General features: G+C 40.8%; 1 protein-coding gene across 2 annotated transcripts; it reads right to left on the bottom strand.

The window, feature by feature from the left end:
* Nucleotides 1-15,476: 15,476 nt before the first annotated feature.
* On the bottom strand, nt 15,477-58,765 carry ZBTB44 (zinc finger and BTB domain containing 44). Of its 2 annotated transcripts, none has more exons than XM_087828532.1 (6): nt 58,750-58,765; nt 35,773-36,846; nt 22,152-22,236; nt 19,690-19,799; nt 18,062-18,362; nt 15,477-15,882 (listed from the first exon to the last, which is right to left on the bottom strand). In XM_087828532.1, the coding sequence occupies exons 2-6, from the start codon at nt 36,788-36,790 to the stop codon at nt 15,600-15,602; spliced, it is 1,797 nt and encodes a 598-aa protein (XP_087684658.1). In that variant the 5' UTR covers nt 36,791-36,846; nt 58,750-58,765; the 3' UTR covers nt 15,477-15,599. The 2 variants fall into 2 exon arrangements, with proteins under 2 accessions (XP_087684658.1, XP_087684657.1); XM_087828531.1 differs by having other exon boundaries at nt 19,690-19,853; nt 58,750-58,764.
* Nucleotides 58,766-70,384: the final 11,619 nt, after the last annotated feature.

Genomic DNA, 70,384 nt, shown 5'->3' with positions numbered 1-70,384 from the left:
TGGAGGAAGGCCACCATCCAACCTCACAGTTGAGAGAACTCCTGACCTGACTGGAGGTATTTGCATCCCCTCCAAACGCTGTGAGCCACAGACAGACCTGTAGCGACAGAAACTTGCTGCACCTCACCCGTCCTTGTGCATCTGCCCCGACGGTCCCCTGTTATCGTCCCGTCTGTCTCCCACTGGGTGCCTGCGCTGAGTAGGACCCTGGGAGATCATCTGCTCTGTGATCTATAAGAAGGGGCAGGAACGACCAGCAGGGTAGCCAGGTGCCTTATACACATCACTTCACTGAGCCCTCGACTCTGTGATGTGGGTTTTAGTCTCACCCCACGAGAGGAAACAGGCCCACCTGGCACTGGATCTCGCTTGAGATTCCTGGGTGAGCAAGGAGGAAGGGTGCAAACTGGTTGCTGAACCCCAGAGCCCTGTGTTGCCCTCTGGAAGCTGCGCCGAAGCCTTGAATGCTGGGTCCAGGCCCTCTCTTGCCGGGTAATGAGCTCTCTGGCTCGGGCAACAAGGAAAGGCCCAGAGGGGCTTCCGAGAGCTGGGCTTCGAGACAGCTCCGCCAGCAGTTCAGAATCTTTCCCTCCTACCCCCAGCAGCCCCGGGCATTTCCCTTCCTCAGGGGCCAGACCATCTGCTTTCTCTTATCCCCTGCCCGGGCCTGTGGGGACAGGAGGGAGAAAGTGTTTCCTTGTAGTCCTGGCGCGCGCCTCGGAACAACTTGTCCAGACCCCGGCCTCCGGAGGGTCCGCGCAGCCCCTGGTCTTCCTCCCTGGAGCCGCTCATTCCTGCCCACGGCTGGCTGGCCTCAGGAGGGGGGGGGGGCTTAGGGCGAGAGGAAACAGAGGCCGCAGGCAATGGGGGGCCTCGGCTCGGAGCAGCAAGCGGCAAGTACGGGCGTCCTGCTGGGCCATGGAACGTGCTGGGTCCTGCTGATCCCCGGGAACCCCCTTTGCTCAGAGCTCCCGTCTAAGGGAGCCCGTGGGCGAGGGGAATTTTTCTTACTCACCGATGACAAGGCCCTTCGCTGGGACCTGGGGGACCGGAGCAGTCAGAGCTGCAAAGACAATTCCATTCTGCTCTAGTTCAAAGGCTTTGGAAAAGCAAGTGAGTGGCTAACAGTTTGAGCTGTTTCACTGGGTGTTTCTTTTAAACAAAAGCCTTTTAATGTGGTTTTAAAAATGTTTTTTAAGTTTGGTTTTAAAGGCAAAGAGAGAGTCCGTGCCCTGGAGGTTCATTCTGGGTGAGAGCAGTAGGGGGCGCTCCTACACTTCCCTTCATGAATTAATCAGCAGGCGCCCTGCAGGAGGTTCTGGGCCGCTCACCCTGCCCACGCCCCACTCCCATCCTATTGATGGCGACCTCGGGAAGGGCAGGAAGAAGCCCGTGCGCCCTGGTGTGGAAGCGTCGGGTTCGGTTCGGACTCATGGTGAAGGTGGCCTTGGTCTTCCTGACCCCGCACCTGAGGTGTGGCCACAGGCACCGGCGCAGCTGGCCGGCAGCTGGCCGGTTGATGTCAGGACAAGTGGCAGAGCTCCCCGTGGTTGGGAAAGGCTGGCGGGCACTTCTAGGTCCGTCAGCGGGAGTCCTGCAGAGTCCTGGGCTGGAGGTTTGCCTGAGGCCAAGGGAACCGGGCATTTACTTCCCTCCCATCTTTGGGGTGTAGGGGGCCCCGAAGCTCCTCAGAGCCTCTCTCCAGAGCTTGGATTTCATCCCATTGCACGTCTGGAAACATTTCACACCCCTAAAGCTCTTCTCCAAGGTTAAGTGACGTAACCCCTTCCGGCTCCTCCATTGTTATTTTCTGGCTGCCCAGCCTGTTCACATCCAGTCCAGGGAGGCTGGTGGAGACATGGCCTCTCAGGAACAGCTTGCAATGAAGAGTTTCTTCATGACAGAGAATGAAAACGGTGGGGCGGGAAGTGTGTTGAGATTCATATGATAATTTTCTAAATGAACTATGACCTGGTAAACAGACTGCCCTTGCTGTGACCCATACTCAGCCTGCACTGCACAGCCCCTCACTCACTCACTCTGGGGACACTCGCTGACTTCCTGCTGTGTGCCAGGCCTTGTACCAGTTCCTGCTGTGTGCCAGGCTTTGTACAGGCAGGGGGGTGGGGGCCCCGGCTCACAGCGATGGTCCTAGAACTACTCCAGGAAGAAAGTGAGGCTGGAGGTTAAATGACTCTCTCACGAACTGGACTCCAAGCTTCCTGGCCCCCCCCACAGTGCCGTCTGTCACAGGAGGGACGACAAGAACCTTAGAAGGGCAGGGAGTAGAACTGATGTTTTATAAAAACAATGCCAAGCAAAGTTTAAAAGATGAATTTCGGGCCCTGGCCGGTGTGACTCAGTGGTTGAGTGTCATCCCAGACACCAAGAGGTTGCTGGTTCGATTCCCGGTCAGGGCACATGCCCCAGGTTTCAGGCTCGGTTCCCAGTAGGGGGCATGCAGGAGGCAGCAGGCAGATGTTTCTCTCTCTCTCCCTAACCCTTCCTCTCTAAAATCAATAAACACATAAAAAAATCATAATTAAACAAGAAAAAAGATGAGTTTTGGGCCCTAGAAAGGTAAGCATATTTGTTACCATGTGTTCGTGTCACCCTAGAGTAACATTATCTTAGATGGAGCCTTAATTATACTCAGCCTTGACCTCCCCAGAGGGAGGTCATTCTTGGGGTCAGCGAACCTCTTCTGTTCTGTGCTTATTCACGGGACTGTGTTATAATTTCTGGGAGGCAAGGACCCAACTTGCAGGTCTGCACTGAGAACAGGTTCTACGACTTATTCAACATCCTGCCAGGGGCCTCTAGGACTGATGTGGGGGAGGCAGGCGGAGGCCAGCTCCAGGTGCAGGCACTGAAGTGCATCTGGTTCCCATTGGAGTGAGGGCGGTGTGTTTGCCGCCCGCACGACTGAACTGCTCGCTTGCTCTTTCCTTTGTTCTTGGCTCTGCTCATCGCCTCCACCCCACCCCCACCCTTCACTTGGCACAGAACTGGAAAATCCACCCGCGGACATGGGAGCTGATGATCCCCAAATAAACAGATGACCGGGAGTGAAAAGGCCCAGGCGAGGGAATCGGCAAAGCAGGGGAAAACCTTCCCCACCTGGCACCTGTGAGCAGCGCCAGGCATTTAGTCTGGCTCCGGGATGGTGGTCCTTGCTGACAGCAAGGAGAGGGGTGTGAGAAGGGGCATGGCAGGCTCCACTCATCCCCTGAACATGACAGGGCTTCTGGTCCCACGTGCTTTGGGGGGCAGGGGGCTCAGGGCCCCAGCCCCAGCGGCCCACAGGGAGGGTCTGGCGGCAGTCCTGGGGAGCAGGCCGTGGGCAGGCATGGGTTACAGCAGCTCTGTACCGGCGGGAGGCTCGGAGCTACAGATGTACCCTCCACCTGAAAGAGGGAGGTGCATTTCTTCAATATCCCTACTTTTCAGTGAGGGGAGTTATGCATATGCACACAGTCAGCCCTCTGAATTCACGGGTTCTGCACAGGCAGGTTCAACCAACTTCAGATCAGAAACATTGGAAAGAAGTCGCGCTGTTGCTGGCTGCACTGTGCAGTAGCCTCCGGTGATTGGGTGGCTGCATCAGTGCTGAAGATGTACAGACTTTTTTGGTCATGATTTACTAAACAATACAGCCTATTTACAGAGCATTTGCATTGCATTAGGTGTAAGTAATCTAGAGCTATTTTAAAGTATATGGGAAGATGTGAGGTTATATGCAAATATGACATTTTATGCAAGGGACTTGAGCACCCATAGGGGTCTGGGGACCAATCCCTGTGGATACAGAGGGGTGACTGTGTGTGAGCATATATGTAAGTATATGCATACGTATATTTGTATGTTTTGGGGCACTTACAATGTGCAAGGTGAAGTTAAGTGAACTCTCCCCTGAAGCTAATCTGTGCCCGTCCCTCTCCTAGGACAGTGGACTTGGATTCTCACAGGTGTCACCTGTGTGTGGGAGGCCTCAGATCATCGATGTGGGTGGAAGCCCAGCTCTGGAGAGAAACTATGCATAGATGTACCTGGCACACACTGGGTGCTTTGGATGAATTGTGCTTAGTTTTTCCATGCATGTGCACACTTTCCTGCTTATTTATTTTTAAATGTTTGTATTGATTTTAGAGAAAGAGGAAGGGAGAGGTAGAAAGAGATAGAAACATCAATCGGCTGCCTCCTTGCACGCCCCCTACTGGGGATCGAGCCTGCAACCTGGGCATGTGCCCTGACTGGGAATCAAACTGTGACCCTGGCCTCCCTGCAAGTTCAAGTTGCCAGCAGGCACAGGCCTTTTGAGGGGCCTGCACTCGCTTTGCCTTCAGCCTGGAGCACTCCTGCCCTCACCTCCTGGGGACCTTCCCTTATGTGTCCTCTCGCATGTTGGCCATCGGACCCGAAACCTCTGACCTGCCCACTGACAGTGTATCTTATTTATTGTTGGCCATGTCCCTTCCCTGCTCCTTCCCCCACCAAGAACATCAACTCCACGGGGGCAAGACTTCTGTTGTGGTTGATGCTGCGTTTGTGGTGCCTGGACAGTGTGTGTGTAGCAGATGCTCAGTGCTCACTGGAGGAGGGGTTGTAAGCAGAGTGAATTGGGACACGAGAAATGTCTTGGAACTTTCAATGCCACCAGCCTGGCTTGGGAACGGCTGAGTTCTGCTAGAACGGGCGACCCAGCTAAACAATGACCTGATGACTATCTCCGGGGGGAAAAGTCTCTCCTCAGCCTAACGGAGCTCGGCTCTGGAACCCGGCTCAGACTTGCCTAATTCTTACCCTATTTTCTCTAGGACAGTTTTCTCCTCTAAAAGGGCAGAATTTGATGAGGTCAAGTACTGACAGGCCTTGTAGAGCAGATATTGTCCCCTGATCAGACATGAGACCTGGGCTCACCTCCCACCCGCGCCCCCTCTATCCCCACGCCCACTGCTTTCTTTCAGGCTCTTCCCTGTGCTGCTGGTCATCGGGGGTGATCTCAGCTCAGTTCAAACGCCTCCTCTCCAGCCTGCTCGACGCTTGTCCTTAATCTTCTGCTTGGCCGGTCTGTTTCCTACCAAATTCAGTTTCTGTTCTTCAGGCCTCAGTCCCATCTGGCTCTATCCCTCCCCCCCAAGGAGCCGGTGATGCTGGAAAAATCACTCTCCTTTTGGCCCTGGACACTCCCTCCTGTGCTGTGCTGCCCCTGGAGTGGTTGGCCTCTCCCTCCCCTCCCTTTCCGTGGCCTGTGAAACGCTAGCCTTCTCCCCACAGCCAGCCCTCTGCTCCCCCGGCTCCTCCCTCCACCCTCCAGCAGACCCTCCAGCAAAACCCACTTCCTGGCGGTCCTTGTTCCTCCTGGCCACCGGTTACTTTTGTACTTGCTTTGTTCCTGTAATTCTTTACTTCAGAAACGGTAAGCCCCTAAGGTCAGAGACCAAGCCCTGCCCGAGGCCACCTCGTCCTAGTGGAGCTTTGGCCTGGCTTGAAGGTACCAGTGTAATGAAAGTGCAGGCTGTTGTCTGAGCCTCACAGGAACCCAACCAGTGGGGGGGGTCTGGGCAGCCTTCCTCAGGGCGCGACCCCTCGGTGTGGACCCGGTAGGTGAGTGAACCGGGGGAGAACACGGCAGGCGCAGTTTCAGAGGACAATGTGGGGGTTCTGGGCCAGGCTGATGGCGGCTGTTCTGAGGATTAAAGTTAACACTCATTCATAACCCCAGAGCCCTGTATTTCAGACCCGCATTTAAAACCGAGCAAGGCTCTGATGTGCGTGAAGCGAGAGTTCGGGCAAACCACTGGGTGACCCAATGAAAGTGGTTCTAGCTGTTCTGTCCCTAGGTTCCCAGGGAAGTCGCTGAGCATTCTGGGAAACTGGTTTTGGGTTCTATGTGCCAGGAACTACAGGGGATGCGCAAGGACAGTCTCTGATGTCAGAACTCGGGTGAGGGCGACCACTAGAAATAACACAGTTACTACACACCAGGTGCTGCTCTAAGCATTTTCCATATAATTCACTTAATTCTCACAACTGCCCCAAGGGGCAATTTACAAGACAATGTGACTGAGAAGTCTCAAAATCTGCTATAAAAGGAGGGACCCTGAGCCCAAACCAGAGGGGAGTGGGAGGACTGCGGGGGCGGGTTCCCAGAGGAGAATCCTGCCGGTGCCGAATGGTGGCTAGGGTGCGACCCAGCGAGGGAGGCAGTTTAAGGGCAGTGGCCTATTTGAAAGCGGACTCTGGCAGCACCGTGGACAGACTGGAGGGGCCCAGCTGGAGAGGGGGAAGAGCAGCTAGGAAGCTGTTTTCATCAGGCCAGAAACACAGGTTTGAATTAAACTAATAGCAGCAGGGACGGAGAAAATGGTAAAAAATGTTATCAACTGGTGGGAAAGATAACCAAGTGGAGGTAACTAGGTAAGAGCACGTGACCAGTCCCCATCTTTAGAACAAGGTCGCACGTAATTTGTTTTACATCGTGCGTTAACTTTTCACTCTCCTTCAAGAGAAGTAGATCCTGGTATAAAAGATGGAAACACCTGCACTACCTAACTCACATTTCCTGCCAGTGTTACCCTCTTCTCTCACAGGTCTCCCAAAATGCTAGTGCCCAACAGGAACCATGGCAGACATGGCAGGGCAGAAGTTCCTGGCCTCTCCCCCGCCACTGCGTCCGGGGGGCACTGAGCCCACGGAGAGAGGCTCTGTCGGCAAGCCCGCTGCGGGTCCGGCCCTGCTAGTGCCCACTGCAGAGTGGACTTTCTATGACGGGCAAGACGGACACTATCTGTGGGACCACACACTTACTACTTTCCCTCCTCTCTCACTGGGTTTTTAAGGCTGGCACTTTATGAACTGTCAAACACCTGAAAAGGAATTCTCACGAATTGTGCAGGCAGATCATTTGCATTCAACAAAGAATTCTGTTCTTGACTGACAGCTGGGGGGAGGGGGATGGTGTTGGGGTGAAAAAGGTGAGGGATTAAGCAAAAACAAACCTCACAGACATGGACAACAGTGTGGCGATTCCCAGAGGGAAAGGGTGGGGGAGGCAGGAGAGTATAGGGATAAACGGTGGCAGGAGCCTTGATTGGGGTGGATACACAACATACAGAGGACGTATTATAGAATGTACACTTGAAACCTTTGTAATTTTATTTACCAATGCCACCCCAATAAATTCAGTAAAAATAAAAATTCTGTTCTTGGACAAAAGTTAGCACGTAAACAAGTCCTACCGTATGCACTGCTGATGCCTGGACAGTCACAGAGAGCGTATCTAATTTAAATGCACTACAGGAATTATTTGGTTGCGATCATTTTTTTTATGTTCTAAAGCAACTTTCCCAGCAGTCTCCAGATGGCGAGGAGCATCAGAGGCAGCCCAGGGAGGCTGGCCCTTCACTGGGGCGTGTCCGTGTGTGTGTGTGTGTGTGTGTGTGCACATCCGGCGTTGCTACGTATGTCTAACTTTTCAGGTTCTCTGGTCAATCAGACTCACTTACTCACTAAATGACCTTCAGACAAAGACAGCCAGAATGTTAGCTGTGGAAAAAATTAAGCAGAGATAGAAAGAAGGGGGTGGCCTTATGGGTGGGAGCCCCACCCAGAACCCCTGCCAGGATTTGTCTGCTTACCTATAAAATGGTAGCTATAGAAACTTCAGACTTTTTTGTAGGAAAAGCCAAGTATGCCAGTCAGAGGTCAAGAAAACAATAAAACGGCTTTCCCTTTGTCTCCAGGGCTGTTCAGACTCTAGTTCTAAGCCAGTTTGTTGACAAGAAATTTCTAGATTGAAATGCCCTTGCTTTCCCACCTATATAACAATTTATCCACATAAAAAATGAATTACTTTAAATTTTGGAATTTGATATTTATGAGCAAGTTACCCCCACTTAAATTCTTGGCACATTTGTGAATTTTATTTTAACGTTCTCAGTTTGGTACTTAGAATAATGTTCCTGTTCAGGAGAGAATGCTCACTCTGTTCATTTAACCCTCGCAGTCACGGATGTGCAGGTCTTTGGGTCACCTTTAGCACCACTCTCTGAAAGGATTGTTTCTAGTAATTCATATTCAAATAAAACTCTAGGGTATAATTATTTTAAATTCTACACTCTGCAGTTACTTATATCATCTTTGTGTGAGGCTACTGAGGAACCAACAGTCTGAATAGTTTGGAAAACCAGCCTTAAAATACTCAACAAGCTCACTCATGGAATGAAAGCGAATGCTTCTGAAAATGTACCCTCTTCCTTGCTGAACCTAATTCTAAAGGGACCCTGGTAGCTCCGGGTCAATGGAATGATTTTCTTTGACTGTTACTCTCACTCTATAGACCAGTTGTCAAACACACATCAGACAATTGTCAAGTTAGAAAGCCCTTCCCTAAGGCTCTCACAGGCTCACTGCCTGGGCGATGAGCTGCCTTCTGCCCAAGTACCCATTTTCTACTCCCCGCTTGTGAGACGTAGTGAAAGGTCACCAACAGGTCCGTAATCAATAAGGAATAACTTCAGAAAGGTTTGGACCTGCTTCTCAGGAGGCAGCCCACCACTCAGGAGGCAGCTTTGCACAGAACCCGGCTCAGCAGCTGTGGGACCTGGCGACTCCCTAGCCCTCTCCGACCCCTTCCACCTCAGGGGTAGGGGTGGGGCTGGCGCAGTCTCTGCACACGCAGCTCCCACTTGCCCAGGAAGCTGGCAGGTGCTGTCCAAGGTAACACTCTCCGGGCCGCACACTCTCCCGGATGTTTGTGTAGGTAGTGCATTATTCTGACGACTTTTCTCATCCACTTGACATTAACCAACACCACCAAGTCTTCCTTCCAGCCAACAATAAATAACAGCAGGAAGTTTTACTCCATAAAGCATTAAGATATTTTAATGAGGAAAAACCCATATCTTAGTCTTATGTTTCTATTCAAAGACACTCAAAACTAGTTTTTCCCTGCCCATCCCTTCTAACTTTATTTGTGACCATGTAATAAAGGCCAGTTTAAAGATTTTTTTAAAAAAGTTTAAACCTTTTTAAAAAAGATTAAACAACCAGGCTAGCAAAAAGGTACTCAATACATACTTTCCTTATATCAAACAAGCTAGTATTTCAGTACAATGTACTATACAGAATATATACAATACACATGTGCACAAAGCAAACACTATAGGCTCAGAACAGATTTGAAAAAACAATATTCACATTGATTACAATAACTCTAAAAATGATTGTAACGTTCAAACGGCACTTAGTTTACAAAAAAGTCACAAAAATATATATATGTAGTCACCAAGAACTATGGTTCCTGTAAAATACTAATAGCCAGATACCAGGATACAAAATGTGAAGTTCTGACATTGTATACACTTTAGGAAATAAAACAAAATCCAAAACCATTTTTGTTATTGTTGAAAGTCAAACATGCCAAGTAACTTAGCTATGGCCACTGTCACCAAGAGGAGCCATACTGAATGAGATGACTGGATACTGAGCTGGTGAGCTGGGGCTGGCGCAGTGGAGAGAGCTATACTGGTCTAGGCGGGGGCAAAGACATAGAAACACCCATCTACATAACTTAATTCACATTTCCTCCCCAAAGGGTCTCACAAAATGCCAGTGCCCCAAAAGAATCATAGTGCTAAAACTACCACGTGTCCCCCAGCTTCCTCGGCGCTGGGCTACGGGCGGTATTAAAGCATGCATCCGCTAAGTAAGCAGCCCCCCAGCTGGGAGACTGGGGCGCAGTTTCCTGCTGGGCTGGTGGTACTAGAAAGTACTCCAGTTTTTAAATGGAGCCAGATTTACACGTTAGCTCTGTAAAATATTGAGCTAATGTAGCAGCAAATATGAAATGACACAAAAAACAATTGTTTAAAAATTCATTTCCGTTACCTCAAACCCCCCCCCCCCCCTTCACATCTGTCTCCTTTAACCAGACGTCAATTCTTCTATCACTGAATTACGGTCTATTGTCTCAGTCTGACTTTCTCATTTTGTTGCTGTGGAAAAAGACATGTCCTAATCCTGGACAGTTTAAATTTACACTTAAAAATGGGAATACAGGGATTTTAAAGCAAGGAAAAAAAGTCTGCTTTAAAAGTATCTCTCACAAATATATATATTTAAATATTAAAATAGGCTACATAGAATTCTTACAAAATGGCTTTTGAAAAGATAGTAGAGACGAAGAAGCCATATACTATCCTCCGACTGGACATAAGGTGCCATCAGGGTGCCTTAGAATGAGGCAGGTGCTCTCTCTGACACAGGAGCACCAGCGAAACAGGAAAATCAAACACTACTGGGACTTGGATTGAAACCAAATTTTACCCCTTTAGGGACTGTTTTTGGAAAATATCTTGAAATATAGGCATTAGAAGCCATCTCTCTGTATAAGGAGGAAAATGAATCGAGTGTGATGATCTGATTCCTTCCCAACACCTGACGGCATTCATTTCAGGCACCTGGAAGGAAGAGTGCAACCTCCAGTAGCTTAATGGCCCACTCTCAGTGTGAGAGACACAGCCTCTGTCAACTGGAAAACTGGTAACCAAAGAAAAGGAAGCTCTTAGAGAAAAACACACTTATACCCACTCACAGGAAAGGTTCTCCAGAAAAAGGTGTTTCATGGAGCTGCCGAATGCTTCCCACCTCTGAATGAACAGCCCCCACTAACACCAAGGGAAACAAGGGTGGGGAGAGATGGCGCTCCTCGCAGAGCAGGGAGGATTTCGCCTCCTCAGCAGGTGATGGTCTTTGTTTGGTAACCTGAATATTCATTTACAAGAACATTTAAAAAAAAAAATTTAATTGAATGATGAAATCAAGGACAATTTAATATAAGTTAAGAAACTGTAGCTCCTCAAGCCACGAGGTAGCAATTTTATCAACAAATCATCACAATTGAGCCCAGGGCTTTAAGCTTAATCAGAAAAAATATTCAATTGAAAAGAAAAAGGCAATAATAAAAAAAATTGATTTTATAAACCAGGCTCTTCAAACTAAAACACTGAGTTGTTTTTTAATTTTTAAAAAAGTTTTTGTTTTCTATCAATGGTCTGAACTCTTCTTTGTGAATGATTTTGTAAACAGGAACCTTGGTACTGGTTGGAACTGCCCTGGGTCCTTAACTAAAGCCGCCCAAGCACTTTCGGGAGGCTCACTTTTCCTATGCTGCCAAACTGAGACTCCAGCAACACTGCCTTCCATCTGTCTTTGTAAAGATATAAAGACATGGATCTATTATTTTTTTCTCCTATCATAAAAATATCACTATGATATAGTAAAACTAACTGTATAGTTTAGTATGAAGAAAAAAAAGTACAACTATGATGTCACCAAGAGTCTTTTCATCCCATAAGCTGACAGATTTAACTTTCCCTTAATAAATCTCAACATACTTATAATGTAAAAATGAAATATCCAGAGTGTCTGTTCCTCAGCTGGACCTGGCAGTTGGCTCAATTTCACGTCATTGCTTCATCTGAACCATTATTGCCTTCTGCAAATTTGTCTTGCTGAGGACCTTCTACTGTCACCACATCCTGTCATGCAACTGAAAGGTAAAAATGGGTCCAGGCAAAATAAGGAATGACTTAATTTAAACTCTGATTTTAACTTAAAGCCTGTGGGACTATGTTTAGCTATAAATATTCCTCACAGGTGTGTTTACTACAATAGAGCTTCCCCCAATTTTGTTTCACTGCTTCAGGGAAAAAAAAAAAATCAAGTTTCTACATTTTCTTCTCTCAGTAACTTTCAAAATCTAAATATATTATAAATAAAGCATCTTATGTTAATAACTTACAGTGGAGAAACCACAATTATTACCTTTGAGCAACTGTGGGTCCTTTCAAAGTGAACTTTATGAGCTCCCCCTTAATGTTAGCATCTAGAAAGCTGCCACCCCTCCTTGCACGTGTATCTGTTATGACTCCACGTTTCGCAGATGAGGGGAAACAGTAAGTGCTGCATGACAAGTTCTCATTCTCTTCATCAATTCCTCAAATCTCAAACTCCTTTCAGTTAAATATTATAATTTTAGGATTGTTCATTCACCAAGTAATAATAATTCTCTCCATTTGGGATTCCAGTACAAATCACCACACAGTCATGTATTTTTCAGGGACTACAAAGCTGAAAGAGATGAAAACACGATCTGAGAATCTTCAAAATAAAAGCCACTAAACTAGATAACTGGCCACTATTTAGATTAAGATAAGTACAAGAATAAAAAATAGTAAGAAAGGAAAGAAAATACTGAACAAGCAATAGAGCTTTCAAAGGCTCCCAGGGAACCACTTATACTTCAGGAGACACCTGCTCAGTAGCTGGAAGGTAAGTGTTACCAATGATAAGTACATTAGTGTGCTGACTAGTCCACCCATTCGGTAAAATGCGTTAGTGAAATGGAAGCTTTTTCATTTGTTTTTAAAGCCAAAGGGCACATGCCATAACATGGAACCAAATCCAGAATGGTTACTGAAATGTTCAAGTGTAAGGCTGAAGGGGGTTATTTAAACATTTTAGTTCACCCCGTCTCACTGAGATCAAGAACTTTAAAAACTGGCTATGCAACTAAATGTATAACCAATTACCTGAAATAAAAATTAAGATTACTTGAAATTCAAATTAAGAAAAATTCACTTAAATATATTTGTGGGTGACAAACTTCATCAGCTTCCCTTTACAGAAAACTTAAAATTTAAAAAAGTAAATAAAACCCAATATTAATCTATTTCTGAATTAGTACAATCACTGACCTGCTAGATGTGTCCACTGTTAGAAAACACCCTCAGAAATGGAGAGTGGCTGCAGGAATTGCATCCCCACTGTCACAGCAGCATCTTTGCTCACTTCTAAAGTATATCTCACCTATTTGGTGGCTTAAAAACGGAAAATAAATGTTTTTTGTGTATAAAATACTTGGTTTTAAAAAGGCAATTTATCCTGCATCCTAAAATTTAAGCCCTTTAAATATGACAGTTACCCTCTTGGGCCTTAAGAAAAGGCAGCTATGCTCAAGTTTTCAAAACTGGAATTTTTAATGTTTAGTTAGACCGACAGTTTCTAATGAATGAGACAATGTAGCTGGCTTTCATTTGTTTGCAATGTTTTCCATATATTCTCGTAAAAATTACATATCCAAACATCCCTCATGTAGATGAATTCCAAATAAATCTAATCAACACTATATACAATTATCCCTCCCAGCTTTTCTAAAAGAGATCCATAAGCTAAATATTCTTAAACTGTGTATCAAGTAAAACGTAGAGCCTCCCTGGAGTCGAGAAAGAAGGCGTTTGTCTATATCGTTTTATGTTAAATACTAGTTAGTTAACCATATTGCTAACATCTGGAGAGGAGACAAGTAACCAAGTAAGCACTTTCACAGTACTATACTCAGAGTAGCCACTGATGGTAATTCTACATTCTGAGAACACAGAATGCCTTTGAGCTGCCCAAACTGTGCCAACTATTAAAGAAGCGTTCTCGGGACAGGTGCGCTAACCCTTCCTACCAACAAGATCCCCCAAGGGTTCTAACACATTTCTTTAGCCCCATTTTCTTCCTTCTTTTCAAAATTACTCTTAGAACTGAGACAACAACTGCTGGTCATAATTCTGCCTATTTTTTGTCCTGTCTATAAAAGATTTAAAAATTAACTTTGACATTTATCTATCGGTAGGCATAACAGTTTTCAAAGTATGTGACTTTAAAAATTCCCGACCTTCCAGCTGAGACCCAGCAGGACTGTTACTATGCCTACTGCAGAAGCAATTCAACCCTAATAGTAAAGAAGTATGAATGGTGGAAGCCCATCACAACCTGTCTACGCTGACATTCCTGAAGGTAACACACGTACGTCTGAGAACGAAGGGTAAAAACAGGTTCATGACTGAGATAAGAAGTTGGAAACAAGTTGAAGACAGCAGAATATGGAAAGAGGCTGAAGGAAAATTAACCTAAAAAATCTTCAACAAGTTTACTTTTCCTTCCTTTACATTTGTGGGAGATGAAATAATTCACAGAATTAGCAAATTTTAAAAAAATGAAACAAATCATGAAAACTTAAAAATGTATTTTATTATTAAGGTCTAGCACCTGAACGAAATTTAGATCTTGTGTTGAATAAGAAACTATATTTTATTTCCTTTTATCTGATCTAATCAGGTGCTTTCATAATTATTAAACTTTGGGTATATACATAGACGAAGAGTTACTCAGAGTTCATTGTTCATAAACTCATGAATATTTAGGAGTAAGGTAAGTGATGCTTTAAATGTAACTAGATAAGTATACTCTAGCCTAGAGGAGCATATAAACTCAATTATAAATCATGAAGTTTCATTTTTTTTAGCAGCAAAAGAGGTGATATTCATTAATTTAAGATTTTTAGCTTTTCTTTAGTCTTAACAATTGTTTCCCCCCAGGTTTATGAGTCACAGGCCATCATTCTGAGCCTTTTCTCATCTTTTACATTATTGCTTATGTTGTGTGAAAACTACACTAACTGATTTTAATAAACTTGGCAATGTCTAAAAATATTTTGGAACAAAGATAAAGTATCAGTGTCATATGGGACTTTTGTAAACAATCTTAGTTGGGTTAAGAACGTAGCCTTAACAGAGAATTTATTATTTTGTCTAAAACAGCACAATAAAAACACCCCCAACAATACATAAACCTACATATAAAATATAGAGTATCTCTAATATTTTTCCTTTATATAGTATCACGACCGTATATGCAAGAGAAAGTATTGTGGGTGGGGCAAGAGGAAACTGATTTAGGCAGTGACCTAATTAGTCAGCAATTAACATTCAAAGACCAAGTAAACAATAATTTCAGCCAGAAAAGCAGTATTGTAGAGTCCCTATGAGACTGACATTTACCTACCACATTCTCCATTCCTGGCCATTTCATGCATAGCTGGACTATTCTCAATCACGGTTTGTTGCCTTCTTTTGCAGAAGAAAGGTAAGATTATTTGGAGGACTGGTTCTATAAAGGTATAGGCAATGCCTATACTGATACCAAATTTTCACCATGAAAAATCAAAATAGAAATGACAAAGCTTAAAAAAAAAAAAAAAAAAAAGTATGTTGGATTTCAGAAGTATTTACCCTAATAATTTTTAAGAAGGTTTACCACAAATACTTCCAAAAACAACAGGCTTTACAAAATACTGTACAATGTCTGGTGTATAGGAGTAAACATCTATTCAGGCCGCCTGTCAAATTCTTTTCAGAAATTTGTTTCTGGTGTACCCTTTCAGGAAGGTCAGTATTCACCTGACCCCTTCTTTACCTGACGAGCTGCTGTTCCTACTTTTAACAACGCAAAAAGAAACAGGTGTTTTAAGTCAACTGGTTTTCCTTAAGTCTCACAGTCTGTATTCTGTTTCGACACCATGTTATTGTGCACTTACAGAAGCAACCTCCCAGTCATGAAAAACAAAACATCAATTGCAAGGGTCACAAAGTAAAAGGGAAATTCTTTCCCAAACCCTTTTTTGTTTAAAAAGTAAAATTAAATTTAAATGTACAAGACCAAGCACAGGCACTTTCCAAAAACCAAAATGAAGCAAAACCATGGAATTACTCAATAGTTATAGAAGACAGCTCTGATTTTGGGGGGTCCTCTCTGGTGGCCTCGGCACAAACACTGGTCTTTGGCTGCTCCGGCATTTCCTCCTCCTTTTCTGCCAGGCCACCAAGAGACCCCAAGGGGAAAGTGCTTTCACAATTTTGGGTTGAGGAGACCTGTGAAATTACAGGCATTTGAACAGAGGAGTTGCTTTCAAAACTGTGTTCTCCAAGATCATACTGAACAAGGGTCTCTTCTTGCTCGTGGTTCAAGTAGTCCGGTACTAGGAAATCACTAAGAGGCAAGGATGAAACAGAGAGTTAATTTTCAAACCAGCAATAAGTAAGACACAATAAAAAGACCTGATTTGTAAAACAAGACTGGGACTTTTTTCTCTAATTCTTGAATGAAGATTAAAACTTAGGAATTTAACTTCTAAACTGTCCTAAATATGAACCAAAGAGCTCCGTTAGAACAAAAGTATGTCAACTCTCACTACCACCTACCACGGATGGATAAGATCCAACGTCCCCTTTCTTGTTTCATGTAGAAGAGTTTCTGTTAAGCAAAGGTCATCTGAATAATTTATGCTTAACCTTTCTTGGACTATGTACTTATTAAAAGGCATATATATAGGCCCTGGCTTGGTATTTCAGTTGGTTAGAGCATTGTCCCGATACTCCAAGGTTGCGGGTTGGACCTCTGGCCAGTGCACATACAAGAATCAACCAATGAATGTGTAAATAAGTGAAACAACAAACTGATGTTTCTCTCTCCCTTCCTCTCTCTCTCTAAAAAAAAAAAAAAAATTTAAAAAATCAATAAAAGGTTTATAAAACTAATTTTATTACTTCCAGAACATAAGTATCCTTATGTATAAATAATCTTACACAAAATCTACTATATAGAGAAATGTAGAAAACTAACTTATGTGTGTCCTGCTATTAGATTTGGCATATGAAAATTAATAAACTACATTTGAATCAGAATTTGGAAATGAATGCCATGAGATTAGTTACATTTTAGCCCTCAGAGACTATTTAGTTTACTGTTATTGAAAGTATTTAATAGTCTATTGATATAAATTATACTTAATGAATGTAAAATATACCAAAATTTTAACAGTAGATATTATTCCTGAGTGGTGAGATCAGAAAAGGTCTTTGATTTTTTATATTTTATACTTTTTAATATTTACTATATTTTTTACTATAAGCATTTTCAGTTAAAATAAACATGAAATAAGTTTTACGTTAGATGCTTCATGTAAATCTTTATTGCTTCACTATACTAGAAATGTCAACTCATCACTTAATAAAGTTATTTTATAATTTAGTTGTCCAGTATTAATAAAAATATTAAAATCTGCTCATCAGTGAAGTAATTTCAGATGCCATGTTACACTTTCTAAAAACTCTTCAGGTGTCAGACAGGAGATGTGAAGGACAGAGGGGCTCTGGGTTGGAGAGACACAGACAGAGGAGTGATTAATGGAGACTATTTTAATCCCAAATGATGTTTAATGTGACAAGTATAATCTAGGTTCAGTGATGTGACCACCAAATGCTCAGAGTTAGAAAAAATTAAACAAAAGTGAATGTTGTCTGATTTGAAGAGGAAAACAAAATCTATGCAGGAATATTTGGAATTAAGAAATAAGATTTAAAAAATAAAAGTGGTTTAAAATTTAAGAATCATTTTATGAGAAACTGAGCATTCCTATAGACGTATTAAAAATAGACAACAAAATTTTCTATCTAGAGGGGACCTTAGAAATCACCCTCAAAGCTCAGTTTATCTTTTCTAACTTTCAAGCTTCTTCATCAGGAAAGTGACGTATTTGATCATGACAGAGGTTAGTGACAGAACTAGAACCTGATTTCCTCAGATGCCCTATAAATCAGAAAGGCAATTCCATTACAAATTATTAATAGTAAAAGCATGAAGCTTTAAGCTGAAAGAAAAAAGGAAAACTCTGTTTGCTCTAAATAATCATATCCATCATAACTGCTACTGAAATTTCTCTCTTATTGTATATTCCTTTCATATAGAATTAAGAGAGAGAAGTGATCAAGAATTTTAACATCTAAAGAGTCTGAAGTAATCCAGCATCACTAAGCATCATCTGACATGGCAAGTTTTCCAGTAAGGTCTATTTAAGACCCACTACAGAATTACTTTAAACATTATAAAAATAAACACCACACACACAAAAAACCCAAGAATATAAGTAGCCTACTCCTGTAGGAAAAGATTTCTAATTTCAAATATAGTAATATTTTTAACTGTATCTACTTAGGAGATTCAGCAAAATTTTATCAGATCAGGAGATCAGAGTATGGACAGTGCAAATTTAAAGGGAATGTGACTGATTACCTGGCAACCTGATAAAGACAAAGTAGGCTGCCCTAAAAGCAGGGAAAGAGAGTTTAGAAAGCAGTTTTCCTGGTTCAGTCCTCGTCGTGCACCTCACCTGCTCTGGAAGTAGTTTGCTAGCTCTGACGCTTCATGGTTCAGACTCCTCAGGTGCACGATTAAATTTCCAGAGTTGGTGAACATGGCGCCACATGTTTTGCACTCGTAAATCCGAGGCTTGCGGATAATGTGCCGGGAAACCCTCATGTGGTGCTTATATTCCCCGAAGGAAGTGAAAGTGGCACTACATATCTGGCACCGGAAACAGCGTTTACCTTCATGCTTTAGGCGATGCATCTTTAGCGAGTAAGCCCTGGTGAACTTTTTTCCACAGCGGTCACACTGAAATGGTTTAATTCCTGTAAAATAAAGCAAAGTATCTAAAAGCAAAATGAACTAAAACGTCATCAACCTCACAAATTTCTGAACTATAATTCTGTAGGAATTTGAAAAGACAAAAATCACCAGCAAAAATGAATTCCAATTAATTATCTCAGGAAAGGTACAGAATATTTGAAGTCGCTACTGCCTATTTTATTTTTTTTTAAAAAGAAAGAAAGCCAAGAGGAGTGGGGTAAACTCGGTAATATATACTCAAATTGATTTCTGAATACTCTTCGAAATCAGATATCTATTTTACAGACTTCAAAACACAATTTAACTACAGTATTTAAACAGAACCCAAATCCCCATTTAACACCTGTTCCATTTCATTGAAGTAGTGAGGTTTACACTGAGAAGATGGGAAGAAAATCAGTAGCTACTCTTCATTCCTTATCTCAGAGAAATGAGATGGTAGAAGAAAATTCTAACTTCTCTAAACATAATGATCACGATAGAACTACCATTTGATACCTTGGGTTTTTAGGTATTTAATAGTGATAGAAAAAAAATAGAAATTTACATGTATATTATTAATTACATTAACGGTCTCCAATTCATTATCAAAGTTTTGGCAAAACAAATTTTAAACCTTCAAAATATAATCTGTTGATTTAACAAAGTCACAAGAAACTGGTATTAGTCACAGGGACTGTCAGACCTTCTAAAAGAGGCAAGTGAGACAGAACAGCTGAAAACAACAGCAAAGATTTCTTACTTATCAGAGGTCAGTGTTTTACCTACAAGAATTCTGCTGCCTTTATGTGATCACTGAACTTAAGTTTCAAATCTGTTTTACACATCATTTAACCAAAATCTCTTTCACACTAAAAAAGGAGTACAAAGCTAACTAGCCAGGGCACAGAGAAATTCAGGACTGCAGAACTAAAATTATTATTATTAAATTGTAAAAATCACTTTTTATTTGGAAATAATTTCAAACTTAGAGAAGTTGTAAGAACAATACAAAGAACACCAATATATACCCTTCTAACCCCATTTGCTTTACAACCTGTATTTGTGCTTCTCTACCTCACATATATACACACACCTAACATATATCCATTATCTTTCTTATTTACATATTATACACACACACTGCTCCACTAACTGTTAATCAGAGTACTTATGTTTCTGGAAAATATATTAAGGGAATATGTTCTGATGCTGCACCATTTCAGCAATAGACCTAGGCTTATCTGTTCTCATTTGACTTCCCAGAGCTACCTACATATTTTTTTTAACTCAAAACCACCTATTTTCTATTTTTAACTGGGATTGCCACAGTAGGGAAGATGACATTACCTGAGTGGATGAGCATGTGCTGTTTTAGGTTCTGAATGCGGGTGAATCGCACCCCACAAGTCGGACACTGAAAAGGTCTGTCGGGACCATTTGGGCTGGGCCGTTCTGTACTGCTGGTAGAAGGAGCAATGTAGAGTTGATAGGGATACTGAACATTTTCCAATCTAAAAAACAGACCAAAGAAGGCAACCAGGCTCTGATTTTTAAGTTGAATAAACATTTCTGCACTTTAAATGAACAAAAGACAAGACACTTAAAGACTGTTTGAAACAGTTCAACTGTCAGATGACATGTTTCATTTACAGCAATGTGAAAAACGTCCGGAATGGCTAGCATCTTAAGTGAGGATATGTATGGCCACAGAACATACCATGAACACTTTTACCTCAGCTATCTGTAATCTTTCAAATCCTTTCCTTCCTACCACTGTTTTAATTTAGGCCCTCAACAATACAACGTTGAATTAATAACTCCCTCTCTTTAGCCCCACAGGCCTCTAAATCCATCTTTCTGTTTCACAACAACTTCTTCGATTGAATCAGCCCTCCTTTTAAACTCCTGCAATGGTTATCTTCAGAATAAAGTCTAAACCCTTTGCAAGGCACTCCTTTTGATCTGGGTTCTGAGTACTTTTCCAGTCTCACGTCTTGACATACTCCCCAAACATTCCCTATACCAAGTGGTTCCTGCTAACAGTTCTCTCAATGCTGGGCTTTTGTACACTGAACTTCCTCTACTAGTCTATGTTCTTTGCCTAGATAACGCCTAGTCATTTTATGAAATGTACCAAAGTCACCTCCTCCTCCTGGAAGCCTTCTTTGATTTATCAGTGACTTAGGTAAGTACCTTCCTATGCAGAGCAATAGAACCCTTGAGCAGATCACTCGAGATTTTGTTTAGTTGCCTATCTTCAACCTCTCTCCCTCCCCCAAAAGTGGTTTGATCCATTTGAGGGCAAGAACCATACATTTCATCGATAATATCTCTACTACTTACCGCAGTATCTAGTATAGAACAGACAACCTCATTAATGTTTGAAATTAAGGAACTGAGGCACATTTCCACTTGTTTACAGCTTCACTAATTATTCAATGACTGGTACCTAACCTGCTCTGCCGGGTGTAGCTATTCCAGAATAAATCTTGCCGCAGTCTTTGAATCCTTCCAGTTTTCAACAAATAGTTTTTACATCTGCCCCAGGCTCTCTTTGAGGAGTTAATTCAGTGGAGTGTATATGCAGTGGTCAGAGACAGATAATACTCAAAAAAATGATCAGAAGGAGAATTAAAATAGGGTGAAACAACAGTGATTAGTGCTGCTTTATTTTAGACTGGTGGTCAGGAAAAGGTTCCCTTAGAATTGACAAAAGCAGAAACAAATACAGAATATTCCATGAACAGAAAGGAGATCTATACGACTAAAATGTAGTATGCGAGGAGAATGGTCAGAAGGGAGTTGGGCAGAAAATGTTATCATGTAGGGCTTTAAAAGGCATTAGCAAGGAATTTAGATTTTAAGTGTGAATCTACGCGAAACATTTAAGAATCTACTGCTTAGCATCCATAACCTGGCTTAAAGAACAAGATCATTCTAGCTACTACATGGAGAAGGACTGGAGTAGGGGGGAGAATGAACTCAGGGGCCAGTTAAAGGCTACTGCAGTGTTCAAGGCAAAAGATGGTGGTAACTTGGGTGGGCGGTTGTAGCAGAGATGGAGGGAAAGTGGACTGATAAGGAGTGTGTTTTGGAGGTAGAGATGTAAGGACTTGCTTAAGGATCAAATATGGAGAGGAGCAATGGGGAGTGAGGGAAAGAAGAAGTATAATCCCTAGAGATATTGCTTGAGAAATTAGGGGAATGATGATGCTATTCGCTGAGAGGGAACGAATGAAGGAGTAGGCTTGGAAGGGGAGTTGGAAGTTCTGCGTTCTTCCTGGCCATGTTAAGTGTGAAATGCCCCTTATACATCTGTGTGGAGGCACTGAGCAGGGAGGGTAAGTCTGAACATGACCTGGGAACACTGGTGTACAGATGAGGGTATGACAAATGTTTTCTGTCGCAGGTTAGAGGGTAAGTATTTCTGGCTCTGCACACATGATCTGTCTCAATCACTCAACTGTGCCATCCACAGACAAGATGTAAACAAGTAAGTGCAGCTATGTTCCAATAAAACATGATTTACAAATAAAGGCTGGTGGAGTGGAGCTGGCCTGTGGTACATAGTTTGCCAACCTGATACAGACACTATTTAAAGTGATGGGACTGGGCAGTTTTGAAAATGCTAAGAAACCGCTATACAGGTGGTTTGATTTATGATGTGATAATGCTACCTCGTTACTATGAAAAATATACTAAAATGAGGTCCCAATAAACTTCCTATATAATCCCCAGATAAAAGACTTAATCTTAAGAGTGGCAAGCACAGTCCTTAAAGGAAACTAACATACTATGTTAGTACTGACCGATCATCATCATCTGCATGAGCATTAGTGCTAGAAGTGCTCTGAAGTGTAGGTAACCCTTCGGTGACGCCTTCGTCTACAGAGCCTGAAAATAAAAGAAGACAGCTGTCAATACTTCGGTGTAAATAAGCCTAGATACTAATTTCAAGCTGTATCTTCAAGCTTTTAAAAACAAACTAATGTACACATATATCCTGAATTATTAAGCAAAAGTAAGTGTTCTGTTATGTTTTACTTCAAATGTTGATGTGATTGAAACAGAAATCGTGTAAGACAACAGCCTTATATTTATTACTTAAATTCTTTTAGGAGTATTTCTTTGATATAAGTGTTAGAAACAAGCAGAGCAATTAAATGTAAACTAAACAAAAATTAACGTAAAATTAAATATAACAATAATCACTTAAGGAACCAATTTTTATTTTTTACAAGTTTTATCATGATATACAACTTACTTATTGTACATACAACTTTTACACAGAATTAGAGACAGCTATAAGGTGAGCACCTGTGCCACCTCCACGCATGTCCCACTGGAACACTGCCAGCATCCTAGCAGTCCCTTTACCCTTCCCTGGCAAACCCCTCCTTCCAAGAGGCAACCATTATCCTGATTTTAATGGTCATCATTTCCTTCCTTTTTTCCTGTCCTCCTTCAAGTACCCATAAACTAGGGGTTGTTTCTGTAGGAACACAGCCATGTACCATCTACCATGTACTATCACACAACAGCAGCAGAGTGGAGTCATCGAGGTTGCAACAGAGACCATGTGGCAGCTAAGTCTAAAAATATATACTATCCTGCCCTTTAAGGAAAAGTCTGCCACTCTCACCTTAAATAGTACAGTTCAGTGTTGTCTAGTTGTAAATTTATATAAACTGAGTCATACTGTGTCTTGTTTCTTTCCTTCAATGTTGCAGGCCCATCCAAGCTGTTACAGGTAAGTGAAATTTAAAAATTGTTGTATGATATTCATAATCTATTTCCCTCTGGATAGACAGATTCAGGCCATTATGAACAACGCTGCTGTGAATATTCCTGTACAAATAACTAAATGCACATATGCATGCTTTTTTTCTAGAGTATCTAAACTCAGGAATGGAATTGCTCGGTCATAAGATATGTTTATCTTTGACTTTATTAGAAAATGTAAAACTCTTTTCGAAAGTGATACTGAATTTACCTTACTACCCAGTGTATGAGTATTATGTTGCTCCACATCCACAAACACTTGATATTATCGGATTTTTATAATTTTGCCAATCTGGTGGGTGTGCAGCAATATTTTATTGTGGTTCAAGTTTCATTTCCCTTATCACTAATGAGGTTGAGCACCTTTTCATGTATTTACTGAATCCCTTCTTCTGAGAAATGCCTGTTCAAGTTTGGTTATTGAGTTGTTTGCTTTTTATTATGAGTTCTTTTCTATATCAAATATGTATAACCCTTTGTCAGTGATACATGTAACAAATATTTCTCCCTCTTCCATGACTATTCTTTTTATGGTTTCTTTGGATGACCAAAGTTTTACATTTTAATTCAACTGAATTTATTAGTCTTTTCCTTTATGGCTTTTTGGTCTTATTTTAAAAAATCCTTCCCCATCTCAAATTATCTTACAAAAGATTTATATTTTGCCCTTGACATTTAGGTCGTTTTAAAAACCCACCTGGAGTTGATTTTGTGATTCAACACATTTATTGAAAAACTCGTCTTTTCTTCTCTGCAGTGCACTAAACACATGGTCTGTTTCCAGGTTTTCTACTAGTTCCATCTGCTTGTCTGTATTTGCATTAATGCCAGTCTTTAGTTACCATCGCTTTATAATAAATTCCGGTATCAGGTAGAGCAAATCTTCTTACCCTGTTCATTTGCTTCCTGAACATCTTAGCTATTCTTGGACTTTCGCATGTCTTTACACATTTCAGAATTAGCTTGCTGGATATAAGCGATAATAATCATTCCATTTACCCCCTTTTATTAGTTTGAAAATTACACAATCTTTTCCCATTCTTTTTTACTGGTTACTTTAGAAATTAGACCCATACTTATCAAAGTCTAAAATTAAAACCTTGACTTCCTCCTGAGATAATACAGGGTAGGGAAAAAGTAGGTATAGAGTTGTGAGTATGCGAAAGAGTTTACTATTGTATTATTAATTATTGTATTATTTTCACATGGGCTGTAAACCTACTTTTGCCCCACCCTGTATAAGAATCTTAGAACACTTTAACTCCATATCCCACTCAGTCCCACTCTGCAATTTACACATTATTGTGATATTTTACTTCGTTTTTAAAAAAATATATCTTTATTGATTTCAGAGAGGAAAGGAGAGGGAGGGATAGAAACATCAATGATGACAGAGTCATTCATCAGCTGCCTCCTGAATGTGCCTTACTGGGGATCGAGCCCGCAACCCGGGCACGTGCCTAGAACAGGAATAGAACCTCAACTGCCTGGATCCTAGGTCAACGCTTGACTGCTGAGCCACGGTGAGTCGGGCTACTTCCTTGTTTTGATAAAGCCCCACAAGACATTACTACTTTTATACAGCAATGACTATCTAAATTTGTTCACATACCTTTCTTTGCTCTTCATTTCTACTTGTATATCAGATCTTTCATCTGTGCTCACTTTACTTCTGCCTGAGTCTGCCCTTAAAAATTTTCAAACTTTTTAATTTTTCAAGTACAGTTGACATTCAATATTATATTAGTTTCAGGTGTACAGCAATCAGACCTTTATTTAACTTATGAAGTGATCTCCCCATACGTCTAGTACCCACCTGATACCACACACAGTTATTACAATATTATTGACTTGATTCACTTCCTATGCTGTACTTTACATTCCCAGGACTATTTTGTAGCTGCCAATTTGTGCTTCTTACTCTATTTTTTACCCATCCCCCCCTCCTATTTGGCAACCATTAATTTGTTCTCTGTATCTAAAAGTTTGTTTTTGTTTTGTTTGTTCATTTGTTTTTTAGATTCCACATATAAGTAAAATCATATGGTATTTGTCTGACTTATTTAGCATAATACCCTCTAGGTTCCTTCATGTTTTTGCAAATGGCACTTCATTATTTTTAATGGCTGAGTAATAATATTCTATTGTATATAGTAACCACACTTAAGAATTTTTTAAGAATTTTCTTTAGTGATGATGTGCTGATGAACTGTTTTTGCTTCTTTGAAAATGTTTTTATTTCACTTTAATTCTTGAAAGGTATTTTCACGGCATGTAGACACCTACACTAGCAGTTATTTTTTTCAGCACACTGAGGGTATTGTTTCCCTGGCTTCTGATGTTATTAGAAAGTCAGTCTTCTGAAGATACTGCCATCACCCCCCTGCCCCCCCAAAACTGTCTCTATAATGCATCTAGCTTTGTTTCTTTTATTATTCTTATTTGGGATTTGCTGGAGTTTTTCATCGGTTCTGGAAAATTCTCAGCCATTCTCTTCTCCTTTTAGGACTTCCATCAAACCAATGTTTGTATCGTCCATAACCTTTACCTTCTCCACTGTAGGCTCTACCACTGCCTCTGTGATGGTTAATTTTATATATCCACATGACCGGGATGAGGGATGCCCAGATAGCTGGTAAAACATCATTTCTAGGTGTGTCTGTGAGGATGTTTCTGGGAGAGATTAGCATTTGAATCTGTAGACTGAAGATTTCTTCACCAATGCAAGTGGATATCATCCCATCCCCTGACTAAAGAGAACAAAAGGTGCAAGGAGGGCAAGTTTGCTCCCTTTGCTTGGGCTGCTCCTGGCTCCATCCTCTCCTGCTCTTGGACATCAGCTCTCCTGCTTCTCCGGCCTTTGGGTCTGGGCTAGAGATACACCACTAGCCTAGGCTTCCAGCCAGCAGACGTCCAATTGTGGGACTTCTCATTCTCCATAATTGTGCCAGTGAAGCCCTTCTAATAAATCCCTATAAATCTATCCTCTTGGTTCTGTTTCCCTGGAGAACCCTGACTAATACAGTCTCTTCTAATGTATCTTCCTTTTTTTTTTTAAACTATATCTTTATTGATTTCAGAGAGAGGAAAGGAGAGCGAGAGATAGAAACATCAATGATGAGAAAGTCATTGATTGAGCCCGCAACCCGGGCATGTGCCCTGAGCAGGAATCGAACCCCGATCGCCTGGATCCTGGGTCAACGCTGAACTGCTGAGTGACACCCGGCCAGGCTCTAATGTATCTTCTGATTCACCAATTCTCTTTTCTGCTAAATCCAATTTGCTGGCCAAAATGTTGACTTGAGTTTTTTACTTTAGTCATTTTTTTCTTTTCCAGAAGTCCTTTTTGTTTTTCTCAAATCTGCTATACTATTTTTTAGTTTACTGTGTGCTCTGCAATTATTGTTCAAGCTTATTTATTCTGTTAAACATAGTAAGCATATTTGTTTTATATCTGTATGTGAAAAGCTTGCCAATCTATCTCTGTTGCCTGCTTTCCCCCTGTTGGTTCTCTGTCTGCTGTGTTTCCTTGTGTGCCTTGATTGTTTCTGACTGTAGTTATTGCCCTTAAAAATGGTTTGTAAGGGAATGATTTGCTGATGTTATGATGAGTATGTCCCTTTTCAGAGAAGCTTTATGTTTCCTTCTGCTCAGTTCCTGGGGGGCACTAACTACCTAAACCAAATTCACTGAGATTCCTTGGCTTGCCCATGTAAGCAATAACCAAGAAGTAAATCTGCAAGGTCTCGGTGGTGGCCACAACTTCTCAGAAATGTGTACCCCTTTTTGCCTTTTATCTTCTAGTCTGCCCAATGCCAACGCAGCTGTTTCTACAGTCCCCGGGAGTCTGGAGGAAGGGGAGCAGGGTTAGTTTTACTGGCACAGAACTCTGGGGTCCCTAATGCGTGAAATAACTGCTCTAAAATTTCACAACTTTCACATCCTCTGGGTCTTGCCTTCTATTTCCCTTACTCTCTGAGTTGATGAACCAAAGTCCATTTGTGTTTTGGTATACATCTTAGGGAAAAACTGGTTTTAGTGCTCTGATATCTACTTACCTCTCTGGGGCAGGCTGTCCTCTAAAATTAACCATCTTTTCAAATACTTTTAAAGTACTTTAAAAAAAGTCATATTGTTGTTTTTAGTGGGAGGGTGGATCCAAACAACCTAGTCAGTTTTCATCAGATATGGAACTTTGCCAATGTCTTTAATGCATGCAAATAAGCCGTGCTGCAGCAACGGAATAAATCCGAGCTGCTGAAGCTGTGTGTTCACTAACAGCAAGCATGGTTTTGGTTGCAATGTTTCAATGAAAGCTAAAATGTACTAATTATAACAATTTGTACAACACCATATATATGTGAACATTTAATAAATATCATCTGTTAATAGATATAGGGTGAAATTACTTCCCAATGAAAATTTAGAATCTAGTACTTCAGTTTTCCCCTTTAGAACACTTCCAATTAGCTAATATTATTAGGAAACAAATACATTTTCCACTTAAGTAAAATTTTCCAAAAAACAAACAAAACCCTAACTTAATCCTTTTTAAGGTTTACTTTATTAAACTTATTAAATTATTTGTGCTAGAAAATGTAACCTGTGACAGGGTCACATTTTTGCCTTGACTTCTTAAATAGAAGTCTTGATGAATCACAAAAATCATCAAGAACACCAATTATTATACCATGTTCTAATACACTGATAGAGATTTCTGAAAGGAGACAAGATTATGCATTTACATTCATCCACAACTGCACCCTCAAGGTTCCTGCCCCACCCTCTATCTCACCCTTACTGTTGTGTGCTTAACATTTCTGTGCCTGTCTTTTTCTCTTTCCCTTGCTATCAAAGACATTTATGCTCCCCCCACCCAATATGCCTACTTATCCAACTTATTCCTGATGCCTCTGATTCGTTTTTAATCCAGGTGTGGGTTGGGGGGCCAGTTAATGCTGTATTTTGTTTTAGAAAGAGTTGCTTGCTTGTCAATTTCACACCATTTTCACTTTTTCTTTAAAGAAAAGGGAACTAAAGACTAACATTTCAATCTGTCCTAGGACAAAAACTGGAAAACCCCCAATATTTGGACCTGGTCACCATGGACACACAACACAAAATTCTGCAGTTATTCGGAATACAGGCAATATTAAATCTTATAGGCAAAGACTTGCAGAAAAGGCCTGGAGGTATGATTAGGGCAGGCCAAGAAGGCTGATCTAACTGACGTTTGCTCTCACCACCAGGCAAGCTATGCTACTTCTAGGAGGGGTGGGGTCTTGGTGAGGTGAAAATAAAAACCACTCCCCTCTGGAATAATTCTAGTATTGTCAAGAGTTTGCTTAAAAAGCTGGTGAAAAGGAACAAATATGGAGCACAAGATACATCCTGCAGATGGTCTCTCTTAAAACAGAGCTATTTCCACATTCTAAAACATCATCTAAAGCTTGGACTCTAGGTCCCTAATTTGACGGATAGTGCACATGGAAAGTAAAACAAAGGGCAATCTCCTCTCCCCCATGGCTAGTAAATGAACCAAAAGCTAAATAAAAACCACTCCAAGCTAAATTAAGAGTTAACAAAATACACTTTAGAATTCCATCCATCCTGTAGACATTATAACACAATGTTGTATCATTTATGCAACTACTGGAAAAAATAAATCTTGTACTTTTTTTTCCTGAGATAATGGTTTTTACCAATGATGACAAAAGTAATCACATGAACTGGAATTTAATTGAACTGATTTAAGAGTAGGATATACATGTAACATTACTTTCCTGAGGTGACAATGATGTTTCTTAAATTACTAAAACGAAGTTTCCTTTCGACACTATAAGGGATTCTGCTCTTGGTAATCAGGGCTAAGAATTCTGAACAGATCCCTCTCACCTTATGAAACAGTAAAGCTCATTCACAGAAACAATCAGCTTTATATGGTAAGGGCTATCTCATCAAGAGAGATGCTACTCTCTTCCACCAAAAATGAGTGCTGTTTAGTTTCTGTTGCATCAAACTGACTCCTGTTTAAGTACTTAGGACACTTAAAAAAGCTCTCTTCTGGGGGTCACAAATAATTCCAGTGGCCATCCACTACTGAGCTTTTACCATGTGCCAGCCACTGTTCCAAGTGTTTTAAATACAGTATCTCATTTCATACCCGAGGAAGAGAAAAAGCAGTCCCTAATATTTAGGAACTGGCCTGACATTGACACTAGGCCTGGTGGTCACCAGTAGGGTCTGGTGTTTTCCTGTTTGACATAAAACAATCTCACAGAACACCTGCATGAGACCAAGTCACATGGTCTGAAACAAAACACATAATTTTGTTTAAGCGCAGACAAAAACAAACCCAATGTATAAACACAAATATACCCAATATAAGTTACTGCTGTTTTAGGTTCACTTAGGTCTGTATTCCTAGACATTTGTTAAAGTAATCATAGAGTTATCCCTGCTTTCTGACATCTGACCAGTCCTGAGAAAACCCCACATTCTTGAATCCTCCCTAAAATCACTTTACACAAGCCCAAATCCTCTAAGTCCTTTCTAACATCCGCTGACTGAAGTCTTAAAGATGCATGGTGTGTGATTTCCATGTTGCAAACGGGCAATGAACTAAACTTCCAACTTGTTTAATTACAGGTGTGGTGCTCCTGGTGTACTCTGGCAACAGGGCGTTGGCAGAAATGGAGGACCCATGGAGGTTCAGCTGAAGTGCTTGTTGCCTTGCACTGGGAACCTTGGTGACAGGGTGCACATCTAAAGTCCCCCAGAGGGGAGGGCGGAGTGGGGGACCGGATGAAAGAAGGTGAAAGGATTAGCTGAAGAACATATGCATAACCCATAGACACAGACAACAGTGTGGTGATGGCCGGGGGTGGGGTGGGGGTGGGGGGTGGGAGATGGGGACATCTGTAATAGTAGAAACAATAAAAATAAAGTAAAAAAATAAAAAATAAAATCCCTCTTGAGGTGCAACCTGCCCTTGGCTGGGAGGTAAGTGCAGGCCTAACTGAGCTCAAGTATTTCACTGAAGCCATTTAGTGTTGGGTGTATTTTGTTTTCCTAGAAAAGGATCTTTTGGGAATATTTTGGCTATCCAATCAGATATGTCATTGTTTTCTGACTGGCAAAAACATTTCAAAACTTTGACAGGTATGATGCAGATAAACCTTAAAAAGATTATGGAAAAGGACAGAAGCCAATCTGGAGATGACATATTGCATGACTGCATTTATATGAAATATTCAGAACAGGCAAATTTATAGAGACAGTATAGTAGTGAAGTCCTTCTGACTTCAAAAGTGGACAGCTCCTACCCAAGATGATTAAATCAGAATATTTTTCTAATTTTGCAGTACTCTTTTCTGTCCCTTTACTATTAATTACTACTAATCTTGCCTGTTAATCCTACTGTTTTGACCCCCTAAAATTTCCTGCCACTTAAGGAAAAACAAAACTCTTGAGTGTTTTCTTCCAGACCATAGCTATACTACTTGGAGTTTAATAGATTGCTGGATCTACTGTCCTCCATCCTACCTGACTGACAAAACTGAGTAACTGTTCCCTTAAACACTTCAGAAGGTAGATTCTCTATAACAGGCCCCTCATATCCTATCACACCCCAGCTCTCAGCATTGAAAATAAATAAATAAAAAGGGGCTTGACCTCGCATCATCAAAATGCTTCTGGTGAAGTCACTGCAATCCTATCAGCAAGGCCCATTCAGTGAGGAAGACACTAATACTGGGCTATCCTGATTATGATAGTTGTTACTCACGGAATCTGCCCATTTTAAGGACCACAAAACTGGCTCACTCCTATTGTAATGAACATTACTTATTTTTCCAATACTCCTACTACTAGGACACTACCTATGTGCAGAGGAGTTACACATGCCTGCTGCACACTAATTTACCCTGTGTATTTGGGGTTACTGCTAGGGAATTTCAGATATTAACGCCCCCCCCCCCCCCATTTGTTCAACTATAGGTGTGTTCCTGGTGTTCTTTTGCTGGTGGGCACTGAAATACTTGACAGGTATAACTATCCTTACTTTATAGTCATGGACTCAGTGAGGTTAAGTGAACTGCTCAAAGTCACACGTCTATTAAGTGGCAGAAAACAGTAGCACAATCTAGCTGTCTGACTCCAAGTCCTGAACTTTTAATTGTTATGCTATACAGCGTATATGACTGATGCTAAAATTCCACCATTATTCTAGTGGCCCATCTCAGTAAGTTTATCTAGCACTAGCACTACTGAACAAAATGTAGAATTATTTAGTATCTTCACAGACCCCCATAATAATCATTTTTTTTAACAGATTTTAGAGTCTAAAAAAATTGAATTTTTTTGTTAACATAATAAACTGTGAATTACCTAGAACTATTTATATGCCTTTGGTGCATACAGATAACTGAATATTTGAAGATAATGAAACCATATCAGGAAGTCATTCTCACTTATAAAACTTTTTCTTGGACTCTACCAGATATTGATAGTCACCTTTCTGAGTAATAAAGCCCAACCCAAACTTAGTGTTCTCTTTTCTGTTTGCTATATTTATTGCTCCTATTTACCCTATATTGGGGGTATTAGATTTTAAATCTCTTGGTGGGCAACCGGTAATAAAGGGAACTAAAAAGAACAGGTAAAAATCTGCCCTGGTAGGTGTGGCTCAGTTATTTGGGTGTTGTCCTGTGCACCAAAAGGTTGCCGGTTCAATTACATGCCCCAGTTGCAGGCTCGATCCCAAGTAGGGAGTATGCAGGAGGCAGCCCACTGATGTTTCATTTTCACATCGATGTTTCTCTTTTTCTTCCCCTTTCCTCTCTCTCCAAAAATCAATTTAAAAAGCCTTTAAAAAAAAAAGAACAGGTAAAATCTTATTTGAATTCATTTTGTAAATAATCAAATTATCATTTTAAATGAATGAAAATTAAGTACTCTTGTATTCTTATGGAATATGAAAGTACCATACACAATTTCCCTTTCCCCCTCCCACATTTTTTGACTGCCTACTATACACCAGCAATTTAACTTTCTCCTGTAAGGCTTTGTTTTAGTGTATAGATTTGGAGTTCAGATAGGTTAGCTGAGAGTGATTAGTACATTTACAATGAACGCAAGGAAGGAAACCTCATCTGGGTTATTGGATTACATGATATTTGGATCAGAGTTGTTCACGGGTCTACATTATGAAAGAATCCACATTTCTAATAATATATATTAGAAATAAATTATGCTTATATAATTGGAAGGTTTACTCATGTTCCTAACTTTTCTATTTAATCATGCTTTACTCAAGAGACAAAATACAGCTATTTCACATGTCTAATTAGGAAGACATTCAGTTAGATTAATATTTGGTTTCTAAATCTGCAGACAAATGGTTAAAATAGTAATTACTCATTAGATAGCTCATTATTCAGAAGGCATCAAACTGTTTTCAGGATTAAAGACACTAGTAACTTAACAAAAACCAGGTCATATCAACAAACAGCTATGATCTCCTGCCCTCGAGCATCTTACTGGGTGTGTGGAACTTGACCTCTTTAAAAGTATCAGGACTCGCCCAGCTGGGCATGGCTCAGCGGTTAAGCATCGACCTAGGATACAGGCGATCAGGGTTCGATTCCCGGTCAGGGCACATGCCCGGGTTGCGGGCTGCAGCCAATCAGTGACTCTCTCATCATTGATGTTTCTATCTCTCTCTCTCCCTCTCCTTTCCTCTCTCTGAAATCAATAAAGATATATTTAAAAAAAAAAAAATAAAAATAAAAGTATCATGACTCAAATTCAGGAATGATTTTTAGTAGGTGTCGTGGGTTGAATTGTGTCCCCCCAAAAAACATAATTAAGTCCTAAACTCCTGGTACCTGTGACTGTGACCTTATTTGGAAACAGGATCTTTGCAAATATAATCCAGTTTAGATGGGGTCATACTAGAGTAGGGCGGGCCCAATCCAATGACTGATGTCCTGACAAGGAGAAGGAGATGTGGAGCTAAGGGACCACCACATGAAGATAGTGGTAGAAGCTGAAGGGATGCAGTCACAAGTTGAGGAACATCAAGCAGTGTCAGTAACTGCAGGAAGATGGAAAGAAGCAAGGAAGGATCCTTCCCTATAGCCTTCAAAGGGAGCACGGCCCTGCCAACATCTTAATCTCAGACTTCTAGCCTCCTGAACTGACAGAATAAATTTGTGGGTGAAATCACCCAGGTTGGTACTCTGTTCTGGCAACACTGGGAAACTCATACAGTGGATCAAAAGTCAAGAAAGTAACAAAGTTATTATGGCCTTCCTAGTTCTCCAACCTTTGCAATAAATTCTCTTTATTATTCTTTGTTGGCTTTTCTTCTCTCCCTGAAAATAGACACTTCTCAAGGGTAAATCCTTTGATTCTGGCATATATGTGTGTGTGTGTATTTTTTTCCTGTTGAGATTCAATCTGTCACTGCCAGAAGAAAGGACTCAAACAACTGGTAATCTTCAGTCATGAACTCACCAATCCTGCTTTTTTAACTGCGTTGCGGCATGATAGTGCTTGGTCATCACCCAAGCATAACTCACAAAGAACTGACCTTGTTGACTTATTCTTAAAATTGGGTTCCCACCTCCTTCTACTGATTTTCGTATTGTAGTTATTGCAAATAATAGACTCCTTTATATGATTACCATTTCTTGTACCATTAAGAAAGAAAAGATTAACTGTAAAAGACTGTTACTTGACACATCTGAATTCAGATAATAAAATGTAAAAAATTGTGACTTTAATAAATATAGGGGAGGGGAATAGTAGGTTTACAGTTGTTCATATGAAAAATAATACAATGAATACATAATAATACAAAAATAAACTGTCCTGTGTACTCACAACTGTAAGCCTACTTTTGCCCACCCGGGTGGAGTTATCAAGATTTTCCTAGTCATCCAGAGTACTCTACCCTCCTATTCCCTCAACCTACATACTCAATATCATCAGGCAGTAATGAATCTTCCTTTACAAAGTCTCTTAATACCCATTTTCTTTATAGTTTTAGTCTAAGCATCTTTTTTCATACAAAGACACAGTAACTGGTTTCTGAGACTGTCTTTGCCCAAACTCCCTGCATATCAATGCCAAATTAATTTTCCTAAAATATCTATACATGTTTTATTTATTCCTTTTAAGGTAGAGAATCCTTACCACCACTGAAATAAAATCTGAGCCTACTTGGCCTGGCTGTGGCAGACACTCATAGATGCATACAATATCCATTCTCTAATTTTGTTTGAGGCAGTTACACACCCAATGAATATACAGTGGTACCTTGGTTTTCGAATGTCTCCACTGATGAACATTTTGGTTTACAAATGCCGTAAACCTGGAAGGAAATGCTTCGGTTTTTGAACATGCCTCGGAAGTCGAACATGCCACATGGCTTCAGCTGAGTGCAAGATCCTGAGGCCTAGCTGTTGGCTGTTGATCCCTCGGTTTTTGAATATTTCAGAACTCGGTCTTCCAGAACGGATTACATTTGAAAACCGAGGAACCACTGTACATGTCTTCCCAGATTCCCTTGCAGCTAGAAAAACCATGTGACATAATCTGTCAGAAGTTCTTAAGGAATTTCTGGGAACATCTGTGGTTTCCTGATATAAGCACTACCCCTTTCTAGAATACGAAGCTAAAGGTGAAGCAACCATTTTGTAACCATGAAGCAATAAGCATACAAATGAAACTGACAAACTAAGAATGGGAGATTATAATTATAGCAGGGGCCTAGGCCACTGATTACATTGCAGAGACACTGTCCCAGTCCTGAACTTCCCAGTTCTTAATGTTTTATGTGTAAAACATAGAATCCCATTTGGTTTAAGCCACACTGAAGGGATTCTGTTACATGCAGTTGAATACAATCCTAACTGGAACCAGTGTTCAAAGCTCTTCACGACATGTTCTCAACCACTCACTTTGTCTTGCCTCCTATTATTTTCTATACTTGCAGGTATCCACGTCTTGTTCACATCATTCTGCACTGAATTCACTGCTTACAAACATACAATATTCTTCTATATCTCCATGCTTTTATACATTTTCAAAGAAATGCCACTCCCTCACCTGGGCAAACTCCTACTTAACATCCAGTTTAAATACAGTGTTAACTTGTTTTTTCCTTTGTGAACCCGTAATACTTTGTTTATACCTCTAGCCTAGCATTAACCATTAATTTACACATCTGATTCCTCAATTAGACTATTAAACCCTCAGATGCAGTGGCTATCTTTTTTTATTACGTATCCTCAATGCTTGGCACATGTTAACTTTTTGATAAATATTTAATGAAGAATAAAACACTAACTGGATTTTTTTAACTGGTATTTTTTTAAATTGAAAGTAATTCACAATTCATTCATATATACTTATATTTATCTGCCTTTGTCCCATCAGATACTGTTCAACTATTTTCTTTCTTCCTTAATGCATAACTTATAAAAAATTACAGTACTAGAATCAACATCTAAAAAAATCCAGTTATCATGCTTTATTCTTCTCAATGTTTCCTATAGGACCCAGCACAAAACTTTAATCTAGTAAGCACTTAAAAATGCTTGAACCTTATTATGGCATCATGAAAAACAGAAAACACCGTACCTATAGAGGAAGACTGTGGACTAATCAGAAGGTCCTCTTGGACTTGTTCACTTCCTGGCACTGTCTGCTGATCACTGAGTGAACTCTGAGATGCACTGACAGGCTGGGATACTTCCTCATGAACCTCCTCATCACTTAACCTTTCTACTTTGACCCGGACATCTTCTTCGGCACCCAGAGGCAAGGTAGTTTTTGCGCTCTCACAAGTCACAAAATCGGCCATCCTTCTATCTGTCTCAGATGGGCCAGGTAATTCTAAAGTCCGGGTATTTTCTGCCTGCTTAACCTTATCAGGCTGAATTCTTCGATCAATTCCAAAAGGAAAAGTCCAGGGAAAAGCTAAAGAAGAGTCAACTGGTTGATTTCTATTTTCTGAGAAGGAAGCTGAAGAATTCAACACCTGGGGAGAATTTGTTTGTGTGCTACACTTTACAGGACTTTCAGGAGACATAACAATATAGCTTTTGCGTTTTCTCCGGGATTCTCGGCAAACAGGAATGGTTCTTTCTACCACACTGCACTCTGAAGATACTGGTGAAAGGCTTCCGTCTCGAGAAGTAAAATTGCAGTTAGAGTTATTTTCTTGTCCAGCATCCAGACCCTTTTCCGGTTGGCTGTTGGGTGTATTCCATAAAATGCTTGATTTCATGAACTCTGAGCAGGTGCTGGCAACACTGAACATCTGCATATAACTGGCTGCAGCCAGAACATCAATGATGTTTTCTGTGTTAATTGACAGAGTGGCTGTGTAAGCATATTCTAGAAGGGGTATAAAACCAGTCACTGTAACATGATGTAAATCCAACACATTCTTGTTCTCATCCTCTGCTTGGCCTACAAGTTTGGTGCGAAAAAAATCACTGCAAGCTGCTAATACCACCTTATGTGCCCGGAAGATTTTGTCCTGCACACGAATAGTGATATCACAAAAATGTCCATCATTTCGCAGCATATTTAGTTTTCCAAGCATTTCCTGGCTGTGGGAAGAAGAGCTATGAGTAAATGTTTTCACACCCATCTTTTCCTTCCTCTTTTACAGATGCTCTTCAAGGATGCAAATGAATCACAAATGACCTAAAAAAAAATAAGTAAAATAAGCATTAATTGACGGTTTAGTAGTTGAAATAGGTAATTTAGGTAGTTTTCATGTAGCCATTGTGCTAAATTAAAAAAGCTGAAAGACGGCAGTGAACATATTAAACATCCCCCGCTCCCTCACCCCCCCAATATATGGGCAACTAATTTTCAACAAAGAAGCCAAGTAAATAGGCCACAGAGAAAGGAAAGCCTCTTCAATAAATGATGTTGGGAACACTGGACAGCCATATGCAAAAAATCAAATTAGACTATGAAATCTTACACTATACACAAAATTTAACTCAAAATGGATTAAAGATTTGAATGTAGAAAGAAAACATAAGCACTAAGCTTATGAACACTGGTCTCAGAGATGTTTTTGTGAACTTGACTCCAAAGGCAAGGGAAACAAAAGCAGAAATAAACAAAATGGTACTACATTTGTACCAAACTAAAGAGCTTCTGCACAGCAAAAGAAGTCATCAACAAAACACAAAGGCCATCAACTGAATGAGAGAAGGTATTTGCAAATGATACTTCCCATAAGGGCTAATATCCAAAATATATAAAAAACTCATACAACTCAACAACAACAAAATCTAATTAAAAAATGGGCAGAGGACCTGACAGATACTTTCCCAAGGAAGACATACAGATGGCCAACAGATACATGAAAAGATAGATGTTCAACATCATTACTTATCAGGGTAATGCAGATCAAAACCACAATAAGATATTATCTCACAAATGTTAGAATGCTATTATTAAAAAGACCAAAAGTAACAAGTATTAAAGAGGATGTGGTGAAAAGGGAACCCTTGTACACTGCTGGAGGGAATTGAAATTGGTACAGCCACTGTGGAAAACAATATGGAAGTTCCTCAAACAATTAAGAACAGAACTTCCGCATGACCCTGCAATTCCCCTCACTTCTGGGTAATTAGCTGAAAAGTTTGAAAACACTTATTTATAAAGATGTATTTATTCTTGTATTATTGTATTTTCCATATGAACAACTGTAAACGTACTTTTGCCCCACCCTATATACAATGGAATATTACTCTGCCATAAAGGATGAAATATTGCCATTTCCAAAAACATGGATAGATCCTGAGTATTATGCTAAGTGACCTAAATCAGATGGAAAAGAACAAGAACTGTATGATTTCCCTCAGGTGTGGGATATATAATAGAAAGCAACAACCAAACTTGAAGACACAGACAACAGAATGGTGGTTACTAGAGAGCAAGAGGAGACAGGGGAGGGCAAGAGGGTAAAGGGGGTCAAATATATGGTGACAGAAGGGGACTGGAGCACACAAGAGAGTACACAGATGTCTAGTTACAATGTTGTACGCCTGAAATTTATATATCATCAATGAATGTTACCACAATAAATCTAATAAAATAAAAAAGTTAAACCTTTTCATAAAAACTTCACCTACCAAAAAACCACTTTTTTAAATTCCCTCTACCTGTCCCCTAAACTGTTCCATCAGTGGAGTCTGAGCTGATGTTTTAATTAAGTGCACAGTTTTAATTGCTTCACATTTGATAATTTGACTGTCATTATTTCTCTATCAGCAGGTACATTATCCCTGTTTGACAGAAAAGGGTTAACTATCCTGCTGAAGTGAAAAAGTTATTAAGCAGCAGACCCAGGGTTGAAATGCAGGAAGCCGGGTTCCAGAACCTATTTAACGTCAAAGCGATATACTGCCTCTTTTAGGACAGAAAGTGAGAAATATAGGGGTTAAGAGTCCAGGCTTTAGAATGTGATAGGCCCGGATCCTCTCAACAATTTCTCAATGACTGTCATGAAAACTAAACAAAACAATATATGTAGTAAATGCTTCAACACAGTATTTCACACTCTGTGAATGCTCGACAAATAAAAGTAGCTGTTGCTGTGACGATTACTAAGTAATCATAAGACCTTTCTGGAAGTAAATGTATGTAAAATAATGTTTAGTAATCAATCAACTGACTGGATTTTCCTTAGGGAGGAAAAAAAAGACAGTTGTTTTTGCCATTATCAGATTTTACATTTACTTACTAAAAACATAAAAAATTAAAATTCTCAAATACCTTTAAGCAATTCTCAAATACTTTTATTCGCAATCTAATAATGCATCAGCTTTTACAGTACTTTCTGCTAACCTCTTTTTATACCCTCCATGTGAAGTCGGAAGGCTGACATCAGCCCCTTGGTAAAGATAAGAAAACGAATGCTCAGATAAGTCAATGACTAACCAATGACAACCAAGGCAGGATTCTGACTCTTAGATCATAGTACTTGTCCAATGCAAAACATGCAGCTATGTACATCAATTATTTTATCTAAGTTAAATAACTTTAAAAAAATAGTTGGTATTGAAATAAATGCAAAACAAAGCAAATTTGTGGAAATACTTTTATAAAATATCTCTAAATAAATAAAGATATCAAATGCCTCAAAATTACAACCATCAGTTAATTATGTTAAAGATGAATATTTAATGGATCTGAAAAAAGTTTGGTTCTGAATATTAAATGAACGCACAATTACTGACATACAGTGACCATTCAATAGTGGTAGTTATTATTATTATGTATTTAGTGAAAAATATGATCAAAGAAGACAGACTATGATCCCATCTTTGTGAAAAATGTGTATTTATAAAATCGCACACACAGAGCAAGACGACATGCAGTCTTGCCTAGAGATCCCAGGCTCCCTAGGGAGGTCCTGGCCCTTCTGACACGGTGCTGGGACGTCTGCATGTACACAACAGCTTTCACCATGTTCGTGCAAGTCATGGTAGGAGTATAGGTGTTTCTTCTTTTTTTTTTTGCACATTAAACACACTCTTCCCCCCAAAAACCAAAAGCAACATACTGTACAAAACCCTGGGGTTTCAGGTACTTTTAGTCACAGAGGCCTTTTTCTTTCCCCAGGAAAACTCATTTCAAAAACTGAAGATGGCAACCTCATCCCACTCTTTTCTAAGCTCTCTGTTCTTCTTAAAAAAATCCTCACCAGAGGATGTTTACTCATTTCAGAGAGAGGAAGAGAGAGAGAAAGAGGGAGGGAGGGAGGAGGAAATATGAATCTGTGGCCTCCCTTACGAGCCCTGACCAGGGACTGGACCCACAGCCTAGGTACGTGCCCTGACTGGGAGTGGAACCTACAGCCTCCTGGCATACGGGAAGACATTCCAACCAACTGGGCCGCCTGTCCAGGGAAGGCTTCTGCTGTTTAAACTAAATAACCCTTGTCCCTTTAAGTGCTCCTCAAGAATCTGATTAATATCCTTACTATTCAGATTGCTCTGCTCTCAACAACCTCCACTCTCAATATTCCTTTAAGACTAGTCCCCAGAACTGCACACAATATGACAGGCACAGCAAGATTATAACTGAGCATACTTTACTATTTTTACCTCCCTGTTTTGGACACATATATTAATAAAACTAAATCAGGTATTCTGACAGTCAATTCATACCACTGACTGACTGTTTACATTATCAAAAATGTAATTCAATAACTGACTTACTAGATGTCAGGCACTTTCCTATGCAGAGGGAGGAGAAACACAAGTACAAATAAAACATTGTCCTTGACCGCAATAAGCCTGCAGTCCTTATGAAGAAGACAGAAGTGCCCAGACTCTAAGATATATGCTGCAGTGCCCTGTGAACGCAAAGAGTAGAACACTGAATTTTCAAAGTTGAGGCAAAAGAGGCATCACAGAGGACAGGGCCTCATGAAGTAGGCTGTCAGGTGATGAAGCAGAAGGGAGTCCAGGCTATCATGGGATCACACTCCACATCAGCGAGTGCTCCGCCTGTACAATGTGCGCACTGCACTGGCAACCTGTTAACGGGCACTAAGATACTCTAAACGTGAGCACGCAGAGGGCAATGCAAGTTCAAACATCAAACAATCCATTACATAAACATCCCTTCCAATGGGATGCAGGTAAATGTATTTGTAAAGAGGAAAAGAAAAAAAAAAAACCTAAAGACTTCCAGCTGAATAAATATAAAAAGGTCACTGAATATTCTAATACGGGAAGACGGAATGATCAGTCGGGACTCTTCCCTGTCTGATAACATGATAGGATAAAAGACGTAAAGCCCAGTGCCAAGACAGCCAGGTAAGGTCACTGAAATAATATCTTGATCATAAATCAGAGAGTTAACAGTTCAAATATAAACTTGCTCCATTAGTAATCACAAAGAAACACTAGACAGCGAGGACTGGTCTAAGCAAACCACCATTTAACGTATTTGAAGATTTCTCTCTCACAGGAATGGGACGAAGAGGAGGAGACAAGAGGGCTATATAAAGATTTTTATTCACTACCTGCACCCCAGTAAACTGTCTTCTTCTTTAGAAGTCTGAACACCAAGAGTACTCTGACTGGGCCCTGGCCAGTGTGGCTCAGTTGGCTGGGGGTCATCCTGTGCACCGAAAGGTTGCTGTTCAATTCCCGGTCAGGGCACATTCCCAGGTTATGAGCTTGATCCCCAGTAGGGGGTGTGCAGGAGGCATCTGATGGATGTTCTGCTCTCACAGATGTTTTTCTCTCTCTCTCTAAAAGTCAATAATAAAAAAAAAGTTGCTCTGACTGGGATCATGTGGTTCAGGGAGGAAGCATGCCTTCAGAGCAAGTGATACAGTCTCAATCTAAGGACAATAAAGGCAAGGAATTAAATAGCACATCTGGAGACTATGTGCAACAGGGTGTTAAAATGAAACCATTTCAACCCTGGTGTAGATGGAGGCCCCAAACAACAGATACTGTATTATAAAGCGAGGTGCAAGACCACCTATGCAAGAAGTTAGTGGAAAACTACTTTTCAACCTTGAGTTCCACCCACTTTCAAGGTTCAGAGAGTTAAAGATTAGAAAAGAATTTTTGTGGAGAATGATCAGTGTGTTGTGAGTTCCAAACCCTATCCCATACCCTCTTAGACCCCTGCCAGGGAAAGGGGTTGGGGCATGTTAGCTCTCTGTCTCAGGTCTATAGAAAATGTATCACGCTTTAAAAAAATCTAAAGGGTATGAGTCTGACTTAAACTCTGCTCAAGACTAGGAAGTGTGCTTACCACCTCCCAACAGTATATAAAAGCAATATAGTGGAGTGGCTGAGAAGGGATTTTGGAGCTAGATGCTGTATTTACATCCTGGTTCTGCCATTTATACCTGTGACCTTAGGCAAGTCACTAATTGTACCTTAATTTCTGCAGCAGTAAAATAGGGACAAGAGAACCTATTCAGAGTTCTGAGGATTAACTGGCCTAGTACATATAAAGGGCTTGTAGCAGTGCCTAGCACAGAAACAATGCTATATAAACATTGGTTGCCTCTATTACTACTATTCAAGGCCTTTTCTTCTTACTCAGCTCTTGCCTCTCCTAGTCCTGGAAGGGCCAGAAACTGTAGTCAGCAAATGAAGAGGAATAGAAGCGCAGAGGAGAAAACCAGAAAGAAAAAGGCAGGGAGAGCCTCACTCTTCACTGCAGGCCTGTAAGGTGGCCTGAGGTGGGAAAGGAGGGAAACCTTTAACTCTGAATTAAGTTCCTGAAAACAATGTTTTTATTTCCTGAAAGTGACCAGCAAAGTTACTAAGACTTGCCCTTCAAGGAGCTGCAGGGAGAACTAGCCTGCAGGCTACACTGAAGGGGACAGTGGAAGGGACTGTGACGCGGGAGACAGGGTAAAATGAATTCTGAGCACCTTCTGTAAGTCAGACTTGCTCGATACGATGTTACACATACAGTACAGAGTCTGATACAGCTGGAGGTATGGGTGAGAGAGAGATGAAGTTAGACTGAAAAATGCCTTATATGCCATGTATTTATTACATGAATCTCCCAACACACAGCTATGGAAACTTAGTCTCATTATACACTCTATTAATAAAAAATTACACAAATATAATTTGGAAACACCACAATATCGCACATTGTGGCAAAACTGGGGATGAATTACATTATTTGAAAAGTCATACAGAATATGATCCATTCAGAAGCCAGAAGGTATAGCCTAAAATTTTCATAAATTAGATGATTCTGTTAAACATCTCATTTTTTTCCCCCTGTACAGATGAATATGTATGTGTGCAGTTATATATTTGGAGCTCATTTAAAATTCTCGAGTAAAGATAAATACTACTTAATTCCAATTACTAATGTAGAATTTATGCAACATTCAAGAGTAATAAAGATGTACTTGTGTAATAGTTTGTAATTTGAACTAGTAAGTAATTCAGAAATAGTTTCCTTCCCACCCCTTTGATTCCAGATTACTTATGGGATAGTACACATGCTTATCAAAGTGGTAGTTGCTGAACAATATAGACTTTAAGGAGAAAAAAAGCCCCTACGATTTATTTTTGTAGTTGGGTTGAAAAATTTTTGCCAAAAAAGGTATCTAGCCTAGTTGTTAGAAGTAATGGTTTTAGTTACATAAACCTTACACTTTGAATTCCGACGCTTCCATTTACCAGTGAGGCATTAAATCTTAGTCAGGAGGATTAAAGTAGCACAGTTCTTGGCATATATAAGCAAGCATTCAATAAATGTTAGTTACTAGTACCCAAAAATGTGAATGAAAATTAAATGGAGATCAAATCTCAAAATGTCTATGCCATTTCTTATATGACAAGAGCACATCTTGAATATGTATATTTTGCTATAAAGATTAGCTCAGAAAAATTATCAGAGGATCTGTGATTAAAATGTAGTAGTAGCTCTTAGCATATAAAGTAAGGCAGCTGCCTAAGATGATTAAAGAGAAAGTAACGAGAGACTGCTAACCTTAAAAGCAATTTGGATGGGAAAATGTGATATTTAATAAGAATTTGCATGTTTAAATACCCAGCCACATCTCAAAACTGGACGTTAACTTTACAAATGATACAAGGTTTTAATGTGCTAAAATTGAACTCAGATAATTTCATTCCCTCCCTCTATTCCAACTAAAACCAATCCAGGACAGAGAAGGTTAAGGAAAGGAACATACAGAGTTTAAAAAACCTGCAAGACTATACCCAGATGGAAATGTTGTTTGTTCTAGCTGATTGTCTCCTATGTGGCAGGTGTAACACTAGGAGCTTTCGATATTATTTCACACGAGGTGGATAATATTCTGATTTTACAGAGAAAATTGAGACTCAGACTACTACTTTGTTCAAGGCCACTTACATTTATGCCATGCTAAGGACCCAGGACCTTACTCGATAGGTATGAGTAGCCTGGGGAGTAGTATAGTTATTATCTACATTTTAAAAAGATAATCTTGGTGACAACATAGTGGGTAGGTTTAAGGGTGGCTATTACAGCAGTATAAGTATATGACAAAACCGGACCAAGAGGATGACCGTGAGGATAGTATCTGTATTGGAAAAGCAGGATAAAATACGAGAACAGCAGGTAACACCCATGAGCATGGCTGTGTACTGGGGATGGGGTGGGGGAGCAGCTAGGAGAGAAGAATCTGACTCTAGGTCTCCAACTCGGATGACCAAGTCCACGGTGCTTACACGAAACAAGATAGAGAACAAGAGGAAGAACCGATTTTGGTAGAGATTAATAATGAATGGAAAGAAATATTCTGATAAATTTCATTCTGTTCGAAGTTGGAGCTGAAGACATCTGAAGAATGTTTGGGGAAGAGGGGCAGAAATGCAAGTTGTGAGCAGCTTAGAGCAGGCAGAACAAAGGATTCAGTGAAAACACTTCATGGTGCCTAATTTACCTTTTGATCCTGTCCAGTACTGAGCATAGCACACCCACAAAAGTCAATAAAATATGTAAATGGGCAAATATACGCCATGGAATTTCTACCTAATTTGGTTATCTAAAATGCCTGTACCTATTCATTGTCAGTGGTTTAAAAAGTGAAAAAGTTGAAATTTAAATTTAATAGTCTTGAATTTGAATTGAAAGCATCAGCATGAACTCAAAATGGAGTTAATCTTCAGCAATAAATATCCCTAGCACCCTGACTGGCTTTCGAATTCCATTTCCCACTAAAAGGAACCATGAGTCCTTAGAGAAATGGCTGATTACACTTCTGAGCCACTAAACGTCCACCAGGAACATCTTAACAGAGATCTCGCAAGGTGGCTGTCAGATTCTTAGGAAGAGTGTCAAAACTCAAGTCAATTTAAAGAGGCTCCAAGTGGCCAAAAATGGAACAATAAACTGAAACACATGACGTGTGTTTCAAGTAAAGAGTTCACATGATACTAGAAATAAAAGAAAAAGCTAATCTGTCAACTTTAAAAAATGGTACTTGCCAGAGGGGAGGCGGGTTAAGGGACTGGGTGAAAAAGGTGAAGGGACTGGGAAGTACAGATTGGTAGTTACAAAACAGTCATGGAGATGTAAAGTATGGAATAGGAAATAGAGTCAATAACATTGGAATAACTATGTATAGTGCCACTCGGATGCTGCAAACATTAGGGAGGACACTTTGTAAAGTATATGACTGTCTAACTACTATGCTGTGCACCTGAAACTAATAAAAAAAAAAAGTAAAAAACTTTTTAAAAAAAAGATGCTACTGAACCAAGCAATTATTTTTTGAAAATTGGAAAGAATAAAGAATTTATCCTGCCTTTCCAATACAAATGGCATTTTTGGGTGATCAAATAAAATACGAAGGAGCCCTGGCCAGTGTGGCCAAGTTGGCTGAGCATCGTCCAGTGCCCCAAAAGGTCGCGCTGGTTCAATTCCCAGTCAGGGCTCACACTCAGGTTGCAGGTTCGATCCCTGGTTGGCGCATATATGGGAGGCAACCGATCGATGTCTCTCTCTCTCACATCGATGTTTCTCTCTCTCTCACTTTCTCGCTCTGAAATAAAAAAAAATTGAGCTTTGATACTGAGAAGGAATCTTGATTTTCTTCTGATTCTCTAGCCCACAGATATTTAAAAGGCAGCAAATATGTAGGTAAAATTTATTGAATTACATTGTATATTACATTACTGCAAATTTTTCACTATCATTCTTGCTCATAAGCAATATGGATGTACAACTCACACTTGCTCACTCATCCTTCTCATTATAAATGTATTCATGGATAAAATGAAACTGAGGTAATTATAACAATGACAAGTACTTCAATAATTTATAGTTGCCACAGCTAATCATGGTAGTGTACATTAGTAATTGTTCTTTACAGTAAGTTGTGGCAATTAAGCTTTGGAAGCCCTGTTCTTTAAGCTCTAGCTTTAACTCAAAACTGGTAAAAAAATACCAATCACAAAACCTCTGGTAAGATCTGCTCCTTTGAGAGCTCTGACTAAAGTTGTTCAAGAACAGGACTTCCTCCTATTGCAACTTTAGGAATTAGGTCTTTGAAGATATAGACAAGTATGGAAAAATATTGTGTTTTGATAGACAATACTGTATTAAGTGTCTCCAGAGGAACCGTATGTCAGACTGTGAGGTATGACTCAGATTGAGAGTGTTCATTCTCTTATACTATAGATATTATTATTCATGGTTTGAATACTATCTTAGGGGTTAAAGAGAGAAAGGATGGAAGAAAAGACTGTAAAGAGGCAAAACTTCCCCCCCTGCAACTGGGAAAAACCCTCAGAAATAGAATAAAAGAATTTGAATTTTTGAAGCTGAAAGAAATACTAGGAGAGTATTTTAGAGTTTAAGAGAAGTTTAGTGCAACACACACTTATCAGGTGCTAGATACTGTGCTATAAAAAGCCTAGAAAGGTTAACCAAGTCAGTAACTTAATGGAAGACGGGAGTGAGGTCCAGTTTACCTGATTCTTAAAGTCCACTGCTTTGTACAAAAATCCGTTAAAAACAGGACCTGGAGCCAGTATTCCTAAATTATGACAAGCATTCTTTCCACTGATCTGACAATAGTGGAAGAATAAGTCTGTTTCCATACAGAAACAATTGCTCTCATTACAATAAAATGTATCTTACTGTTTCTGTAACTCATACTCAATCTATTCAAAATAGTAATCAACTATCCTGAAAGTGACAAGCTGCTTTTATACAAATAAAAGTAAACAGATTGGGATGGGAAAGGTTATGACTTGTTAAATACCTTTCTAAATTGTCAAAATGACAGAAAGTCAAGCAAATTCTATAACAAAATGATGTTTGAAAAAAAGAAATTGCTACTGGGCCAGAACTTTAAAAGCCGAGTCTTAGCTGTTTAGCTCAAGTATTTGCTGCAAAACAACCTAGAAAAACCACCCACATCCCGTGAGTATCATACTGCATTATCATTAGCTCAGGAAAAGATCAAAATTCAAAGTATGGTTTCTACTGAATGCGTATCATGTTCACACCATCACAAAGTTGAAAAATTTTAAGTCAGTCATGTAAGTGAGGGAGTGTCCGTATATGGCAAGTGCCCAGTGCCTAGCATACAGTATATACAAGAATATGATACAGTACTGAGTAATAGATGAAGTATACTTATTGACAGATCTCAGACTCTATCACCTCTGGCTGAGTTCATCTCTAATCTCTAACCCCACTGTCCTTCCTGAACTTTAATTCTGGGCCTCTAATGACTAGCTAGTGTGCTAGACAATTCCATCTGAATGTGTTTGCTATCTTTCAAATTAACCATCTGAAAATAAACTCAAATTCTTTCTTCTCAACTATACTCCACTGCAGAATTTCTAATTCTATTAATGGCTTTCAATTGCCCAGCCACCTGGAGCTTAAAATCTGGTACTCATTTTTGATTCACCATCTCTCACTTCCTTTCAAAACCTGGAAATCTTCCCTTAGCTACTCTCCCTTCACAGGCAAATTTAGAAAAATTAGATACTTCCCTACCTATGAATATTTATTGATAAATCAAAGTCATTCTCCAGAGAAGAGGGTTATGTCCACCACCAACAGATGACAATAACGGTCTTTCAAGGTGATTTAGTCTTTCTCTAGTCTTCATTAGTTTGCTCTCTCTGTGCTTTGTTTTGAGGTGGTTACAGATATTATTAAATCCAGCATAATCAATAAGCTTAAAAATTGTAAGAATGCTAAAAGTGTTAAACAGAGGTAATTATGGTTAAAATAAAACACAGAGCTAAATATATTAATAAACAATGAGAAAGAATGAATTTGCCCCATGAACGGGATAAATCATTGAATAGTATGATTCTGAAATATCCACAGCAAATCCTGCAACATATGAAGATAACAAGCAAATGACAAGGAAAGGAAAAACGACTCGTGAAATGGACAAACGTCTGAGTATGTGGTTAGAGGAACAGCAACACTAGATGGCAAGGTTTCAAAGTCTTTAGTCTAAGGACCCCTTTATACTCTTAAAACTTACTGGGAATCCCGAACAACTTTTGTTTATGTCAACAATGTCTACTAATTGTTACCATATTATGAATTAAAATTTAGAAATGTGAAAACGGATTTATTAAAAAATAAGCCCATTACATGTTAACACAGCATATTTTTCAAAAAAATTACATTTTCTAATGTGATCACCACCTACAACAAAATGAATAAAAATCACATGATCGTCTCAATAGATGCAGAAAAAGCATTCGACAAAATCCTGCACCATTTATGATTAAAACTCTCAGCAAAGTGGGAGTAGAGGAGAAATACATTCACATAAATATAGGCCATATATGACACACCCACAGTTAACATCATACTCAAAAGGAAAACTAAAGGTGCTTCCCAGGACAGGGATGCCTGCTTTCACCTTTCTTATTCAACATAGTGCTAGAAATCCCGGCCATGGCAATCAAATATTACAGTACCAAATATTTTAAATTTTGTTCTAAGAAAACCTGTCACTCTCTTGTCAATCTAAGCCAGAACAAATATCTATATGCTTTTCATGAAAGGAACCACACTTTTTAGAATGGATTCACATGAGTACTCATTTTTCAGAACACACTTCTACTTACTCTAGACACTAATAAAAGTGTATGCGATCTTTATTTGATGATGGTTTACTTTCCAAGGGTCTTCCTTAAGTGTTTATTAAGTTTTCAGGAAGCATTCCAAATGGGTTACTATATCTGAGTTATTAAAAAATAATTTACTTTTGTAACTAGCCTTTTTCCAATCAAATAAAGATTTCAACTATTTCACTACATAAAGAAGTTCTTTCTAGTTTAGAACTTTGAGAAGAGAGACTAAGATTTACCTCCAGGTAAGAAAAATTAGTTAAACAATAACTCAATTAAAGCAGTAACATTAAACTATTATAATGTCCTCTCATTGCTGGTAGCTATGGAGCCATGCTGATTGTTAATTTCTATATCAAGGGAAAATAAGTTAATATATATTGAATGTCTTTATGTCACTCTGGACTCACAATTCTGAGAAAAAAAGATTTTAAAAATCCAGTTATTAATGAGGAAACAGAAGGTTAAATTAATTTGCCCACAGACCTATAAATAATAAAACCTGGATTTGAACAGAGGTCTGACTAAAAATTTCAAATTCCCAGTCCCTTCTCCCACTCCACCATGATGCCACCATTTATAAGAATTCAATCACAGTACTTAAGGGATGTCAGCTATTAACATGAAATAATTATTAATAGAAAGAAAACTTGAAGAAAGGGCATATCTTAGTCATTCTTTGGATCCTTCACATGAACAAGTCAAATTCAAGTCAGTTTTAGTCAGTTACCATTTAAAATCTTTTTCCCTAAAGAGTTTTTAAGTGTTCACACCAAGCACTGAAGAGTTCCACTGTGTATATTTTAAAGTATTCACACAAGTTTACAGTGGGTTCTCCCAACAGACTGCTGTCAACCCTAAATGTGTCTTGGTATGGACTGAACCGTGTTCCCCCTAAAAGATATGCTGGAGTGCTAGCCTCCACTCAGTACCTGAATATGTTGCCTTATTTGGAAACAGGCTTTTTACTTAGGTAATCAAGTTAAACTGAGGTAATTAGGATATCCTTACATAAAAGGGGAATTAGGAGACAGACTTGCACACAGGGAGAATGCCACGGGAAGACTGGAGTTCTGCTGCCACAAGCCCAGGCACTCTGAGAAGCAGAGAGACCTAAACAGACCCTTCCCTCACAGGTTCCTTCCCTCATAAGGAACCCACCCTGCCAACACCTGGAGTCCAGATTCCTAGCCTCCAGAGCTATAAGACAAGTAATTTCTCTTTAAGCCACCCTCTTTGTGGTACTTTGTCACAGCAGCCCTAGCAAACTAATACATGTCTGCTTTTCAAGATAATGTAAAATTTAAAACATTACATTTTAATGGACTACACATATCAACTAAAAGGCAGAGATTGGGATTAAAAAAAGCATGCCCAAGTATACGTATGCTCTTTATAAGAAACCCACTTTAAATAAAAAGACACAGGTATGTCAGAAGATAAACCATGCAAACAGTAAGTATAAGAAGGCTGGTGTTGGTTTAGTATCAGATAAAGTAGACTTCAAGTAAAAAAACAGGACAAGAGATACCCAGGTCTATAACAATAAATGTACATGTACCTAACAATAAAGCTTCAAAATACAAGAAGCAAACACTGAGAGAATTAAGAAAAAAGTCAATCCAAAATAAGTTAAAGATTCAAATACTCTTCTCAATGATTGATAGAATTGGGCAGAAGGAAAATCAGTAAAGACATATCTGAATAATACAACACCTTGACCTAATTGATATTTATAATACAGAATACACATTCCTTTCAAGTGCAACATGGTATGTTCACCAAGACAGACCATATGCTTGGGCCGTAAGACAAATCTTAATAAATTTTAAAGGAATGAATGTATAAAGAATATGTTTTCTCACAATAAAAGAATTAGAAATTAATTAGAAATTTCGAGTTATCAAGAAAACTCCAAATATTTTAAATAAAATACACTTCTAAATAATCCACAGGCTGATGAAGGGATATTGGAAAGTATTTTTAACTGAGTTGTACTGAAAATACATTACTGCTCTGGCCAGATGACTCAGTTGGAGCACGGTCCCATGCACCAAAAGGCTCTGGGGTCTATTCCTAGTCGGGGCACATACCTAGGATTTGGCTTAGATCCCCAGTCGGGGCCCGTATGGGAGGCAACCTATTGATGTTTCTCTCTCTTTTTCTCCCTTCCTCTCTAAAATCAATTAAAAAAACACACCCAAAAACTATATTTTCAGGTGAGGATTTAAAAAAATGCAGCTAAAGCAGTACTTAAAGTGTTTACACACACACACACACACACACACACACACACACACGAATGAATGAATGAAAAGGTCTGAAAATCAATGGCCTACCACCACACCCTATCCACCCTACCCCACTCCACTAGTTAGGACGGCTACTATTAAAAAACCCCCACACACTATAATAAGTGTGAGCAAGGATGTGGAGAAATGAATCCCTGTGCACTGCTGATGGAAATGCGAGTGTTGAAACTATGGAGAACAGTATGCTGGTTCTTCACAAAATTAAAACAGAATTAATGCCCTGGCTGGTGTTGCTCAGTGGTTGGAGCGTCAGCCTGCACACCAAAGGGTTACGGGTTTGATTCCTGGTCAGGTCAAGGGCATGTACTTTGAGTGGGTTTGCTCTCTACCCCTAGTAGAGGCAGGCGAGGGAGGCAAACTGTCAAGATTTCTCTCCCTCTCTCTCTCTCTCTCCCTCCCTCCCTCCCTTCCCTTCTCTGAAAAGCAATGGAAAAAATATCCTCAGGTGAGGATATTTTTTGTTTTGTTTTGTTGCAAAAACAAAACAAAAAATAGAATTACCATGATTCAGTAATTCTACTTCTGGGTATATATACCAAAGAATTGAAAATAGGCACATGAATGTCTATTTGTACACCAATGTACATAGGAGCATTACTCACAATAGCCAGACTGATCAAGGAAAAAAAGGAATGAGGGAGGGGGGGCAGAAGGAAAACCTGGGAGAGAGATACACAGAATGAGCAGGACGGTAGAATGTTTCAGAACCTGAACGCAGAGTGTTTCAAGGAGTGTCAAATGCTACTGAAAGGTCAAATAAGATACAAACCAAAGTCTATTTAATTTAGCCACCGGAGTTACCGATGACCTTATAAGAGCACACAAGGAAGAGGTAGCAGAGTTTGATGCTAGATTGCAAAAGACAAAGAGTATGAAGAAATGAGGAAGTGAAACTTGTGAGTATAGACAATTCAGTCGTAAGAAGTTTGGTTCTAAAGATAGAGGTTAGTGGAGGAAAATAAGGGCTCAAGGGAGGTTACTAGTATTTTTATAAAATGGGGAGAAACTAGACATTCCCTGCTCCCCACCAGATGGTTTTTAAATTGTGGTAAAGCATATAAAGAATGTTTTGATTGTTGCTGGAAAAAGACTTGGAGGAGAAAGAAATGTTAAAGATACAGGAACAGATGATAACTGATAGCATAACTCTGGGTAGGTAGAAAGGAGTTGGATTCAGTGTGCGAGGGAAAGAATTGGCCGTGAACGGAAGGAGACCCATGACAGAAAAGAAAAGGAAGGGTGTAGTTACACTTAAGTTTAGAGATGGGTGGTAAGAAGCAGTACAAGTTCTTGTCTGATAGCTTTGAAATTATAGGTAGAGGTAGATGGTTGAAAAGAAACAAGATAAAGTACAATTTTGAGGAAAATGAAACATGAGAAATAGGATGGCCAGGAGGCAATGAAAACCCAATTGAACACAAAGACCACAAATTTGTAGTGGCAATAATCTATGGTTTTTGAGTTCTATCTCAATAAACTGTCAAAAGAATGTAGTGGCTTTGGATCAGTCTCTAAAAAATTATAACAATAATTAATAGTGCTTATATAGTACTTAATATGTATTAGGCATTAAAAAAAAAGTGCTTTTCACATATTAAATAAAATCAGAGAGGCAGTGATTCCTGTATATAAAAATAATTCTCATAGACGTTTGGTTTGTATAGTTTTATACAGCACATAAAAGACACCACAGATAAAGACACTGTCCTCATACAGTAATGGAAAGCCACAAAAAGAAAATGCGCACATTGGAAAATCCAAAGCAAAAAGGAAGAAAAGCAAAGAGCCAAGGAAAAAGTAAAACCCAGAGAGTCAACATGTAAAAATGAGAAAAAGGTAAAAGTGGGTGAAAAAAACAGTAACCCCCAGTAAAAGAGAAAAATGAAATGGAAGCAAAGTAAGTATGCCTGAGTATCTGAAAATCCTTTCATTTTCTTTGTTTGGGCAAGAATTTCCTAATTTTATCAAAAAGCACAAATAAAATATTTAACAGTGGGTAGTATTGAATGTGCTTTTTTATTAAGAGTAGGCTAGGATCAAATACTTAGCAGATTAAGAACTGAATTAAAGAGAAACATCATTTAAAAAATGAATTATCTGAAGTTGCTTCAGAAATCAGAGTAAGTAGTTCCACAAAATCCTAATTCCAGAGATTCATGGTCTAGGTTATATGCTCTCCCCAAGATGTTTGTAGTTATGCTGAACGCATCGAAACTATCCAACCAAATGAACAGCAAATCACGCCAACATAAAGAAATATACCATTTAATACCTGTAGAAAGACAGCAACATAGACTATTCAAATTGAAAACTACTGGGTATCAAACATTTGTAACTTTAAGGTATTTTTTAAAGCTATAAGAAAATTATTAAAATGGAAGAACATTCAGTGTGGAGACTAGGAAGATGTTCTCCAAGAAGAGTGCGATATTAATGTTTCATCCACCAATTTTCACTCTTATAAGAGAGAATTATCACTGTGAAATATGAGGATGATACAAGTCAGTGATTTATTCCAGGATCAGTTATGTAAAAATGTGCTGGCTAAGGTCACCCTTGGCACTAATAATAATGTTAGTGAAGAAATTAATGCAATACTCAATGTGCCCTTCAAGCAGAAGTGTAATATAAATCTAATGTATCTTTATATTTTCAAAGGCAGATATACAATCATTATTTTAGATCTGGTGACTAAGAATCTAGAGATATCTGGCTCACTGCCTAAAATGGGGTGAAGTACTTCTAATATAAAGAACAAAGAAAACCGGTATCACTGCAACATATTTAATAATAAAAAAAAGAACAAAAAAGAACTAATGTACCTTTTGGCTTAACAGGAGAGAAATTTCAAGCAATTGTTTTGAGGTACATGAAAACTGTTTCAGCCATGAATGTGGCATTTAAAGTCAAAACAGCCCATAAAGCTTGTATAAAGAGCATGCTCAATAGCAGTTTACAAAATACCAGAAAACAACAGTGAAAACACACACACACCCCTTCTGTGTAATATTTATTAAAATATTTAAAAATGATAGTTGGAAGGAACCTATCTAATTAGGAACTCCTAACTAATAAAGGAAACCCCTTTACAATGGTCTGATGCTTGACCATTTTCAGTGACAAAAGTTGTATCCTTTACAAGGTCAGGGAGACTTACTATAAAAGTCTAAGATCACTGTAAACACAGAGGAGAACATATTATTGGTTTTTATACAAATGTCAATAATGTTTTATAGTAAGAGTATATTTTTAATCACTCCAACACTTTATTATGAAAACTTTCAGATACAGCAAATTTAAAGAATTTTACAGGTTAATGCCTAAATAGCCAGACCTAGATTCTACCATTAACATTCTACCATACTTGTTTTATCATATACCCATCCATCCGTCAATTCAACTTGATTTCTGATGTTTTAACTACTTTTTAAATGCCCATTAGGTCTGATATAACAGACATGATGAGCACGTGGGGCTCCTGGCAGGCAATCTTCAGTGTTGCTACAGGACAAAAATCAGTCATGTAGTTTCTTTAATTCGTGGTAAATGAAAATACATTCACTTTTATGACGTGTTATTTTTAGTTGTCAGCTACAGCAAAGTAGTTAAGAGCTAACTCTGAAGACTAACAGATGTGGGTTTGAAACCTGGATATTGAGCATGCTCCTTACTTGCTAAATAAGATACTAGCAACATATCAACGGGTTAATGTGAGATTTAAATGACATGATGTATAAAATGTTTAGCACAGCGCTGGCTTTTTAAAAAGGGCTCAACAAAAGTTAGTAATCGTCGTCACTGTCATCATCATCATCGTATTTAGTCCACTCGACCTACCACAAAGGGTCTAGCTGTATATAGACCTATGCTCCTGTTTGGGGTCTTTTTTTTCTCTCATTACCTGTGTTCTAATAATCTTGGGCAGTCTATTTTTACTAAGATTAAAGACAGAACGAGGGTGAATGGGTCCGAAGCACATGCATTCTTCATTTTCTCCCTGGACTTCCTAAGGGAAATAGATACCCTTTCTCTTACCAAATGCAATGGTAGTGCACACAGAAAAACACACGTTTTGTTTTTTAGCACCTGGTGACAGGCAGCCAATAAACTACCTAATTGTGCTGTCTACTTTAGACAACCATTGCTCCTTCCTCTTAAACCCCCATTTGAAGACATAACCGTAATTTCCAACAAATTCTGCCCAATCCAGCCCTGACTGGGCAGCTCAGCGGGTTAGAGTGTCATCCCAATACACCAAGGTGTGGCTTTGATTCTGGTCAGGGCACATATAAGTATCAATCAATGAATACATAAATAACTGGAACAAATTAATGTTTCTCTCTCTCTATAATCAATTAATTATTTTTTTTGCCCAATGCAAACAAAATGTCCTATCTTCACTGATCACCTGTCCAAATGCCTTTTATATTTGCAGACAGCATATGTATATGCCAGTTTTGTTGTGTGGCATACGTAAGACGTATTCATAAAACTTCTACCAACTACATGCCTCTTTAAAGACATGATTTTCAAGAAAAATTTGTAAAAAAACAAGCTTGAAGTCTACTTCTTTGCTCCCTCTAAAGATTAGTCTTAGTGCTTTTTCTTTGTCAGAGGAATCAGAATCTAACTGCAAAGTTTAAAAGCAGTGCTCCTGCAGAGCTTCAAGTAAGTAACACACTTTGTCCACTGCTAATTTTTCTGCAGTTAAGATATATGACAATATGGAATCTTTTAAAACTTATAGCGAAGGTAAAAATACTTCATCTTATGAACTAATTTGGGTGAGGCTTCTTTAGGCATACTTCTACATTATTTTGACCTTTGAACCACGGACATATTTTACATATTCAAAAATAAAATAAAAATCACCCTAAAATAAAAAATGAAACCAACGAACCATATCATTTGGTAGCAATACCAAACAGAGAAAAGTATTTTCAAGTGACTTCTGAACACAGTAAATACTCTGAGTCTACATCCTTCTTATAATTCTAAGGACAAAAATGTAAAAAAAAAATAAAAATCTTAAACTTTACTCAGAAGTTTATTGATAGTAATAATATTGGTATGGTAATTTTGAAATGATTTTATGTACACATAGCAGGATAAAGCAAGTATGTTAATTTTATTAGGCACCAAGACTTTCATTTAAGGCAAAAGAGACAATTATAGAATCAAAGAAGTTAATTAAAACTCATGCACCCAGTAGTACTTTCGCATAAAAAAAAATTTCCTTTGCCACCATTGGTGACTATTTCCCTGGCTCTTTACACTGAATATTGATAATGAAAGAGATTAAACTTTTGCTCTGTATTTCTAGGAGGAACTTTAGTTCACCCCAGGTTAATGAAGAAAATCTTCCTTACAGAAAATCTCCAGTGAAATAACTGACATAGAGTCATCAATGGGTGCTAAAATCAGCAAGCAAAAGGTAGTCCGAAACAGGGTATTTGCGTGTTGTTAAAGTACTACCTCAAGATCACCTTCAAGTAACAAACAGGTAAACCACACTTTTGTAATATATCTGTAGTCCCCACTTTAATCAAGGGCTCACACTTAGCATCACTGATACTATGTACCTGTCTTCTAGATGCAACAGGAAGTACATAGCCTCACCTATTAAATATTGTTGCCAAAGTAAGTTTAAGCTAATCAAGCTTTTCTTTAGACCTAACTTCCAGTAACAGATAATTCAGTGGGAGAGAGGAGTAAATTAAATAATACTGTGAGAAACAGACAAGTCCAGAATGTGGGAGCATTCTATAAAACAATCAGTTTGGTCAGCTGTCAAAAAATATTGGTATTATTCTCTCTCTCTCTCTCTCTCTCTCTCTCTCTCTCTCACACACACACACACACACACACACACACACACACACACACTTTTTTATTGATTTCAGAGAGAGGAAGGGAGAGGGAGAGATAGAAACATCAATGATGAAAGTCATTGATCCATTGCCTCCTGCACGCCCCCTGCTGGGGACTGAGCCCTCAACCCCGGCAGGTGCGGGGACAGGGAAAGGAACCTCAATCTCCTGGATCATACACAGATGCTCAACCGCTGAGTCACGCCGGCAGGTTGTATTCATCTTTTTAAAAAGGCATAATCACCAAATGCAATACACAAATCTTGACTGAATACAGCTGGGGGCTGCAGGGGGTTCCCAACGAATACTAAGGAAGTTCACCTATGATAACTAGGGTTAGTAGGAGAATGTGCTTGCTTTTTGGACACGCGTGCTGGAACATCTGAGCGTCAAGATGTTTGCAACTTGCTCTCCAATGGCAGCACACACCCAGACATACAAAAAGGGAGAAGAGAGGGAACAATATGGCAAAGTATTAACCACTGAATCTAGATAGTGGAGTGTTCATTGTATTTTTTCCTCAACTTCCAGAAGACTAAAGTGCACCTACACTGAAGGGTGCAGCAGAAATACACCTGCGCTGGAATCACATCTGGGCACAAATCTCACCTGTTACTTGACTAGGTGCATGGCCTAAGGCAAGTTACTTAGTATCACTCAAGTCTGTGTCTCATCTATAAAACTCAAGCAATAATATCTAAATTGTTAGGTTGTTCCGAGAGTTAAATAAGATCACGTATATAAAATGCCCAGCAGCACTGCATAAAGCAAGCAAACGTTTTTCATAATTAATGAATTGCAATCATCCTAAAATACAAGGCGGTAAGCACCCATTCCTTTCACTATTTGCACCTTCCACGGTAAGAAACGTCGGCGAATCAAACGCCCACGGGCGGTCCATGTGAGGTAACGGGGGAAAGGAAGATTTATACACTATCTTTTAATCCAATTCCAGCGGGAACCCTCGACCACCGTAGGAAAACCATAAAAATCTCTACCTGGGCAAACTGCAGGTCTGGTATTAGCCTAGTAAGGAAGTTAAGTGGAACTTAAAGGGAATTTTCTTCCGAACCGCAACAAACCGATCTACTCAGCTACCTAGGAGCCGAAAAAATTTTTAAATTTCTGCCTTCATTTTCCTAAATAAGTTCCAGTGAGGCACACAATTACTGGGCTTTCCCCTAGACGCTGGCTCCGACTCCTGCCCCTCGCGAGGGTGCGCGCTCCCCATCAGCGCCGGGGTCCTCATCCCCGCACGTCAGGGTCCCCTTCCTCCTCGGGCAGCAGGAACCGCCCGGGCGCCGGCGGAGCCTCAGGTAGGGGCGAAAACCAGGTGGCTGCGTTTTTTTCTTGAAGAAGCGCCACTCCTTGTCCTTCCAGCAGCAGAGAAAACGCAGCAGGGGGTCGGGGAGCGGGGGCGGGGGGCGGCCGTCAGTCCGGGGCTCCCCGCCGCGCCCAGGTGAGGACGTCGCGCCTCCGCCGCCCGGGTCAGGCGCTGGGCAGGCGGGCGTGCAAACGGCGGGCGGCCCGGGCAAGACCCGGGCGAGGTCTCCTCAGCTGCGGGGCCCGAGGCCGGTCGCCTCCCCGAAGGACTAAACGCCGCTGAGGGGACCCTGTGGGGTGTCCCCGGAGCAAATGGGGGTGACCAAGACCAGGCGTTCCCTTCCGTCCAGCGCCCAGGTGGGGGACGCGCAGTGTCAGCCCCTGGGCTGAAGCACCCCGAGGGCACAGGCGACAAGCGGCGGGGGGCCGCGGCCCCGGCCCGCGCCGGGCGCGCGTTCGCCTCCCCCTCCCCGTTACCTGCGGGCGGCGGCGCGGGGCCGGAGGCCTGGTGCTCCTCCTCCTCCCGCCAGCTGAGGCGGCGAGGCGGCGGCGGCGGCGACAGCCCGGGGGGAGGGGGCGGAGCGCGCGGCTCGCCGCCTCTCTCCTCCCCCGGGAGGCTGAGGGGACCCTACCTCGGGCCGCGGCGCCTAGGCCCGTGGACAGCCCGGGGCCGGGGCATGGCGGCGCGCGGCAGCAACGTGCCGCGAGCGGGGAGAGTGCGAGGCGGCGGCAGGGAAGCGCCCGCGGCGCTCGGAGGAACCGAAGGGGAGGAGCGAGGGGACGGCCGTTGGGGGCGGTTGGCCGAAGGCAGGCGGCGGTTCGGGGAGCGCGGCGACGGCTCGCGTTCTCCTGGCGTGGGGGGGGAAGGGGAAGGGGCCGAGGGGAGGGGAGGGGAGGTTGGGAGGGAGCCGCCGCCGCGCGCGTGCGGGACGGCGCCGCCGCCGTTGCCGCTCGGCTCACTCCAGCCTGTTTGGGGGCACTTTGTTTGTGTCCCACAATGCTCCGCGCGGGCGGCAGGGCTGGCGAAGGGGAGGGGAAGTGGGCGGGGCGAGCGAGCTCCGGGGCGGGGCGCGACGGGGGTGGGGTGTGGCGGGGGTGGGGGAGGAAAAAAACACGCCACAGTTTTGGCGCAAGCGCGGAAGGAGCGGCTGGCGGGCGGCGGGACTTGAGCCGCGGGCGGCGGGGCCGCTCCCCCCGGGCCTGGGCGCCGCGGCGGCGTCGTGCGCGCGGGCGGGTTACTGCGCGCGCATCAGGCCGGCCGCCCGCCCGTCCTCCTCCCGCTGTTCCCCGGCCCGCGCCCCGCCTGCACTGACAGAAGCGTTTCTGGGTTCACGCTTCTTGCATTTCCCCCCCCACCCCCTTTTGAACTGAAAACGAAAGAAACTCCTGTTTTCTCAAGCGGTTTCTGCAGCGGGACTGAAACCCGAGTGGCCCCGACCCTGTCGGCGGGGCGGTTGGCTGGCGACCCGCCCCCATTCACACTTGGAAACTGCGCGGCCTGCCGAAGAAGCCCGGACAGGTGGGGGTTCCTCCCCGGCCCGGGGCCCCCCATTGCACCCCCGGCATCCTTTCAGGGCCCCGAGGTTATCCAGCGCTCCCGTGGGCGGCCTGGCGAGAGTGTGGCCCTGAGACGACAGGGGAAAGCCGAGGCCCAGGCCCGTCCTCCTCCAGCTCGCGGCTGCGAGCCGCCGCGGAGATGCCCGCTCCGTCCTCGACCTCTGACCTCGCCCGATTACACCGTCGCGCCCCGGCCTTTGCACGGAGGGGGCATGCGGGGCACCCCCAAGGGGCTGGTACCGCCTGGGGGTTTAGGGTTCTCGGTCTTCTGCAAAATCGTGTGACGTGTTTAAACTCCCAGGACCCGAAGTCTCAGCTTCCCCAGGCCTGGTGGGCGGGCGCCTGGATCAAGATCTGGTGGCAGAGGGGCCCCCAAGGCAGCAGAAGGAAACCCCCCGGAGAAGCCAGCTGCCGGGCGCCCGGAGGCGGAGTGGGGTTCGGGCGCCCGGAGGCGGAGTGGGGTTCGGGCGCCCGGAGGCGGAGCGGGGTTCGGGGGCCCGGAGGCGGAGCGGGGTTCGGGGCTTGGAGGCGCAGAGCGCCTGGGCGCTCTGTATTCGCACACTTTATTCCCCCCGCCCCCAGCTTTTAAACAGAAAGACTTCCAAAGTGCCCTGTGCAAGGTGAGCTCACTTCCCCTTGAGGTAGACTGGGTGCTTCTTGATGACGTCCTACGTGAATCCCCTCTCTGAGCCACAAACAGCCGAACACCCCAGCACCCCAGTTCTAACCATTGAAACCACTTTAGAAATAAAGGTAATAAAAACGTCTAATTTTATAGCCCTTAGTTGCCAACAAATTTTCAAGTACATAGCAACTGTAATGCATAGGTTTTACTGTTTTTCCCACCATTACTTTTACTATTCCCATTTCAGAGATGAGGAAAACCAGAAAGATAGGCATTAGGCCCAGAAAGTTCTGCGCTGAGATAGGAAGGGGAAGAAAAGGCGGAATGTTTACCCTGGGAGAGCAAGGCTCAGGAAGGGGCAGGCGCCTGAAGCCCGGGCGCTGTGGGTTAGAGAGCAAGTGCTACGAGAGAACGTAGGGGAAATCAGGGTGGGAACAAAGTGTTAAAAGAACAAAAATTCAATCAAGTAAATCTGAAGATCTAATTGGCTTTACGGAGCATCCCATCTAGCCAGCAACCCGTACAAAGTGGAAAGCTTCCTTAGGCAGAAACTGCGCGGGCCGTAGAAAGCTATTAGCAAAGAAAAGAAAGGTTTGTCTCAGGAAAGGTCACGGTTCCTTAGGTGAAGGCTGAAGCTTTTATCATGCAGATTGCCTCAGCTTCCTTAGGGTGACAATGGACTCAGGTGACAGATTACCTCATTGGTACCGACTAGAAAACTCCAGACTGGCAGACTAAGATTGCATTACTGGGGACGGGTGAAACTGCAGTTAGGTCAGGAGTGAGACCTGGGTTTGGGGGGTCATAGGCTTTAGCCCAAGTGACTCCGTTTTGGACCTGTGGTGTTCTCTTTAACAGTAGTCAAGCAAAGTCCATCTACCTCCCTCCGGGCTTTTAATAGGACAGTCAATAAAAAGACCATTAAGCAAGTCTTTACTTAGTGTTTCTCAAGGGACTGAGGTGTCATCTCCCTTCATGGCAAGACCAGCAGTCCTGACACAAAACAAGAGCCTTCCTTAGATTCTCCTCTCGTCTCTTTTCCCTTTTGTGCTTTTCTATTTTTCACGTTACATTTTCAAATTTTATCACCCTCTTTTCTGCCTCCACCCCCACCCTCCACCCCAGATTTTGGAGAATCAATTAACTGAGAAATGGTCTTTAGAACATAGTGTTAGATTCTTGGAGCTAATGTGAGAAAAAAAATATATACATATGTTAATTATGTAGGAGCCCTCTTCTCTGTTTTGGCTTTGGGCAAGGTCGGTTTCTATTGCTTCTGCAGCCTCTCACTGTTACCAGTGGAAGTGGAATTCCTCGTCCCCACCTGTTGCTCGTGGGAGTGGAATTCTTGCAATGTCCCGAGAAAAATAATTTTATGAGACTCACGCGGTAGAACGAGTGATTTTTATTTGTGTGGAATTAAATCCCTTAGTTTCCAAAGTCTCATTTCCCTCAGTCCCGCCATAAAAGAAGTGTAACTATAGCTTTAATAGGGCTAGAATTAGAGCCTGTGTCCAGAGTGTCCTTTCCATGTTGGAGCAGGCCAGTACACCATCAGGCTAGCTTAGTTTGTGTTTCCTGCTGCAGCCCATCAGTCCACTGCATGTGGGGTCCACATAGCCATGGACCATATGGGCAAATGCAGGGAAGAGGAAACAAGAGAGCCCCACAAGCCAAGAGCCAAGAGAAAGAATTTCTTCGTTTAGAGGATTATGTATTCCCCAATTTTCACAGGCTTGCAGTGGCCACACTTCCCTAGTCACTACAACTTCAGTGTGCATGTGGCTATCTCCCCTTTGTTGGACTCTTTCGTTGTAGGCAGTGGGAATGTCACTGGGTGTTAGTCCGGTGGAGTCACACTGGACCTGGGTTCAGCAACCTCAGTACTTGGGTTCTGGCTAGGAAAGAATTCAGAGCCAAGACCCAAACTATAAGAGAACACTTATTTGGTAAATCACAGAGGGAGAAGAAGTAATTCCTATAAGAAATGGGTTTAGGAAACAAGTTATAGAGGCAAAGGAAGGGCCTTTGGGGCTTGGGAGTAAGGAAGCTAATGCTAACATGCCTGGGGGGTGGGGAGAATGGAGAGGGAAAGGCTACAACAAAGGCGTGGCCTGCTCCCAGGAGGGAGAGTGCTGGGTCCTCTGCCCTAATGGTTTTAAGAATGGGTATCTTAGGGGAGTTCTCAGGGAAAGATCTTATTATTATACTCAGCGTCTTTCCAGGAGTGTCCTTTCTGGGTTGTGGTCTCCACTGATTGATTGGTTGGTGCCAGGGCGGGGGCCATCATTCAATGCAATTGGTCCTGAGGTCAGCTGTGGCTGGTTTGGTTGGTCTTCTGGGCCTGGAGCTGAAACACAGTTGGGGCCTAGGTGTTATCTCTAGGGAGGAAAGGTCAGGGGGGTCCAAACTGCATGACCAGTGATATGCTAGGGGAGGAAAGGCCACCCTGGGGGCCAGGTCTGACCCTATAATTGTCCTTTACTCTGTACCTGGGACTTTCCATCCTGGTGACCTTCTGTACCTGGCCCATTGTCCTTGCTCTGCTCATGTCTGTCTAACTGCCTATCACACCTTCCCCCAGTGATCTGCAAGGAATGGACTGGTGGTTCCCTGGGGAGTGTGAAATTGCAGCCTCCTGGTGAAACTGCCCAAATCACATGCCTATAATGTCTAGTTTCCCTTTGCTCCTTTCCTATTATTAATAACTAGCTAATTATAATGGTATCAGTTCCAGTGGTTAGGACATGGACATTACTCTGTGTATCATAATGATCACCCTTCCTATTTCAGAAAGAAAAGAAAGAAGACAATTGATAGAATTTATTACCAAATTGTACATCACTCCCCTGTGTGTGAACCCAAGTATGCTGCCTTCCTTCCTGTTACGGTAGTTGAAAAACTCAGAATCCCAGCACTTCCCTTCCTTTGCTGCTAGCAAAAGCCACACTGGCACTAGGCACCATTCCCTGCACTTCTTACTCATTCAGTGACACTGATGGAGCTATTCTACCTGTTCTTTTCTACATTATTATTTTTCCCCTGTCAACATAAAAAAACATTCAGACCTGTAGAAAATTTTTATGAGTTTAGTTTGCTGGGAAGCAAAATCTCGACGGATTGAGAAAATGATCCAGAGAATGGCAGTTTTGCACTTTATTTTATACCTTACAATATAAAGAGGAGGCCTAAGTGGGTTACATGAAATCTATTGGTGATAGATTAGGGAGGCAGGAGAAAACAAAGGAGGGGGGAAACCTCTGGGATTGGATAAAAAGTAAAACGATAGATATGCAGTATACATCTTTTACCTAGGGGGGTAAGGGATCTCAACCATTATACAATAACAATAACAATGCAAGGACTTGTGGGCTCTGCTTTGGTGTGGTGGTTGTGCCCTGAGGGGTCTGGAAAAAGGGAAGTTGTCTTGACATTCCAAAGGTATGTTATTGTAGATGCAAAAATACAGGTTCAATTAAGGTAAAAATTGACTTTAGTCAGAGAAGATTCTAGCCTAGGACGTAACTACCCACTGTAGACTGCTTTTAGTTAAAAAGTTTTAATTTTAGACCATCCTATGTGGTTAGTTTAGGTCTTTGAGTTTGTAAGGTGGCCAAGCAGGCCTTCCCTGAGCTTGTCAGGTTTAGTATGTGGCCCCTTTTTGTCACACGCCTCTTTCCTGGATCATTCCTACTGACATATAAAGAACTTCTAATTTCTCACTTATTAAACTAAAATCTTTTCCTCACCTCTCTTCCCTCTCCTGCTATTCCCCCTTTCTTTGCTCCCTTTTACAACAAAACTTCCTGAAAGATTTGTCTGTATTCTTTCCAATTCCTTTCTTTCAATTCTTTTTTTTTTTGATTTTGCATAAATATATATAATATAAAAAAAATTTAACCATTTTTTGTTGGGATATGGAGGAGAGTATCTAATACACATGTAATAGTGGTTTCCAGGAGAAGAAAGTAGAAAGAATGGAGGAAAGGCAATATCAAAAAGGCAAGGGCTGAGAATTTTTCAAGAATTATACAAGACTTATTATTGCTCAAATTGAAGAAAACTGACTCATGAGTGAAATAAATCAATATTGACCCCTATGTAAACATATAGAAAAACTGCTGGACACTAGAGACAAAGACAAAGATACCTATAGAGGAAAAAACATTAAATTGGTATCTCATCAATTAGAATAGAAGCAATAAAACATTGGAATAGTATCTTTAAAGTTCCGAGAGGAAATAACCAGTAGACTAGGATTTTATACCCAGCTAAACAATATTGAGCATAGGATAAAAACCTTTTCAAGCAGTCAAAAGACTGATACTTGCCTTGGCTGATGTGGCTTGGTTGGAGCATCATCCCATGCACTGAAATGTTGTGGGTTCAATTCCTAATTAGGGCACATACATAGGTTGGGGCGTGTATGGAAGGTAACCAACCAGTCGATGTTCTCTCTCACATCAATGTTTCTCTCTCCCTCTCCCCTCTCAAGTCAATAAGCATATCCTTGGGTGAGGATTTAAAAAAAAAAAGACTGATAGTTACCATTTAGTGACTCTGGAAGTATTACTAAATCTAGCCATTCAATAAAAAAGAAATTGGAATTATAAGAAATTAACGGAATGCAAGAAGCAGTGGTGCTCAGGTAAGCAAAGTGGGTCTACTAGGGAGAAAAAAGAGTGAACCAAATGAAGGGTTAGAAAGTGTAATCAGGAATTGGTATTTTGAGGCTTAATATTTCAGAGCTGAAGGAATCCTGTGTGCTGATAAGTTCCATGTCGCCTTGAGAGCACCTGACTAGAGTGAGTGAAGATCATTTGAGCCCATGAAGTCGAGGAGCTTCAAAGCTAAGATGTTGGGGGGAACATATATTGTTCTGATTATTCTTTTCTACTGCATCCCAGATAGATCCTCCAATCTCCTCCCAGAGCTGCTTTGGACATGGGAGACTGACCTCTATGAACTGTGTCATCCAGTTTTTTTTGTTAGCTGTCTTCACATGGGTTTTGACCACTTGGAGTCACTGATTAAATCAGAGTGGGAGAGAGAGACCAGTGTCTTTTCCACTTTCTCCCTGCTTCAGCTTTGTTTCTCTAGTAGCAGCTGTGCCTCTCAATGACTGAAGTTCCCTCTGGTGGCCCCTTTTCCATGGCCCCAGCTTTCACTGGGCTCAGATGTTTCTATTTCTTCTTCTTGCATTTTGGTTTTATGAATGATACCATATTTTTACCACCACTGGTTTCTAGGTGATGTCATGAGAGAATTCATCATGAGTGTCATGTTTTTGCACAACTTTTATTTAGTTATTTTTTAAATTTCATATTTTTTAAATTTCAAAGGTACTAACTCCCCTTTGTTTCTGATAATTTTTTCAAGGATATTTGTGTACTGAATAGCCTTGGAAAGTAAAGGCAGTGTCTCCCCTTAGAGCAAAAGGCAGTAATACTTACTGTTCAGCATAATAAAGATAATGTCTTCCTCTGAAGCAAAGGGCAGATATGTTTAGTGCCTATTAAAAAACTGAGTGTCCTGCCCGGCTGGGCGTGGCTCAGCGGTTGAGCGTCAACCTAGGATCCGGGCGATCGGGGTTCGGTTCCCGGTTGGGGTGCATGCCCGGGTTGCGGGCTCAATCAATAACTCTCTCATCATTGATGTTTCTATCTCTCTCTCCCTCTCCTTTCCTCTCTCTCTGAAATCAATAAAGATATATATTTTTTAAAAAAAGATAAATATCTCTCTGTGTATATATCGTATTGATTCTTTTTCTCTGAGGATTCCTGAGTAATACAGGATGCTATGGAATTTAGGTAGCATGTCAAAGTCCCCAAATGATGAGTGAGAGTTTCCAAGGTAGAGAGTAGGAGACAGCAATAGAATGAAAAAAGCATTATTTACCCCAAAGGGTAGTATTCCTTGAGTCTATGTGGAAAGAGAGGACGATTCCTCAATGGTGGCTCTAGGCCACAAGACAAAATGTACATGATGTGGCCCCTGACTATGGGTCAACCTCTGTCACCTATCTCTATCACTCATATACCTACCCTACTTCCCAACTATAAAAAAAATGACTTGGAATTTCTGAAACCCAACATTATACTAGCCAATGCCTCCTTGACTTTGGTCTTGTAGCTCCTTCAACCAGGAATCCCCCCCCCCATCTCTTTCTGTTTCACATCTCCCTAGGACCCTTAAATCTCATATTTCTTAAAACCTTCCCCGCCTAACAGACGCCCTTCCTCCTTGAAGCCTCAATAAAGCTTCCCTAAAAAGCAGAGTTAGGTGCAACTACTTCCCCAATTTTCCAGAATTTACATTGTTCTGTAATTCTGTGTTTGTATATCTGCCTCCTCACTGGTCTATGAATAAGAATTGCATTTTTGGCTCACTATTTTATGTAATAGGGAGGGATCTATGATAGAGAATGCATCTATATCAGTTTGTTGCATGAATGAGTGAATAAATAAACTTATCCATAATCACAGAAATGGCAGCATGGAAATCAAACTCAGTATTTTATTTAGTTTTTAAATTTCATACCCATCTTCTTCTCCATATTTGATGTGATCCAATTCCTTAGAAATTCTGCAGATAGAATCCACCTGCTAGGAAGATGAATTTCTGTCAGCAGTGGAAGGAAAGAAGACTAGATATGGAAAAAAATCGATGAATGCCTATTAAGAATAACAGAGAAGAGTGCACACTAACGCTTGTTTTCATTTTTAGTTGATCTTGTTTTTGTTTGTTAGGTAATCTTTTCTGATTGTTGACCAGGTTTCCAAAGGATTGGTCTCAAATGTAAAAAGTGATTTAGGATTTTGATTCGCCATAGGCAGGATACATATTGGAAGTCCTTTTTGCTTCAAAATAAAAACTAGTTTGGAAGGCTTCCCGGTTTACCCATAACCGGTTTATTCTCATAAGCCTTGTTACATGCAAGTTTGAGTGGGCAACGGCCCATATGGTTTGATTTTGATGTCATATGGAGGAGTCGCTCCATTCCTTAAATTACCAGGTTGTGGAAAGAGTATACTTCTATAATGAGATTGTACATTTAGACACCAATTCCTTTAACTTTAGGCAAATTCTCCTCTAAATTCAGTGGGCTCTCTAATCTGTCCATCAAGCATTTTCCCTCAACTCTACACCTCAGTTGTCATCTGTTTCTGCTCTACAGTCACCTCAAATGAAACATTTCCAAACAGAATTGATCTCTCTTGTCCCAGACCTATTTCTCCATCTGAGTTTCTCATTTCAGTGACTTGTACTACCTACCATTCCCAAGCTAGGATTTCCCAAGCTAGAAACCCGAGAGTCTTCCTGCAGCTCCCATCCAACCGGTAATTAGTCTTCTAAGTCATTATCATGAACGTTTTTTGACTCTGTCTACAAGTCTCCATGGCCATTTCCAGTGCCTTAGTTCAGGCCCTATGTCAGTTCTCACTTGTATGATTGGAGAGTCAAGTCTCTCATCTGTCCATTCTCCACAGTGTATCCAGGGAGGTCTATTTTGAAGACACAGCTGATCACATGATTCCTGTGCTGAAATCTTATATAATGGCTATTTATAGGATAAAGTACAAACTCCCATATTATGTAAAATATCCATTTTCTGAATCTCATCCATCTCTCCAATATTCACCTTCCTCTATCTACCCTGCCCCCGCCAATTTATCATATTTTCCCAGTCTGCTCATATTCTCTTTACTGTCTGTGTCTTTTTACATATTGCTCCTCTTGCCTGGGAACTCCTTTTCCACTTTCCTCTGGCTAACTCCTAGATGTTGAGACTCAGTCACTCACATCCTTTGGAAAGTGTTTCCAGATATTTGATGTCTGAGCTAAATGCTTCTACCTATGTGCTTCCTTAATTCCTTAGACTTGCAAATATCATGGAACTTATCACGTGGTGATCTATTAATTTTACTTCCATGCCTTTCCAAGGAAGTTACGAGTCCCTTATGACAGAGACTATATTGTGTATCTTTGAAAGCTGAGAACCTACCAGGGAGCTGACATTTGGTTAGCATTCAGTAACTTTTGGTTGAATAAAGGGAAAAAATTAGACAACAATGGGTATTTTGAGAAAGCTATGAAAACACATTTTATATTCAATACAGTTAAAATGTTTTTGTGGTAAAATATACATAACACAAAATTGACCATTTTTGCCCTGGCCAGTGTGGCTTAGTGGTTGGAGCATTGGCCTACACACCAAAGGGTGGAGGGTTTGATAGCTCGTCAAGGGCATGTACCTGGATTGCAGGCAGGTTCGATTCCTGGCTCCAGTCCAGGCACATATCTCTTTCACATCGATGTTTCTCTCTCTCTCTTTCTCTCTCTCTCTCCCCCCCTTCCCTCCCTCCCTTCCACTCGCTAAAAATCAATGGAAAAAATATCCTTGGGTAAGGATTAACAAAAAAAAAGTTTGACCACTTTAACCATTTTTAGTGCACAATTTAGTGACACTAAGTACATTGAAATTGTTGTGAAACCGTCACCACTAACCCTTTCCAGAACTTTTTCATTATTCCAAACAGAAGCGCAGTATCCATTAATCAACAACTCCTCATTCCACTCTCCTTACAGCCCTTGGTAACCTCTATTTTACTTCCTATTTCTATGAATTTGTCTATTGTTGGTAACTCAAGTAAGTGGAATCATACAATATTTGTCTTTTTCTGACTGGTTTATTTCACTTAACATAATGTTTTCAAGGATCACTAATGTTGGAGTGTGTACCAGAATTTCGTTCATTTTTGAGGCTAAAAAATATTCCATTATATGTATATACTACATTTTGTTATCCACTCATCTGTTAATGGACACTTAGATTATCTCCACTTTTTGTTATTATGAATAATACTGAATATTGATGTGTGAGTATCTGTTTGAGTCCCTGCTTTCAATTTCTTCCTTTCTTCCTTTCTTCCTTTCTTCCTTTCTTCCTTTCTCTCCCTCCCTCCCTCCCTCCCTCCCTCCCTCCCTCCCTCCCTCCCTCTCTCTCTCTCTCTTTCTTTCCTAGAAGTGGAATAGCTGGATCATATGTCTATTCTATGTTTACCTTTTTGAGGGTCCACCATACTGTTTTCCACAGTGGCTGCGCATTTTATGTTCCCACCAGTAATGAACAAGGCTTCCAATTTCTCCGTGTCCTCACCAACACTTTTCTTTCTTTTTTAATAGTAGCCACCTTTTTGAGGATGAAATGGTATCTCCTTTTGATTTTAATTTCCCAAATGGCTAGAGATGTTGAGCATCTTTTCATTTGCTTGCTGATCAAGTATGTATTTTCTTTGGAGAAACGTCTTTTCAAGACTTTTGCCCTGTTTTAAAATTGGGTTATTTAATTTTTTGTTCTTGAGTTGTAGGAATTCTTCATATATCCTGGGTATAAAATATATAATTGACAGATATTTTCTTTCTTTTTGTGGGTTCCTTTTTACTCTCTTGATAGTGTCCTTTGATTTACAAATGCTTTTCATTTTAATGATGTTTTCTATGTTTCTTCTATGAGTTTTATAGTTTCAGCTCTTATGTCTAGGTTTTTGATCCATTTTGAGTTAATTTTTACATATGATGTAAGATAAGGGTCCAACTTCATTTTTGTGTGTGTGTAGATAGCTAGTTTTTACAACACCATTTGTTTAATGACTGTCCTTTTCCCATTGAATAATCTTAACATCCTTGTTGAAAATAATTTTATTACATATATGAGGGTTTATATATGGGATCTCTATTCTATTTGATTGATTTATGTTTGTCTTTATGTCAGTACCATACTGTTTTGATTACTATGGTTTTGTATTAAGCTTTGAAATCAAGAAGTGAGAGTCCTCTAAGTTTGCTTTTCTTTTTAAAGATTATTTTGGCTATTTGGGTTCCCCTGAGTTTCCACATGAATTTTAGAGTGGATTTTTCTATTTTTGT

The sequence above is a fragment of the Miniopterus natalensis genome, chromosome 20 (genome assembly GCF_054644295.1).
Source record: "Miniopterus natalensis isolate mMinNat1 chromosome 20, mMinNat1.hap1, whole genome shotgun sequence".
Lineage (NCBI taxonomy): Eukaryota > Metazoa > Chordata > Mammalia > Chiroptera > Miniopteridae > Miniopterus > Miniopterus natalensis.
The sequence above is the reverse complement of the archived record's forward strand: the minus strand, read 5'-3'. Positions and strand labels throughout refer to the sequence as shown.

What these genes read in the sequence shown, in the direction of transcription:
- ZBTB44 (XM_087828531.1), bottom strand. Translation starts at nt 36,790, where the DNA reads ATGGGTGTGAAAACATTTACTCATAGCTCTTCTTCCCACAGCCAGGAA. An exon ending in CATGCAGATGATGATGATCG is followed by an intron (nt 19,854 to 22,151) that starts GTCAGTACTAAC and finishes TCTGTTTTTTAG; the next exon opens with ATTGGAAAATGTTCAGTATC. An exon ending in GCAAACTACTTCCAGAGCAG is followed by an intron (nt 15,883 to 18,061) that starts GTGAGGTGCACG and finishes CTTGCCTCTTAG; the next exon opens with TGATTTCCTAGTACCGGACT.